The sequence below is a fragment of the Lolium perenne genome, chromosome 3, assembly GCF_019359855.2.
Source record: "Lolium perenne isolate Kyuss_39 chromosome 3, Kyuss_2.0, whole genome shotgun sequence".
NCBI classification, from domain to species: domain Eukaryota; kingdom Viridiplantae; phylum Streptophyta; class Magnoliopsida; order Poales; family Poaceae; genus Lolium; species Lolium perenne.
Window position 1 is genome coordinate 1,383,119 of NC_067246.2, and position 60,948 is coordinate 1,444,066.

The 60,948-nt window shown below is 43.8% G+C and overlaps 3 protein-coding genes and 1 pseudogene across 6 annotated transcripts; 2 read left to right on the top strand and 2 right to left on the bottom strand.

Annotated features, from left to right (window-relative positions):
* Window positions 1-39,058: 39,058 nt before the first annotated feature.
* LOC127340603 (protein FAR1-RELATED SEQUENCE 5-like) lies at window positions 39,059-42,214 on the bottom strand (annotated as a pseudogene).
* A 50-nt stretch (window positions 42,215-42,264) lies between these two features.
* On the top strand, window positions 42,265-49,372 carry LOC127340601 (uncharacterized). 4 transcript variants are annotated; one of them, XM_051366340.2, is made up of 16 exons: window positions 42,265-42,412; window positions 42,521-42,667; window positions 42,770-42,916; window positions 43,002-43,138; window positions 43,226-43,492; window positions 43,702-43,841; window positions 45,137-45,201; window positions 45,486-45,563; window positions 45,638-45,703; window positions 47,511-47,570; window positions 47,676-47,795; window positions 47,883-48,010; window positions 48,098-48,373; window positions 48,506-48,636; window positions 49,088-49,120; window positions 49,185-49,372. In XM_051366340.2, the coding sequence occupies exons 2-16, from the start codon at window positions 42,595-42,597 to the stop codon at window positions 49,285-49,287; spliced, it is 1,824 nt and encodes a 607-aa protein (XP_051222300.1). In that variant the 5' UTR covers window positions 42,265-42,412; window positions 42,521-42,594; the 3' UTR covers window positions 49,288-49,372. The 4 variants fall into 4 exon arrangements, with proteins under 4 accessions (XP_051222300.1, XP_051222303.1, XP_051222301.1 ...); XM_051366343.2 differs by having other exon boundaries at window positions 43,005-43,138; XM_051366341.2 differs by having other exon boundaries at window positions 42,268-42,412; window positions 42,574-42,667.
* Window positions 49,373-51,031: 1,659 nt separating this feature from the next.
* LOC127337975 (uncharacterized) lies at window positions 51,032-55,366 on the bottom strand. The gene is made up of 14 exons (XM_071828817.1): window positions 55,177-55,366; window positions 54,910-55,037; window positions 54,516-54,791; window positions 54,208-54,350; window positions 53,548-53,600; window positions 53,166-53,243; window positions 53,020-53,085; window positions 52,883-52,948; window positions 52,662-52,781; window positions 52,443-52,570; window positions 52,086-52,361; window positions 51,740-51,942; window positions 51,264-51,305; window positions 51,032-51,128 (listed from the first exon to the last, which is right to left on the bottom strand). Exons 1-14 carry the CDS (start codon window positions 55,364-55,366, stop codon window positions 51,032-51,034), a joined length of 1,866 nt encoding a protein of 621 aa, XP_071684918.1.
* A 2,632-nt stretch (window positions 55,367-57,998) lies between these two features.
* Window positions 57,999-59,318, top strand: LOC139838697 (uncharacterized). Its single transcript, XM_071828818.1, has one exon. It carries the CDS (start codon window positions 57,999-58,001, stop codon window positions 59,316-59,318), a length of 1,320 nt encoding a protein of 439 aa, XP_071684919.1.
* Window positions 59,319-60,948: the final 1,630 nt, after the last annotated feature.

A 60,948-nucleotide genomic window follows, 5' to 3' on the forward strand; every position in this document is an offset into this window, starting at 1 on the left:
GCGAAACCCCCAGTACCGAGAGCCACGATACGGAAAACCTTCCAGAGAAGCCGCCGCCGCCAATCCCATCTCGGGGGATTCAGGAGATCGCCTCCGGCACCCTGCCGGAGAGGGGAATCATCTCCCGGAGGACTCTTCACCGCCATGGTCGCCTCCGGAGTGATGGGTGAGTAGTTCACCCCTGGACTATGGGTCCATAGCAGTAGCTAGATGGTCGTCTTCTCCTTATGTGCTTCATTGTTGGGTCTTGTGAGCTGCCTAACATGATCAAGATCATCTATCTGTAATGCTATATGTTGTGTTCGTTGGGATCCGATGGATAGAGAATACTATGCTATGTTGATTATCAATTTATATCTATGTGTTGTTTATGATCTTGCATGCTCTCCGTTATTAGTAGAGGCTCTGGCCAAGTTTTTACTCTTAACTCCAAGAGGGAGTATTTATGCTCGATAGTGGGTTCATGCCTCCATTAAATCTGGGACAGTGCCAGAAAGTTCTAAGGTTGTGGATGCGCTGTTGCCACTAGGGATAAAACATCGATGCTATGACCGAGGATGTAGTTATTGATCACATTACGCACCATACTTAATGCAATTGTCTGTTGTTTGCAACTTAATACTGGAAGGGGTTCGGATGATAACCTGAAGGTGGACTTTTTAGGCATAGATGCATGCTGGATAGCGGTCTATGTACTTTGTCGTAATGCCCAATTAAATCTCACAATACTCATCATATCATGTATGTGCATTGTCATGCCCTCTCTATTTGTCAATTGCCCAACTGTAATTTGTTCACCCAACATGCTATTTATCTTATGGGAGAGACACCACTAGTGAACTGTGGACCCCGGTCCATTCTTTTACATCAAATACAATCTACTGCAATACTTGTTCTACTGTTTTCTGCAAACAATCATCATCCACACTATACATCTAATCCTTTGTTACAGCAAGCCGGTGAGATTGATAACTGATACGTCTCCGACGTATCGATAATTTCTTATGTTCCATGCCACATTATTGATGTTATCTACATGTTTTATGCACACTTTATGTCATATTCGTGCATTTTCTGGAACTAACCTATTAACAAGATGCCGAAGTGCCGATTCTTGCTGTTTTCTGCTGTTTTTGGTTTCAGAAATCCTAGTAACGAAATATTCTCGGAATTGGACGAAATCAACGCCCAGGGTCCTATTTTGCCACGAAGCTTCCAGAAGTCCGAAGAAGAGACGAAGAGGGGCCACGAGGGGGCCACACCCTAGGGCGGCGCGGCCCCCCCCTTGGCCGCGCGGCCCTGTGGTGTGGGGCCCCCGTGCCGCCTCTTGACCTGCCCTTCCGCCTACAAATAGCCTCCGTCGCGAAACCCCCAGTACCGAGAGCCACGATACGGAAAACCTCCCAGAGACGCCGCCGCCGCCGATCCCATCTCGGGGGATCCAGGAGATCGCCTCCGGCACCCTGCCGGAGAGGGGATTCATCTCCCGGAGGACTCTACGCCGCCATGGTCGCCTCCGGAGTGATGTGTGAGTAGTCTACCCCTGGACTATGGGTCCATAGCAGTAGCTAGATGGTTGTCTTCTCCCCATTGTGCTATCATTGTCGGATCTTGTGAGCTGCCTAACATGATCAAGATCATCTATCTGTAATTCTATATGTTGCGTTTGTTGGGATCCGATGAATAGAGAATACTTGTTATGTTGATTATCAAAGTTATATCTATGTGTTGTTTATGATCTTGCATGCTCTCCGTTACTAGTAGATGCTCTGGCCAAGTAGATGCTTGTAACTCCAAGAGGGAGTATTTATGCTCGATAGTGGGTTCATGCTGCATTGACACCTGGGACAGTGACAGAAAGTTCTAAGGTTGTGTTGTGCTGTTGCCACTAGGGATAAAACATTGATGCTATGTCTAAGGATGTAGTTGTTGATTACATTACGCACCATACTTAATGCAATTGTCTGTTGCTTTGCAACTTAATACTGGAGGGGTTCGGATGATAACACGAAGGTGGACTTTTAGGCATAGATGCAGTTGGATGGCGGTCTATGTACTTTGTCGTAATGCCCAATTAAATCTCACTATACTCATCATGATATGTATGTGCATGGTCATGCCCTCTTTATTTGTCAATTGCCCAACTGTAATTTGTTCACCCAACATGCTGTTTATCTTATGGGAGAGACACCTCTAGTGAACTGTGGACCCCGGTCCAATTCTCTTTCCTGAAATACAATCTACTGCAATATTGTTCTACTGTTTTCTGCAAACAATCATCTTCCACACAATACGGTTAATCCTTTGTTACAGCAAGCCGGTGAGATTGACAACCTCACTGTTTCGTTGGGGCAAAGTACTTTGGTTGTGTTGTGCAGGTTCCACGTTGGCGCCGGAATCCCTGGTGTTGCGCCGCACTACATCCCGCCGCCATCAACCTTCAACGTGCTTCTTGGCTCCTACTGGTTCGATAACCTTGGTTTCATACTGAGGAAAACTTGCCGCTGTACGCATCACACCTTCCTCTTGGGGTTCCCAACGACGCGTGTTGAACGCGTATCAAGCAGCTTTTTCTCAGCGCCGTTGCCGGGAGATCAAGACACGCTGCAAGGGGAGTCTCCACTTCTCAATCTCTTTACTTTGTTTTTGTCTTGCTTAGTTTTATTTACTACTTTGTTTGCTGCACTAAATCAAAATACAAAAAAAATTAGTTGCTAGTTTTACTTTATTTGCTATCTTGTTTGCTATATCAAAAACACAAAAAAATTAGGTACTTGCATTTACTTTATCTAGTTTGCTTTATTTACTGTTGCTAAAATGGCCAACCCTGAAAATACTAAGTTGTGTGACTTCACAACCACAAATAATAATGATTTCTTATGCACACCTATTGCTCCACCTGCTACTACAGCAGAATTCTTTGAAATTAAACCTGCTTTCTGAATCTTGTTATGCGAGAGCAATTTTGCAGTGTTAGTTCTGATGATGCTGCTGCCCATCTCAATAATTTTGTTGAATTATGTGAAATGCAAAAGTATAAGGATGTAGATGGTGACATTGTAAAATTAAAATTGTTCCCTTTCTCATTAAGAGGAAGAGCTAAAGATTGGTTGCTATCTCTGCCTAAGAATAGTATTGATTCATGGACTAAATGCAAGGATGCTTTTATTGGTAGATATTATCCCCCTGCTAAAATTATATCTTTGAGGAGTAGCATAATGAATTTTAAACAATTAGATACTGAACATGTTGCTCAAGCTTGGGAAAGAATGAAATCTTTGGTTAAAAATTGCCCAACCCATGGACTGACTACTTGGATGATCATCCAAACCTTCTATGCAGGACTAAATTTTTCTTCACGGAATTTATTGGATTCAGCTGCTGGAGGTACCTTTATGTCCATCACTCTTGGTGAAGCAACAAAGCTTCTTGATAATATGATGATCAACTACTCTGAATGGCACACGGAAAGAGCTCCACAAGGTAAGAAGGTAAATTCTGTCGAAGAAACCTCTTCCTTGAGTGATAAGATTGATGCTATTATGTCTATGCTTGTGAATGGTAGGCCTAATGTTAATTCTAATAATGTTCCGTTAGCGTCATTGGTTGCTCAAAAAGAATATGTTGATGTGAATTTCATTAAAAATAACAATTACAATGATTCTAGGCCATATCCTGCTAATGGTAATTCTCATGGTAGATATGTTTCACCTAATGAAGAGAAGATGCTAGAAATTGAAAGATCCACTAAGAGCTTTATGCAATCACAATATGAGCAAAATAAATTGTTTACTAAAACAATGAATGAGCAATCTACCTTGTTGAAGAATATAGGGAATCAACTTGAAAATCTAAATAGGGAGATCTCGGGTTTGCAAACTAAACTTGCTAATGCTGAAAACCGAATCTCATTCATGTCTGCATCACAATCTTCTTTAATTAATAAAATGGCTGCTAAACCTGAGGATTTAGATGATAAAATTACTACTACAGCAAATGCCATCCAAGTTAGAATTAATGAGAATATAAGATTAATGGCTGAACTGCGTGCTACGTGGGATAGAGAAGAAAATGAAAAACTAGCTAAAGAGAAGAATGTAGCTAAAGTTTAGACCATTACCACCACTAGTAATGCTAATGCTACACATGTTGCTGCACCTCCTACTATTAATAATAAAAGAATTGGTGTTAGCAATGTTTCCACTTCTAATGCAAAGCGCGAGAAACTGCCTGAAACTGCTAAAACTGCTGAAACTGCCTGTGATAAAGCTGCTGAAATTTTTTCCAACATTGGGGATGATGATCCCATTGCTTTAGATTATAATGGTTTGAATTTTGATGATTGCCACATCTCTGAAGTTATAAAGTTCTTGCAAAAACTTGCTAAAAGTCCTAATGCTAGTGCTATAAATTTGGCTTTCACGCAACATATTACAAATGCTCTCATAAAAGCTAGAGAAGAGAAACTAGAGCGCGAAGCCTCTATTCCTAAAAAGCTACAGGATGGTTGGGAGCCCATCATTAAGATGAAGGTTAAAGATTTTGATTGTAATGCTTTATGTGATCTTGGTGCAAGTATTTCTGTTATGCCTAAGAAAATTTATAATATGCTTGACTTGCCACCGCTGAAAAATTGTTATTAAGATGTTAATCTTGCTGATCATTCTACAAAGAAACCTTTGGGGAAAGTTGATAATGTTTGCATTACCGTTAACAATAACCTTGTCCCCGTTGATTTTGTTGTCTTGGATATTGAATGCAATGCATCTTGTCCCATTATATTGGGAAGACCTTTTCTTCGAACTGTTGGTGCTACCATTGATATGAAGGAAGGTAATATAAAATATCAATTTCGTCTCAAGAAAGGTATGGAACACTTCCCTAGAAAGAGAATGAAGTTACCTTTTGATTCTATTATGAGAACAAATTATGATGTTGACACTTCGTCTCTTGATAATACTTGATACACACTTTCTGCGCCTAGCTGAATGGCGTTAAAGAAAAGCGCTTATGGGAGACAACCCATGTTTTTACCTACAGTACTTTGTTTTTATTTTGTGTCTTGGAAGTTGTTTACTACTGTAGCAACCTCTCCTTATCTTAGTTTTGTGTTTTATTGTGCCAAGTTAAGCCGTTGATAGAAAAGTTCATACTAGATTTGGATTACTGCGCAGAAACAGATTTCTTTGCTGTCACGAATCTGGGCTGTTTTCCCCTGTAGGTAACTCAGAAAATTATGCCAATTTACGTGAGTGATCCTCAGATATGTACGCAACTTTCATTCAATTTGGGCATTTTCATTTGAGCAAGTCTGGTGCCATTTTAAAATTCTTCAATACGAACTGTTCTGTTTTGACAGATTGTGCCTTTTATTTCGCATTGCCTCTTTTGCTATGTTGGATGAATTTCTTTGATCCATTAATGTCCAGTAGCTTTATGCAATGTCCAGAAGTGTTAAGAATGATTGTGTCACCTCTGAATATGTTAATTTTTATTGTGCACTAACCCTCTAATGAGTTGTTTCGAGTTTGGTGTGGAGGAAGTTTTCAAGGATCAAGAGAGGAGTATGATGCAACATGATCAAGGAGAGTGAAAGCTCTAAGCTTGGGGATGCCCCGGTGGTTCACCCCTGCATATTCTAAGAAGACTCAAGCGTCTAAGCTTGGGGATGCCCAAGGCATCCCCTTCTTCATCGACAATATTATCAGGTTCCTCCCCTGAAACTATATTTTTATTCCATCACATCTTATGTGCTTTGCTTGGAGCGTCGGTTTGTTTTTGTTTTTGTTTTGTTTGAATAAAATGGATCCTAGCATTCACTTTATGGGAGAGAGACACGCTCCGCTGTAGCATATGGACAAGTATGTCCTTAGTTTCTACTCATAGTATTCATGGTGAAGTTTCTCCTTCGTTAAATTGTTATATGGTTGGAATTGGAAAATGATACATGTAGTAATTGCTATAAATGTCTTGGGTAATGTGATACTTGGCAATTGTTGTGCTCATGATTAAGCTCTTGCATCATATGCTTTGCACCCATTAATGAAGAAATACATAGAGCATGCTAAAATTTGGTTTGCATATTTGGTTTCTCTAAGGTCTAGATAATTTCTAGTATTGAGTTTGAACAACAAGGAAGACGGTGTAGAGTCTTATAATGTTTTCAATATGTCTTTTATGTGAGTTTTGCTGCACCGGTTCATCCTTGTGTTTGTTTCAAATAAGCCTTGCTAGCCTAAACCTTGTATCGAGAGGGAATACTTCTCATGCATCCAAAATACTTGAGCCAACCACTATGCCATTTGTGTCCACCATACCTACCTACTACATGGTATTTTCCGCCATTCCAAAGTAAATTGCTTGAGTGCTACCTTTAAAATTCCATCATTCACCTTTGCAATATATAGCTCATGGGACAAATAGCTTAAAAACTATTGTGGTATTGAATATGTAATTATGCACTTTATCTCTTATTAAGTTGCTTGTTGTGCGATAACCATGTTCACTGGGGACGCCATCAACTACTCTTTGTTGAATTTCATGTGAGTTGCTATGCATGTCCATCTTGTCTGAAGTAAGAGAGATCTACCACCTTATGGTTAAGCATGCATATTGTTAGAGAAGAACATTGGGCCGCTAACTAAAGCCATGATCCATGGTGGAAGTTTCAGTTTTGGACAAATATCCTCAATCTCATATGAGAAAATTATTAATTGTTGTTACATGCTTATGCATAAAAGAGGAGTCCATTATCTGTTGTCTATGTTGTCCCGGTATGGATGTCTAAGTTGAGAATAATCAATAGCGAGAAATCCAATGCGAGCTTTCTCCTTAGACCTTTGTACAAAGTGCATAGAGGTACCCCTTTGTGACACTTGGTTAAAACATGTGCATTGTGATGATCCGGTAGTCCAAGCTAATTAGGACAAGGTGCGGGCACTATTAGTACACTATGCATGAGGCTTGCAACTTATAAGATATAATTTACATGATACATATGATTTATTACTACCGTTGACAAAATTGTTTCATGTTTTCAAAATCAAAGCTCTAGCACAAATATAGCAATCGATGCTTTTCCTCTATGGAGGACCATTCTTTTACTTTCATGTTGAGTCAGTTCACCTATTTCTCTCCACCTCTAGAAGCAAACACTTGTGTGAACTGTGCATTGATTCCTACATACTTGCTTATTGCACTTATTATATTACTCTATGTTGACAATATACATGAGATATACATGTTATGAGTTGAAAGCAACCGCTGAAACTTAATCTTCTTTTGTGTTGCTTCAATGCCTTTACTTTGAATTATTGCTTTATGAGTTAACTCTTATGCAAGACTTATTGATGCTTGTCTTGAAGTGCTATTCATGAAAAGTCTTTGCTATATGATTCACTTGTTTACTCATGTTATATACATTGTTTTGATCGCTGCATTCACTACATATGCTTTACAAATAGTATGATCAAGATTATGATGGCATGTCACTCCAGAAATTATCTGTGTTATCGTTTTACTTGCTCGGGACGAGCAGAACTAAGCTTGGGGATGCTGATACGTCGATAATTTCTTATGTTCCATGCCACATTATTGATGTTATCTACATGTTTTATGCACACTTTATGTCATATTCGTGCATTTTCTGGAACTAACCTATTAACGAGATGCCGAAGTGCCATTAGCTGTTTTCTGCTGTTTTTGGTTTCAGAAATCCTAGTAACGAAATATTCTCGGAATTGGACGAAATCAACGCCCAGGGTCCTATTTTGCCACGACGCTTCCAGAAGTCCGAAGAAGAGACGAAGAGGGGCCACGAGGGGGCCACACCCTAGGGCGGCGCGGCCCCCCCCTTGGCCGCGCGGCCCTGTGGTGTGGGGCCCCCGTGCCGCCTCTTGACCTGCCCTTCCGCCTACAAAAAGCCTCCGTCGCGAAACCCCCAGTACCGAGAGCCACGATACGGAAAACCTTCCAGAGACGCCGCCGCCGCCGATCCCATCTCGGGGGATCCAGGAGATCGCCTCCGGCACCCTGCCGGAGAGGGGATTCATCTCCCGGAGGACTCTACGCCGCCATGGTCGCCTCCGGAGTGATGTGTGAGTAGTCTACCCCTGGACTATGGGTCCATAGCAGTAGCTAGATGGTTTTCTTCTCCCCATTGTGCTATCATTGTCGGATCTTGTGAGCTGCCTAACATGATCAAGATCATCTATCTGTAATTCTATATGTTGCGTTTGTTGGGATCCGATGAATAGAGAATACTTGTTATGTTGATTATCAAAGTTATATCTATGTGTTGTTTATGATCTTGCATGCTCTCCGTTACTAGTAGATGCTCTGGCCAAGTAGATGCTTGTAACTCCAAGAGGGAGTATTTATGCTCGATAGTGGGTTCATGCCTGCATTGACACAGGACGGTGTGAGAAAGTTCTAAGGTTGTGTTGTCTTGTTGCCAATAGGGATAAAACATTGATGCTATGTCTAAGGATGTAGTTGTTGATTACATTACGCACCATACTTAATGCAATTGTCTGTTGCTTTGCAACTTATTACTGGAGGGGGTTCGGATGATAACCTGAAGGTGGACTTTTTAGGCATAGATGCAGTTGGATGGCGGTCTATGTACTTTGTCGTAATGCCCAATTAAATCTCACTATACTCATCATGATATGTATGTGCATGGTCATGCCCTCTTTATTTGTCAATTGCCCAACTGTAATTTGTTCACCCAACATGCTGTTTATCTTATGGGAGAGACACCTCTAGTGAACTGTGGACCCCGGTCCAATTCTCTTTACTGAAATACAATCTACTGCAATATTGTTCTACTGTTTTCTGCAAACAATCATCTTCCACACAATACGGTTAATCCTTTGTTACAGCAAGCCGGTGAGATTGACAACCTCACTGTTTCGTTGGGGCAAAGTACTTTGGTTGTGTTGTGCAGGTTCCACGTTGGCGCCGGAATCCCTGGTGTTGCGCCGCACTACATCCCGCCGCCATCAACCTTCAACGTGCTTCTTGGCTCCTACTGGTTCGATAACCTTGGTTTCATACTGAGGCAAACTTGCCGCTGTACGCATCACACCTTCCTCTTGGGGTTCCCAACGGACGCGTGTTGAACGCGTATCAATAACCTCACTGTTTCGTTGGGGCAAAGTACTTTGGTTGTGTTGTGCAGGTTCCACGTTGGCGCCGGAATCCCTGGTGTTGCGCCGCACTACATCTCGTCCCCATCAACCTTCAACGTGCTTCTTGGCTCCTACTGGTTCGATAAACCTTGGTTTCTTACTGAGGGAAAACTTGCCGCTGTACGCATCACACCTTCCTCTTGGGGTTCCCAATGGACGCATGCTGTACGCGTATCACATTACAAATAGATGATCTTGATCATGATAGGCAGCTCACAAGATCTAAACATGATAGCACAAGAGGAGAAGACAACCATCTAGCTACTGCTATGGACCCATAGTCCAAGGATGAACTACTCACGCATCAGTCCGGAGGCGGGCATGGTGATGTAGAGCCCTCCGGTGATGAGTCCCCGCTCCGGCAGGGTGCCGGAGGCGATCTCCTGAATCCCCCGAGATGGGATTGGCGGCGGCATCTCTGGAACTTTTCTCGTATTGTGGCTCTCGGTACTAGGGTTTTCGCGACGGAGAGAATATATAGGCGAAGGGGCAGAGTCGGGGGACGCTCGAGGGGCCCACCCCATAGGGCGGCGCAGCCAGGGGTGGGGTCGCGCCCCCCTAGGGTGTGGCCGCCTCATCGCCCCTCTTCGTCTCCTCTTCGGACTTCTGGAAGGCTCCGTGGAAAATAAGAACGTGGGCTTTTGTTTCGTCCAATTCCGAGAATATTTCCTGTGTAGGATTTCTGAAACCAAAAACAGCAAAAAACAGGAACTGGCGCTTCGGCATCTTGTTAATAGGTTAGTGCTGGAAAATGCATCAAAATGATATAAAGTGTATATAAAACATGTGAGTATTGTCATAAAACTAGCATGGAACATAAGAAATTATAGATACGTTTGAGACGTATCAATGACTCCGGAAACTTTCATCAAAGATCAAATTGATAGTTCTGCAGAGTTCGACTTCGAATAGGTAACAGTTCTGGTAATAAAAAGTCCGCGTTTAACTCTCCGAACAATGTTTTTGCTATTTTTAGAAGATATGAAAAATTACGAGATCGAATCGGAGCGGAGGAGACGCACGAGGGCGCGTCCCCACGTGGGGGCGCGGGCCCCACCCTGGCCGCGCCGCCCTATGGGGACGGCTCCTCGGAGTCCCTCTTCCACTCTGGTTCGACCTGGTACTTTCCTTCTGTCGTGAATTTTTTTGCTATATAATCCCCCAGACTCCCCGAGGTCTGTATATCGTTTTCTCGTCGTGTTTTGTTTCGAGGTGTTTTCTGCGAGGATCTGTTTTTGATCTAGAAGCACCATGGTCTCTAACAACAAGGGCAAGGGGCCTTTTGAGGAGGATATTCAAGACCCCGAGTTGAAAGAAGAAGTCGAGAGTGAAGATGAAGGAGAAGTGGAGGAAGACCAGCGTGTATACCCGCGTGCCACCGTCGCAAGCATCGGGGTGGTGGCAAACCCGTTCAACCGAAAGAGAAGGGCACGAATTAGCACCGGAGGAAAAGTCCCACGTCGCTTCCTAGCTCCAAGGACATCTCCTCCAGGCATCGACAACCCCTTCTACACTCTAATTCATAATAGTCAAATTGAAAGGATTCCCAAGGCACTATTGCCTAGTAGCTGGGATATGGATCGTTCTAATACTGCAGGAAGGATGAAACCTGAAGCTGAGGAGTGGGGAAACAACTCTAAGAGTTGGGACTCACCGTCTGACATACTTCTTAACCGCGTCGAGCACAACTCGGAGCTGATCCGCAACCTCACTTACGAGATTGATGAGCTAAAGGAGCTTGTTAAGAAGCTTATCAAGAATTCACCACCACCGCCGAAGGAGTAATTCATCATTGGTATTGGCACCCCCTTGGTTTGTTCCAAGCTTGGGGGAGTGCCGCGGTATCACATCATCACTATCTTTTACCTTTTTACTATCAAGTAGTGTCATATCATGAGTACGGAAGTTATCATATAAGATGGTTGCAGTGTGGAAGTATCTCTCTTTTAGTTGGTTATCTATGTATCCCTTGGTGTGAGTTATCGTTATGGAATATTAATGAGAAGTTTTATCATTTACATTGTGCACACCTTATTTTAGTTTGCAATTTCTGTTATATGATTGATCTTGTTGTTAGTATTGGTATCACTTTGGGAGCATTAAGTAAATCTATTTGGTTTTGGCAAACTTAACATTGGTCAACAACAACAATACTTTGAGGTTTAAGTAGAAAAGAGGGAAATACATGTAGATATATTATTTCATTATCTGTCTTTCTTGTTAGCTAATGAGTTTAGTATTCTGAAGTTAAAATTGTTTGTGCTTACAAGGAAGATGCATGATTGTTTCTATCACATGTATATTTGTTTGTTTCCCTCAACTCTTATGCTTGCTTCAAACAACCTTGCTAGCCAAAGCCTTGTACTGAGAGGGAATGCTTCTCGTGCATCCAAAACCTTAAACCAAACCTACGCCATGTGTGTCCACCATAACTACCTACTGTATGGTATTTCTCTGCCATTCCAAGTAAATACTTCATGTGCTACCTTTAAACAATTCAAAAAGTTAGTATCTCTTATTTATGTCAATGTTTTATAGCTCATGAGGAAGTATGTGGTGTTTTATCTTTCAAATCTTGTTGGACAGACTTTCACCAATGGACTAGTGGCACATCCGCTTATCCAATAATTTTGCAAAAAGAGTTGGCAACGGAGTTCCCAGCCCCAATTAATTAACTTTCATTAATAATTCTCTTCACATGTTTTGCCCTGATTCATCAGTAAGCAACTTAATTTTGCAATAGACACTCCTCCATGGTATGTGAAATGTTGGAAGGCACCCGAGGATTCGGTTAGCCATGGCTTGTGTAAGCAAAGGTTGGGAGGAGTGTCATCCATAAATAAAACTAAAGTACATGTGTAAACAAAAGAGAAGAGGGATGATCTACCTTGCTGGTAGAGATAACGTCCTTTATGGGAGCCGCTCTTTGAAAGTCTGTTTGACAAGGGGGGATAGAGTGCCCACTACCATTCGTTGACAACAACAAACACCTCTCAAAACTATACTTTTATGCCCTCTATATGATTTCAAAACTTAAAAAGCTCTAGCACATGATTTAATCCCTGCTTCCCTCTGCGAAGGCCTATCTTTACTTTATGCTGAGTCAGTAAACCTATTTCCCTCTATCTTAAGCAATCAATTGAGTTGTTGTGATCCAACCATTTATATTGTGATCTATTTAATCATGTCTTTTATTCTTCCTTGTTTAGTACAAATTTTATCTGAATGAATATGACTTTGAAGGTTATCAATGATTATGAGGAGATTGTCATGATTGAGTGCGTAAGTTCTGCCATATAAGCTCTAATATAAAGGCTCTACTCGAAAGATAAGTACAATCTATTAATTGTACTTTGACCAAGAACGAAGTTTGCCATCACCAATTATGATTTCTCGTGCATCTTTATTTGTGATTTCCCTCTACTTGTTTCAAGTTGAGTTATATGAGGAAGTTGTTCACTAGAATGTCTTGTGTGAATTAATGTGATGCTTCTTGTCCGTATTTCATTTATCGACTCTTCACTCCATAAACATGTGGTCTTGTTTACTGAGTTCAGTTTTGCTTGGGGACAAGCGAGGTCTAAGCTTGGGGAGTTGATACGTGATACGTCTCCGACGTATCGATAATTTCTTATGTTTCATGCCACATTATTGATGATATCTACATGTTTTATGCATACTTTATGTCATATTTATGCATTTTCCAGCACTAACCTATTAACGAGATGCCGAAGAGCCAGTTGCTGTTTTCTGCTGTTTTTGGTTTCAGAAATCCTAGTAAGGAAATATTCTCGGAATTGGACGAAATCAACGCCCAGGGGCCTATTTTGCCACGAAGCTTCCAGAAGACCGAAGAGAAGACGAAGTGGGGCCACGAGGCGGCGCCACAGTAGGGCGGCGTGGCCCAGGAGATGGCCGCGCGGCCCTAGCGTGTGGGCCCCTCGTGACTCTCCCGACTCTGCCCTTCCGCCTACAAATAGTCTTCGTCGCGAAACCCCCAGTACCGAGAGCCACGATACGGAAAACCTTCCAGAGACGCCGCCGCCGCCAATCCCATCTCGGGGGATTCAGGAGATCGCCTCCGGCACCCTGCCGGAGAGGGGATTCATCTCCCGGAGGACTCTACACCGCCATGGTCGCCTCCAGAGTGATGAGTGAGTAGTTCACCCCTGGACTATGGGTCCATAGCAGTAGCTAGATGGCTGTCTTCTCCTCATTATGCTTCATTGTCGGATCTTGTGAGCTGCCTAACATGATCAAGATCATCTATCTGTATTGCTATATGTTGTGTTTGTTGGGATCCAATGGATAGAGAATACTATGTTATGTTGATTATAAATCTATGTGTTGTTTATGATCTTGCATGCTCTCCGTTACTAGTAGATGCTTTGGCCAAGTTGATGCTTGTAACTCCAAGAGGGAGTATTTATGCTCGATAGTGGGTTCATGTCTCCGTGAATCTGGGGGAGTGACAGAAGCCCCTAAGGTTATGGATGTGCTGTTGCCACTAGGGATAAAACATTGATGCTATGTCCGAGGATGTAGTTATTGATTACATTACGCACCATACTTAATGCAATTGTCTGTTGTTTGCAACTTAATACTGGAAGGGGTTCGGATGATAACCTGAAGGTGGACTTTTTAGGCATAGATGCATGCTGGATAGCGGTCTATGTACTTTGTCGTAATGCCCAATTAAATCTCACAATACTCATCATATCATGTATGTGCATTGTCATGCCCTCTCTATTTGTCAATTGCCCAACTGTAATTTGTTCACCCAACATGCTATTTATCTTATGGGAGAGACACCTCTAGTGAACTGTGGACCCCGGTCCATTCTTTTACATCGATACAATCTACTGCAATACTTGTTCTACTGTTCTCTGCAAACAATCATCATCCACACTATACATCTAATCCTTTGTTACAGCAAGCCGGTGAGATTGACAACCTCACTGTTTCGTTGGGGCAAAGTACTTTGGTTGTGTTGTGCAGGTTCCACGTTGGCGCCGGAATCCCTGGTGTTGCGCCGCACTACATCTCGCCGCCATCAACCTTCAACGTGCTTCTTGGCTCCTACTGGTTCGATAAACCTTGGTTTCTTACTGAGGGAACACTTGCCGTTGTACGCATCACACCTTCCTCTTGGGGTTCCCAACGGACGCGTGCTGTACGCGTATCAAGCTCTTTTTCTGGCGCCGTTGCCGGGGAGATCAAGACACGCTGCAAGGGGAGTCTCCACATCGCAATCTCTTTACTTTGTTTTTGTCTTGCTTTATTTTATTTACTACTTTGTTTGCTGCATTATATCAAAACACAAAAAAATTAGTTGCTAGTTTTACTTTACTTGCTATTTTGTTTGCTATATTAAAAACACAAAAAAATTAGTTACTTGCGTTTACTTTATCTAGTTTGCTTTATTTACTATTGCTAAAATGGGTACTCCTGAAAATACTAAGTTGTGTGACTTCACAACCACAAATAATAATGATTTCTTATGCACACCTATTGCTCCACCTGCTACTACAGCGGAATTCTTTGAAATTAAACCTGCTTTACTAAATCTTGTTATGCGAGAGCAATTTTCTGGTGTTAGTTCTGATGATGCTGCTGCCCATCTCAATAATTTTGTTGAACTTTGTGAAATGCAAAAGTATAAGGATGTAGATGGTGATATTATAAAATTAAAATTGTTTCCTTTCTCATTAAGAGGAAGAACTAAAGATTGGTCGCTATCTCTGCCTAAGTATAGTATTGATTCATGGACTAAATGCAAGGATGCTTTTATTGGTAGATATTATCCCCCTGCTAAAATTATATCTTTGAGGAGTAGCATAATGAATTTTAAACAATTGGATACTGAGCATGTTGCACAAGCATGGGAAAGAATGAAATCTTTGGTTAAAAATTGCCCAACCCATGGACTGACTACTTGGATGATCATCCAAACCTTTTATGCAAGACTGAATTTTTCTTCGCGGAACCTATTGGATTCAGCTGCTGGAGGTACCTTTATGTCCATCACTCTTGGTGAAGCAACAAAGCTTCTTGATAACATGATGATTAATTACTCTGAATGGCACACGGAAAGAGCTCCACAAGGTAAGAAGGTAAATTCTGTCGAAGAAACCTCTTCCTTGAGTGATAAGATTGATGCTATTATGTCTATGCTTGTGAATGGTAGGACTAATGTTGATCCTAATAATGTTCCGTTAGCTTCATTGGTTGCTCAAAAAGAACATGTTGATGTGTATTTCATTAAAAATAACAATTATAATAATTCTAGGCCATATCCTGCTAATGGTAACTCTTATGGTAGATATGCTTCACCTAATGAGGAAAAGATGTTAGAAATTGAAAGATCCACCAAGAGCTTTATGCAATCACAATATGAGCAAAATAAATTGTTTACTAAAACTATGAATGAACAATCTACCTTGTTGAAGAATATAGGAAATCAACTTGAAAATCTGAATATGGAGATCTCTGGGTTGCAAACTAAACTTGCAAATGCTGAAAACCGAATCTCATACATGTCTGCATCACAATCTTCTTTAATTAATAAAATGGCTGCTAAACCTGAGGATATAGATAATAAAATTGTTACTACAGCAAATGCCATCCAAGTTAGAATTAATGAGAATATAAGATTGATGGCCGAACTGCGTGCTAGGTGGGAAAAAGAAGAAAATGAAAAAGAATATAATATAGCTAAAGTTTGGACTATTACCACCACTAGTAATGCTAATGCTACACATGTTGCTGCACCTCCTACTAATAATGGTAAAAGAATTGGTGTTGGCAATGTTTCCACTTCTAATGCAAAGCGCGAAAAACTGCCTGAAATTGCCTGTGATAAAACTGCTGAAATTTTTTCCAACATTGGGGATAATGATCCCATTGCTTTAGATTATAATGGTTTGGATTTTGATGATTGTCATATCTCTGAAGTTATAAAGTTCTTACAAAAACTTGGTAAAAGTCCTAATGCTAGTGCTATAAATTTGGCTTTCACGAAACATATTACAAATGCTCTCATAAAAGCTAGAGAAGAGAAACTAGAACGCGAAACTTCTATTCCTAGGAAGCTAGAGGATGGTTGGGAGCCCATAATTAAGATGAAGGTCAATGACTTTGATTGTAATGCTTTATGTGATCTTGGTACAAGTATTTCCGTTATGCCTAAGAAGATCTATAATATGCTTGACTTGCCACCATTGAAAAATTGTTATTTGGATGTTAATCTTGCTGATAACTCTACAAAGAAACCGTTGGGGAGAGTTGATAATGTTCGCATTACCGTTAACAATAACCTTGTCCCCGTTGATTTCGTTGTCTTGGATATTGAATGCAATGCATCTTGTCCCATTATATTGGGAAGACCTTTTCTTCGAACTGTTGGTGCTATCATTGATATGAAGGAAGGTAATATTAAATATCAATTTCCTCTCAAGAAAGGTATGGAACACTTCCCTAGAAAGAGAATGAAGTTACCTTTTGATTCTATCATTAGAACAAATTATGATGTTGATGCTTCGTCTCTTGATAATACTTGATATACACTTTCTGCGCCTAGCTGAAAGGCGTTAAAGAAAAGCGCTTATGGGAGACAACCCATGTTTTTACTACAGTACCTTTATTTTATATTTGAGTCTTGGAAGTTGTTACTACTGTAGCAACCTCTCCTTATCTTAGTTTTGTGCATTGTTGTGCCAAGTAAAATCGTTGATAGTAAGGTTCATACTAGATTTGGATTACTGCGCAGAAACAGATTTCTTTGCTGTCACGAATCTGGGCCAAATTCTCGGTAGGTTACTCAGAAAATTATGCCAATTTACGTGAGTGATCCTCAGATATGTACGCAACTTTCATTAAATTTGAGCATTTTCATTTGAGCAAGTCTGGTGCCTCAATAAAATTCGTCTTTACGAACTGTTCTGTTTTGACAGATTCTGCCTTTTATTTCGCATTGCCTGTTTTGCTATGCTTGATGGATTTTTCGATTCCATTGACTTTCAGTAGCTTTGTGCAATGTCCAGAAGTGTTAAGAATGATCATGTCACCTCTGAACATGTAAATTTTAATTCTGCACTAACCCTCTAATGAGTTGTTTTGAGTTTGGTGTGGAGGAAGTTTTCAAGGATCAAGAGAGGGAGATGATACAATATAATCAAGGAGAGTGAAAACTCTAAGCTTGGGGATGCCCTGGTGGTTCACCCCTGCATATATCAAGAAGACTCAAGCGTCTAAGCTTGGGGATGCCCAAGGCATCCCCTTCTTCATCGACAACATTATCAGGTTCCTCTAGTGAAACTATATTTTTATTCCATCACATCTTATGTACTTTGCTTGGAGCGTCGGTTTGTTTTTGTTTTTGTTTGAATAAAATGGATCCTAGCATTCATTGTGTGGGAGAGAGACACGCTCCGCTGTTGCATATGGACAAGTATGTCCTTAGGCTTTACTCATAGTATTCATGGCGAAAGTTTCTTCTTCGTTAAATTGTTATATGGTTGGAATTGGAAAATGATACATGTAGTAGTTGCTAAAATGTCTTGGATAATGTGATACTTGTCAATTGTTGTGCTCATGTTTAAGCTCTTGCATCATATACTTTGCACCTATTAATGAAGAAATACATAGAGCTTGCTAAAATTTGGTTTGCATAATTGGTCTCTCTAAGGTCTAGATAATTTCTAGTATTGAGTTTGAACAACAGGGAAGACGGTGTAGAGTCTTATAATGTTTACAATATGTCTTTTATGTGAGTTTTGCTGCACCGGTTCATCCTTGTGTTTGTTTCAAATAAACCTTGCTAGCCTAAACCTTGTATCGAGAGGGAATACTTCTCATGCATCCAAAATCCTTGAGCCAACCACTATGCCATTTGTGTCCACCATACCTACCTACTACATGGTATTTCTCCGCCATTCCAAAGTAAATTGCTTGAGTGCTACCTTTAAATTTCTATCCTCTACCTTTGCAATATATAGCTCATGGGACAAATAGCTTAAAAACTATTGTGGTATTGAATATGTACTTATGCACTTTATCTCTTATTAAGTTGCTTGTTGTGCGATAACCATGTTCCTGGGGACGCCATCAACTACTCTTTGTTGAATATCATGTGAGTTGCTATCCGTCTTGTCTGAAGTAAGGGCGATTTACCATGAGTTGAATGATTTGAGCATGCATATTGTTAGAGAAGAACATTGGGCCGCTAACTAAAGCCATGATCCATGGTGGAAGTTTCAGTTTTGGACAAATATCCTCAATCTCATATGAGAAAATTAATTGTTGTTGAATGCTTAAGCATTAAAGAGGAGTCCATTATCTGTTGTCTATGTTGTCCCGGTATGGATGTCTAAGTTGAGAATAATCAAAAGCGAGAAATCCAATGCGAGCTTTCTCTTTAGACCTTTGTACAGGCGGCATAGAGGTACCCCTTTGTGACACTTGGTTAAAACATATGTATTGCGGTGATAATCCAGGTAATCCGAGCTAATTAGGACAAGGTGCGGGCACTATTAGTATACTATGCATGAGGCTTGCAACTTGTAAGATATAATTTACATGACACATATGCTTTATTACCACCGTTGACAAAATTGTTTCTTGTTTTCAAAACCAAAGCTCTAGCACAAATATAGCAATCGATGCTTTCCTCTTTGAAGGACCTTTCTTTTACTTTTATTGTTGAGTCAGTTCACCTATCTCTCTCCACCTCAAGAAGCAAACACTTGTGTGAATTGTGCATTAATTCCTACATACTTGCATATTGCACTTGTTATATTACTCTATGTTGACAATATCCATGAGATATACATGTTACAAGTTGAAAGCAACCGCTGAAACGTCATCTTCCTTTGTGTTTCTTCAATGTCTCTACTATGAATTATTGCTTTATGAGTTAACTCTTATGCAAGACTTATTGATGCTTGTCTTGAAGTACTATTCATGAAAAGTCTTTGCTATATGATTCATTTGTTTACTCATGTCATTTACATTGTTTGGATCGCTGCATTCATTAGATGTGCTTACAATAGTATGATCAAGGTTATGATGGCATGTCACTCCAGAAATTATCTTTGTTATCGTTTACCTGCTCGGGACGAGCAGAAACTAAGCTTGGGGATGCTGATACGTCTCCGACGTATCGATAATTTCTTATGTTCCATGCCACATTATTGATGATATCTACATGTTTTATGCATACTTTATGTCATATTTATGCATTTTCCGGCACTAACCTATTAACGAGATGCCGAAGAGCCAGTTGCTGTTTTCTGCTGTTTTTGGTTTCAGAAATCCTAGTAAGGAAATATTCTCGGAATTGGACGAAATCAACGCCCAGGGGCCTATTTTGCCACGAAGCTTCCAGAAGACCGAAGAGAAGACGAAGTGGGGCCACGAGGCGGCGCCACAGTAGGGCGGCGCGGCCCAGGAGCTGGCCGCGCGGCCCTAGCATGTGGGCCCCTCGTGACTCTCCCGACTCTGCCCTTCCACCTACAAATAGTCTTCGTCGCGAAACCCCCAGTACCGAGAGCCACGATACGGAAAACCTTCCAGAGACGCCGTCGCCGCCAATCCCATCTCGGGGGATTCAGGAGATCGCCTCCGGCACCCTACCGGAGAGGGGATTCATCTCCCGGAGGACTCTACACCGCCATGGTCGCCTCCGGAGTGATGAGTGAGTAGTTCACCCCTGGACTATGGGTCCATAGCAGTAGCTAGATGGTTGTCTTCTCCTCATTATGCTTCATTGTCGGATCTTGTGAGCTGCCTAATGATGACCCACAAGTATAGGGGATCGCAACAGTCTTCGAGGGAAGTAAAACCCAATTTATTGATTCGACACAAGGGGAGACAAAGAACACTTGGAAGCCTTAACAGCGGAGTTGTCAATTCAGCTGCACCTGGAAACAGACTTGCTCGCAAGAGTTTATCAGTAGTAACAGTTTTATAACAGTAGCAGTAGTGAAATAACAGCAGCAGAGTAACAAAGACAGCAGTAGTGATTTTAGTAAACAGCAGGATTAAAATACTGTAGGCACGGGGACGGATAACGGGCGTTGCATGGATGAGAGAAACTCATGTAACAATCATAGCAGGGCATTTGCAGATAATAATAAAACGGTGTCCAAGTACAAAGCAATCAATAGGCATGTGTTCCATATATAGTCGTGCGTGCTCGCAATGAGAAACTTGCACAACATCTTTTGTCCTACCAGCCGGTGGCAGCCGGGCCTCAAGGGAAACTACTGGATATTAAGGTACTCCTTTTAATAGAGTACCGGAGCAAAGCATTAACACTCCGTGAACACATGTGATCCTCACATCGCTACCATTCCCTCCGGTTGTCCCGATTTCTGTCACTTCGGGGCCATTTGTTCCGGACAGCGACATGTGTATACAACTTATAGGTAAGACCATAAACAATGATTATCTTGATGAAACAATAACATGTTCAGATCTGAGATCATGGCACTCGGGCCCTAGTGACAAGCATTAAGCATAACAAGTTGCAACAATATCATCAAAGTACCAATTACGGACACTAGGCACTATGCCCTAACAATCTTATGCTATTACATGACCAATCTCATCCAATCCCTACCATCCCCTTCGGCCTACAGCGGGGGAATTACTCACACATGGATGGGGGAAACATGGCTGGTTGATGTAGAGGCGTTGGCGGTGATGGCGGCGATGATCTCCTCCAATTCCCCGTCCCGGCGGAGTGCCAGAACGGAGACTTCTGGCTCCCGCGATGGAGTTTCGCGATGTGGCGGCGTTCTGGAGGGTTTCTGGCGACTTCGACTTCTCCCCGTGCGTTTTTAGGTCGAGGCCGATAAGTAGTCCGAAGGAGGGCGTCGGAGGCCGGCCGAGGGGGCCACACCACAGGGCCGCGCGGGCCCCCCTGGGCCGCGCCGCCCTATGGTGTGGGGCCCTCGGGCCTCCACCTTAATTGTCCTTCTGGCTCCGTCATTATTCTGGGAAAATAGGGCCTTCTGCATAAATTCCGAGGATTTTCCCGAAAGTTGGATTTCTGCACAAAAACGAGACACCAGAACAGTTCTGCTGAAAACAGCGTTAGTCCGTGTTAGTTGCATCCAAAATACACAAATTAGAGGCAAAACAATAGCAAAAGTGTTCGGGAAAGTAGATACGTTTTGGACGTATCAACTCCCCCCAAGCTTAGCTTATTGCTTGTCCTCAAGCAATTCAGTTAACAACTGAGCGATAAAAGAACTTTCACGAACACATTTGCTCATATGATGTATATATTCTCATGCTATGGCTAATACTTAAGCAGTTCATAATGAGATACATGCAAATAAGATCATCTAACAACTATGTCAATCATGAAGAGGTACCAACAATTAATAATAAGCATCATGAATCATGTATATAAGCAGGATTGCAATGTTCATAAGAGAGTATGATAAAGTGGTATCTCGCTTGCCTGTATTTGATTGGCAAAACATAAATGCCCGGGCACCTCTGGAGTTCATAGAAAGACTAGAAGTAGTGATTGTCAAAAGATAAATGCATCAAAGTTATACCGCAATCAATCATATTTTGAGACAAGCATATTATACTAAGAATGACAGTTGTGCTCTCAAGATAGTGCTCAAAGAAATAATGGAGACACAACATAAAAGTAAAAGATTGACCCTTCGCAGAGGGAAGCAGGGATTAACATGCGCTAGAGCTTTTCATTTTTATAAAGACAGGAGTAAAATTATTTTGAGAGGTGTTTGTTGTTGTCAACGAATGGTAATGGGTACACCAACTACCTCGCCAACCGGACTTTCAAGAGCGGCTCCCATGAATTATTGCATATTTATTTGGCACTCCTTCCAACCTTTCTTGCACAAACCATGGCTAACCGAATCCTCGGGTGCCTGCCAACAATCTCATACCATGAAGGAGTGCCCCTTTTTTATTTTAGTTTTATTATGATGATGACACTCCCCCCAACCTTTGCTTACACAAGCCATGGCTAACCGAATCCTTCGGGTGCCGTCCAACAATCACAAACCATGGAGGAGTGTCTATTTAAGTTAATTAATTCGGGACTGGGAATCCCATTGCCAGCTCTTTTTGCAAAATTATTGGATAAGCGGATGTGCCACTAGTCCATATGAGAATCCGTCAAAAGTAAATGACAAGGTTGAAAGCTAAACACCACATACTTCCTCATGAGCTATGAAACATAAACACAAATTGAGAAGCATTTTGAAGGTTTTAAAGGTAGCGCATGAGAATTTACTTGGAATGGTTTGAAATGCCATGCATAGGTATTTATGGTGGACACTTTTGGAACAACTTGGTTTTCAGGTGTTTGGAAGCACGAGCAGCGTTCCCGCTCAGTACAAGTGAAGGCTAGCAATAGACTAGGGAGCGACAAATCAAGAGAGCAAAGAATCGTCATAATCATGCTTGCGGCAAAATAAATTAACGGAGGCATAAAAGTGATACAAGAACTCTGAAGCAATATAGATCATCGAGGCTTAATTGACTTTTTGTTCAGTCATATGCATGCGTGAGCATGTGCCAAGTCGATATGAATGAATTATTCAGAGGAGGATACCACAATGCCATACTTACTTATGAATAAAACAATGCAAGCAAACATCCATGACATGCTACTCATATTAATAGATTGGTGCTAAACATGAGAGATCATGAACTACTAGACTTTCTCAAATAACATATACCTCACATCAACCAACTAAGCATGCTCACATGGATGAGTATATGTACAAAAATGAAAACAAATAGAGTTCATACCAGCCTCTCACTACAATCAGATTGTCGTAGATCGTCATTATTGCCTTTTCACTTGTGTAGCTTGGATAATATGAAATGAAAACCACGCTCCAGCCACCGAAGACCATTGAACTCATAAAGAACTTTACAAACCAAAGAAGAACAGCAAATATTTTTGGTGTTTTTGTGTTTTGGGAAAGAAACAAAGCAAAAACAAGAAATAGCAAACTAAAAGAAACACAGAAAAGCGAGATGGCAGGAATCTGCCAAAACCTGACAGCAGTACAGAAATCGATTTTTACAAAAATCTTACGTTGCTCAGATCGAAAAGTGTTCAACTAATGAAAGTTAGATAACAACCTGGGGAACCTGCACAAAAATTGGCAGCTCAAAATGACGCTCTGGCTATTTTTGAGAATTTTTACGGTAATGTTCCAGAATCTGTTTTCAGGCAGCACTTCCCCAAATATCATCTTCCTCTCATTAGAAAACCACTCAAACGAACAAAACAAGTATGTGCAAGTATCCAGCAACCATAATATGCAAAGAATGAGTGATGCCGGTATACCTCCCCCCAAGCTTAGGCTTTTGGCCTAAGTGGAGTTCAATCCCATCGATCCCATGAAGTAGTGTCTCCGTAGTATGACGAAGATGGATCGTATTCCGGGTATGTGCTAGAAGAAGCACCCGGATACGTGACGGTGTGGTCGTAGGAGGCCCCGGCGTCCTTGGAGTCATGTTGCTGGTGGAAGTCTTTTATCTTCAAATGCTCATCCACTTCCTCCTTAGTGCACGACCATGATTGCCTGTCAATACTTAACAAACCTGGTTGGGGAAGAGGAATTTCTTTCTCGTCCCCATCAGAAAACAACATTCTATACACCATATTATCTAAAGTAGAATCAATGGTAACAAAATGATGACTCTTCATAGCAACAATATCAAGTTTCCTAGGGGCCAATGGCACATCATTAGGATCAATAGGAAGATTTAGATATGTTAAAACACGCAGTGCGATAGTTCCTCCAAAAATAGGCCCCTTGGTAGTCAGGCGGCGAGCAATAAGAGCACCAAGGTGATAAGATGTCTGACCAGTAAGTGCAATATTCAAGAAAGCAAGATGGTAACTAGAAATGTTGCTAGTGTTCTCCCTACCAAGAATGCTAGTAGCAATGTAGTATGCAAAATACTTAATGGCGGGGAGTTGAATGTTCCTTATCTTGCCACGCTGAATGGTGCGACAATCATCATCGGTAATCCCTCGATAGAGCTCCAGCAAGTCCCGGGGGTTGTCATCAATCCTACTTGCTGTACCTACAGGGGCAATATCCAATGCACGACAAAAATCCTTCAATTGCATAGTAATAGGATTACCATAGATCCTGAATGCAACCGTCGGCTCATATTGTTTGTTGTTGAACTGGAAACTCTCGACGAAGATTTTGGTGAGCATATAGTATTGCTCCCTTTCATCTCCCATATAGGTGGTTAACCCTGCCCTGTTGACAAGGGTGAAGAAATCCTCCAATATCCCTGCATTCCTAAGAAAATCATAGCATGGAAAAGACGAAGCATTAGGAGCCCCATTGTCCTCTTCGGGCGCGAAGCTAGGCGCGATGATGTCTTCATTGTATGATCGCCTAATCCGGGTGGCGGCCCTAGAAGGCCTCCCGGTGCTGGTTGTCCCTTTCTTGAACAACTCTCCTAAGTTGAACTTCTTCATAGCTTCTCTGAAATTTTTAACAAATGATATAAAATTTGATTTGGTGACATATAATTGAGGGAAAACTACCATAGGAACTTGCTAGAGTACTAATCATGCATCAGAACTAGTTTCTACCACTTAGAACAAGCATGCAAGCTCACTAAACATGTTACCTACAGCAGCAAAATATTCAAGATATACTCAACCAAACAAAATTCTACTTGGATGGGTGGAGGAGTCACATACCAAGGAGCAAATGTGCTAAATTTCAGCAGGAAATCTGGGCTGAGCAAAGAGATCGAGAAATCTGGAGCTCTGGAGCAAAAACGCGAGAGAGAGGAACTTGGTACGAGTTTTTTCGGGAGAAAGAAGGTGCTGGGAGAAAGAGATGACAAAGTGGGGTAAAGGGGGGCCCACACCACATGGTGGCGCGGCCACCTCCTTGGCCGCGCCGGCCTGTGGTTTGGCGCCCTCTGGTGCCCCACAGGTCATCCTCTGGTGCTCCCAGGTGCCTCGTCGAAAAATAGGACCAACGGTATAATTTTTGTGAATTTTTGAAAACTTTGAAAAATGCACATTTCTGGGTATTTAGTTTATTATTACTGGCCAGGAAAATTTTTGAAATCTTCAAATAACTAAGGAAACTTTGCAAACTAAAAGTGCTACAGCAACTAGAGCAAGTGGAGGAAGAAAGATATGTTGTTTACCTCCTCTATGCATATGAAAAGTATTCGTTAACAAGGTTGATCAAGTCTTGTCACCAAATAACTTTTTCATAGCATAAGAAGAAATAAACCTCAAATCAATCATGTTACCTTGAATTGTATTGATATGGATCCAATCACGAGAGTTTGATATTCTTCTTTAGGCTCATATATAGGACAATCAATAGTTCCCACTTTGATAGTTCTCACATTAGAAATAGTATTAACTCCACACGCTTTCTCAATCCTCTTGGGAAAATAAATGGTATGCTCCCTATCATCAACATTGAAAGTAACCTTTCCTTTATTGCAATCAATAACAGCCCCTGCGGTGTTAAGAAAAGGTCTCCCAAGAATAATAGACATATTATCATCTTCAGGCATTTCCAACACAACAAAATCAGTTAATATCAAGCAGTTAGTAGTAACTTGAACAGGAACATTCTCACATATACCAACAGGAATAGCAGTAGATTTATCAGCCATTTGTAAAGATATATCAGTAGGTATCAGCTTATCTAAGTAAAGTCTCTTATAAAGAGAAAAAGGCATAACACTAACACCGGCTCCCAAGTCACATAGAGCAGTTTTAACATAATTATTCTTGATAGAACAAGGAATAGTAGGTATACCTGGGTCGCCCAACTTCTTTGGTATTTTGCCATTGAAAGAGTAATTAGCAAGCATAGTGGAAATTTCCTCATTGGGGATTTTCCTTTTGTTAGTAACAATATCTTTCATATACTTTGAATAAGGAGGCAATTTAATAGCATCAGTCAAAGGGATTTGCAAGGATAAAGGTTTCATCCAATCGCAAAATTTATTATAGTGTTCTTCTTCCTTTGATTTTAGTTTCTTAGCAGGAAAAGGCATTTGCTTTTGCACCCAAGGTTCTCTTTCATTACCATGTTTCTCAGCAATAAAATCTTCTTTAGTGTACTTTTTATTTTTAGCATGCTTTTCGGGTTCTTCTTCAACCTCTTCTTTATCAGGAATATCATTCTTATCATTATCTTTATCATTATCATGTTCATTACCACTTTCAGTTTCAGCATCAGAAATAAAAATACTATTAGGATCATTAACAGGTTCAGAGGATTCTACAACATTTTTATGTTTCTTCTTCTTTTTCTTCCTAGAATGAGCACTAGGTTCAATGCGTTGAGAATCTTGTTCAATTCTTTTGGGATGCCCTTCAGGATATAGAGGATCCTGGGTAGAGACACCACCTCTAGTTGTTACTTCACAAGCATGTTTCTCTTTAGAATTATTCCCCAACAAGTCATTTTGCACTTTAGTGAGTTGATCAATTTGAGTTTGAATCATATGAAAATGTTTAACAAGCATCTTAACATCATTGGAGGTTCTCTCTACAATATCATGCAATTCACTAATAGCTCGAGAATTTTCCATTAAATGATTCTCTACTCTCATATTAAAATTTTCTTGCTTAACAATATAATTATCAAACTCATCTAAGCATTGTGCAGGAGGTTTTGAATACGGAATATCTTCCCTAGTAAAGCGTTGAAGGGAGTTTACCTCAATCATGGATGAAGGGGGAATTATCTCACATATATCTTCTATGGGAGGAAGATTCTTCACATCTTCAGATTTAATACCTTTCTCCTTGAGAGACTTCTTGGCTTCCCTCATATCTTCATCATTCAATTTAATTAAACCCCTCTTCTTCAATATTGGCGTTGGAGTTGGTTCAGGCGTAGTCCAATCATCATGATTCCGGCTTATTTTAGCCAATAATTCTTCAGCGTCATCCGGAGTTCTTTTCCTGAAAACACAACCAGCACAACTATCCAGGTATGCCCTAGACTCAATGGTTAGTCCACTATAAAATATATCAAGTAAATCATGCTTTTCCAAATCATGATCAGGCCGAGCTCTAATAAGAGAGCAAAATCTCGCCCAAGCCTCAGGCAATTTCTCTTCATCTCCTTGGTCAAAATTATAAATTCTCTGCAAAGAAATATGTTGAGCACTAGCAGGAAAGTATTTGCGGAAGAAAACATCAAGCAATTCTTTCGGACTTTTAATAGAATTAGGTGGCAAATTATTATACCAAGTTTTAGCGTCATCCTTTAATGAGAATGGAAAGATTTTAGCAACAAAGTAAGTACGCATCTTGACATCATCAGAAAACAAGCTACTTAGAGTAGATAACTCAGTCATGTGTTCAACAGCACTTTCTTTTTCAGTACCACAAAAGGGTGTTTTCTCAACAATAGCTATATGAGATAGATCAAGAGAAAAATCATAATCTTTATCCTTAATGTTTATAGGAGATGTGGCAAACTTAGGATCAGGAGACAGTTTATATCTAACAGCATGTTCTGCAAGCAACTTTTTAATTTTCCTTGCATCAGTAGTAGCATTGCATTTTTCAATAAAATCATCATTAAGCTCCACATAATCTTCATCAGGATCATCACTAAAATAATCAAGTTCAGGTGAATTAACAGGTGTAGTAGCATTAGGAGTTTCAGTATTTTCAATTTGTCTAGACCTAGCAATTGTAGCATCTAGAAAGGATCCCAAAGAACCACTATCATCAAGCACAACAGAAACATTATCAATATTATGAGAGTTTTCAGATTCAGCAGAAGTACCCGCATTTGAAGCATGCGGCGGTGAAACAAGTTTATCAATCACAGATGGTGAATCAAGAGCAGCAGAGGTATTCAGAATTGTACCTTTTCTTGTAGTGGATGGTAATATGGCGATCTTAGTATCGCGAGGTTTACCCATGATGGAGAATTTGCAGCGAACAGTATTAATCCAAGTGAACTTCCAAATAAAGCTATGCTCCCCGGCAACGGCACCAGAAAATAGTCTTGATGACCCACAAGTATAGGGGATCGCAACAGTCTTCGAGGGAAGTAAAACCCAATTTATTGATTCGACACAAGGGGAGACAAAGAACACTTGGAAGCCTTAACAGCGGAGTTGTCAATTCAGCTGCACCTGGAAACAGACTTGCTCGCAAGAGTTTATCAGTAGTAACAGTTTTATAGCAGTAGCAGTAGCAGAGTAACAAAGACAGCAGTAGTGATTTTAGTAAACAGCAGGATTAAAATACTGTAGGCACGGGGACGGATAACGGGCGTTGCATGGATGAGAGAAACTCATGTAACAATCATAGCAGGGCATTTGCAGATAATAATAAAACGGTGTCCAAGTACAAAGCAATCAATAGGCATGTGTTCCATATATAGTCGTGCGTGCTCGCAATGAGAAACTTGCACAACATCTTTTGTCCTACCAGCCGGTGGCAGCCGGGCCTCAAGGGAAACTACTGGATATTAAGGTACTCCTTTTAATAGAGTACCGGAGCAAAGCATTAACACTCCGTGAACACATGTGATCCTCACATCGCTACCATTCCCTCCGGTTGTCCCGATTTCTGTCACTTCGGGGCCATTGGTTCCGGACAGCGACATGTGTATACAACTTATAGGTAAGACCATAAACAATGATTATCTTGATGAAACAATAACATGTTCAGATCTGAGATCATGGCACTCGGGCCCTAGTGACAAGCATTAAGCATAACAAGTTGCAACAATATCATCAAAGTACCAATTACGGACACTAGGCACTATGCCCTAACAATCTTATGCTATTACATGACCAATCTCATCCAATCCCTACCATCCCCTTCGGCCTACAGCGGGGAAATTACTCACACATGGATGGGGGAAACATGGCTGGTTGATGTAGAGGCGTTGGCGGTGATGGCGGCGATGATCTCCTCCAATTCCCCGTCCCGGCGGAGTGCCAGAACGGAGACTTCTAGCTCCCGCGACGGAGTTTCGCGATGTGGCGGCGTTCTGGAGGGTTTCTGGCGACTTCGACTTCTCCCCGTGCGTTTTTAGGTCGAGGCCGATAAGTAGTCCGAAGGAGGGCGTCGGAGGCCGGCCGAGGGGGCCACACCACAGGGCCGCGCGGGCCCCCCTGGGCCGCGCCGCCCTATGGTGTGGGGCCCTCGGGCCTCCACCTTAATTGTCCTTCTGGCTCCGTCATTATTCTGGGAAAATAGGGCCTTCTGCATAAATTCCGAGGATTTTCCCGAAAGTTGGATTTCTGCACAAAAACGAGACACCAGAACAGTTCTGCTGAAAACAGCGTTAGTCCGTGTTAGTTGCATCCAAAATACACAAATTAGAGGCAAAACAATAGCAAAAGTGTTCGGGAAAGTAGATACGTTTTGGACGTATCACCTAACATGATCAAGATCATCTATCTGTAATGCTATATGTTGTGTTTGTTGGGATCCGATGGATAGAGAATAATATGTTATGTTGATTATCAATCTATGTGTTGTTTATGATCTTGCATGCTCTCCGTTACTAGTAGATGCTTTGGCCAAGTTGATGCTTGTAACTCCAAGAGGGAGTATTTATGCTCGATAGTGGGTTCATGTCTCCGTGAATGCAGAGTGTGAAGCCCCTAAGTTTATGGATGTGCTGTTGCCACTAGGGATAAAACATTGATGCTATGTCCGAGGATGTAGTTATTGATTACATTACGCACCATACTTAATGCAATTGTCTGTTGTTTGCAACTTAATACTAGAATGGATTCGGATGATAACCTGAAGGTGGACTTTTTAGGCATAGATGCATGCTGGATAGCGGTCTATGTACTTTGTCGTAATGCCCAATTAAATCTCACAATACTCATCATATCATGTATGTGCATTGTCATGCCCTCTCTATTTGTCATTTGCCCAACTCTAATTTGTTCACCCAACATGCTATTTATCTTATGGGAGAGACACCTCTAGTGAACTGTGGACCCCGGTCCATTCTTTTACATCGATACAATCTGCTGCAATACTTGTTCTACTGTTCTCTGCAAACAATCATCATCCACACTATACATCTAATCCTTTGTTACAGCAAGCCGGTTGATACGCGTACAGCACGCGACCGTTGGGAACCCCAAGAGGAAGGTGTGATGCGTACATCGGCAAGTTTTCCCTCAGTAAGAAACCAAGGTTTATCGAACCAGTAGGAGCCAAGAAGCACGTTGAAGGTTGATGGCGGCGAGATGTAGTGCGGCGCAACACCAGGGATTCCGGCGCCAACGTGGAACCTGCACAACACAACCAAAGTACTTTGCCCCAACGAAACAGTGAGGTTGTCAATCTCACCGGCTTGCTGTAACAAAGGATTAGATGTATAGTGTGGATGATGATTGTTTGCAGAGAACAGTAGAACAAGTATTGCAGTAGATTGTATTCGATGTAAAAGAATAGGACCGGGGTCCACAGTTCACTAGAGGTGTCTCTCCCATAAGATAAATAGCATGTTGGGTGAACAAATTACAGTTGGGCAATTGACAAATAGAGAGGGCATGACCATGCACATACATGATATGATGAGTATTGCGAGATTTAATTGGGCATTACGACAAAGTACATAGACCGCTATCCAGCATGCATCTATGCCTAAAAAGTCCACCTTCAGGTTATCATCCGAACCCCTTCCAGTATTAAGTTGCAAACAATAGACAATTGCATTAAGTATGGTGCGTAATGTAATCAATAACTACATCCTCGGACATAGCATCAATGTTTTATCCCTAGTGGCAACAGCACATCCATAACCTTAGAGGTTTCTGTCACTCCCCCAGATTCACGGAGGCATGAACCCACTATCGAGCATAAATACTCCCTCTTGGAGTTACTAGCAAAAACTTGGCCAGAGCCTCTACTAATAACGGAGAGCATGCAAGATCATAAACAACACATAATAGATTGATAATCAACATAACATAGTATTCTCTATCCATCGGATCCCAACAAACACAACATATAGCATTACAGATAGATAATCTTGATCATGTTAGGCAGCTCACAAGATCCGACAATGAAGCACATAAGGAGAAGACAACCATCTAGCTACTGCTATGGACCCATTGCCCAGGGGTGAACTACTCACTCATCACTCCGGAGGCGACCATGGCGGTGTAGAGTCCTCCGGGAGATGAATCCCCTCTCCGGCAGGGTGCCGGAGGCGATCTCCTGAATCCCCCGAGATGGGATTGGCGGCGGCGGCGTCTCTGGAAGGTTTTCCGTATCGTGGCTCTCGGTACTGGGGGTTTCGCGACGAAGGCTATTTGTAGGCGGAAGGGCAGGTCAGGGGGCCACACGAGGGGCCCAGACGACAGGCCGGCGCGGCCAAGACCTGGGCCGCGCCGCCCTAGTGTCTGGCCACCTCGTGGCCCCACTTCGTCTCCTCTTCGGTCTTCTGGAAGCTTCGTGGTAAAATAGGCCCCTGGGCGTTGATTTCGTCCAATTCCGAGAATATTTCCTTACTAGGATTTCTGAAACAAAAAATAGCAGAAAACAGCAACTGGCTCTTCGGCATCTCGTTAATAGGTTAGTGCCGGAAAATGCATAAATATGACATAAAGTATGCATAAAACATGTAGATATCATCAATAATGTGGCATGGAACATAAGAAATTATTGATACATCGGAGACGTATCACCGGTGAGATTGACAACCTCACTGTTTCGTTGGGGCAAAGTACTTTGGTTGTGTTGTGCAGGTTCCACGTTGGCGCCGGAATCCCTGGTGTTGCGCCGCACTACATCTCGCCGCCATCAACCTTCAACGTGCTTCTTGGCTCCTACTGGTTCGATAAACCTTGGTTTCTTACTGAGGGAAAACTTGCAGCTGTACGCATCACACCTTCCTCTTGGGGTTCCCAACGGACGCGTGCTATACGCGTATCAATACGTCCATTTTGCATCACTATTTTATATCATAATTTACTGTTATTCATTGATATATTTCATATTTAGAGATGATACTATGTTATTCCACCTATTTTGCATGTTTCATGATTATTGGAGAATTACTCACCGGAGTCAGGATTCTGCTGGAAAAAGCACCGTCAGGATACAATATTTCTGAAGATCAACAATTGACGGAAAATATACCGAAGCTCTTATTTTTCCAGAAGACAGAGCCAGCCAAAAGGGGAGGCCGAGGAGGGCCTCCATGGGCCCTCCCCATAGGCCGGCGCGGCCACCAGGCTAGGCGTGCCGCCACGTGGGGAGGGGGCCCACGACCCCCCGGCCATCTCCCTTTCGCGTACTTCATCTACCCGAAACCCTAAGGTGCAGAGGACGATCGAGAATAGACACAGCCGCCTCTGCGGGGCGGAAAAACACCAGAGAGAAAAGAGCTCTCCGGCAGGCTGAAATCCACCGGGGAAATTCCCTCCCGGAGGGGGAAATCATCGCCATCATCACCGTCATTGAGCTGGACTTCATTGGGATCATCATCATCATCTCCACCACCGACACCGTCATCTCCACCGGTGCACTTCGTCTCCGCTGTAACATCTAGGGTTGAATCTTGATTATTTCATAGGGGAAACTCTCCCGGTGTTGATTACTCCTTGTTATTGATGCTATTGAGTGAAACCGTTGAACCAAGGTTTATGTTCAGATTGTTATTCATCATCATATCACCTCTGATCATGTTCCATATGATGTCTTGTGAGTAGTTCGTTTAGTTCTTGAGGACATGGGTGAAGTCTAAATGTTAGTAGTGAACTATGTTGAGTAATATTTAGTGGTTTGATATTTAAGTTGTGGTGTTATTCTTCTAGTGGTGTCATGTGAACGTCGACTACATGATACTTCACCTTTATGGGCCTAGGGGAATGCATCTTGTATTCGTTTGCTAATTGTGGGGTTGCCGGAGTGACAACAACCTGAACCCCCGTTGGTATATCGATGCATGAGGGATAGCAGGATCTCAGAGTTTAAGGCTGTGGTTAGATTTATCTTAATTATTTTCTTGTATTTTCGGATGCTTGCAAGGGGTTTAATCACAATTATGTATTAGTCCTAGGAAGGGCGGTGCATTAGCATAGGTTCACCCACACAACACTTATCAAAACAATGAAGATTAATCAACTATATGAAGCGAAAGCACTAGACTAAATCCCCGTGTGTCCTCAAGAATGTTTGGTCATCATAAGTAAACAAACTGGCTTGTCCTTTGTGCTAAAAAGGATTGGGCCACTCGCTGCAATTATTACTCTCGCATTTTACTTACTTGTATTTTACTTATCTGCTATATCAAAACCCCCTGAATACTTGTCTGTGAGCATTTACAGTGAATCCTTCATCGAAACTCCTTGTCAACACCTTCTGCTCCTCGTTGGGTTCGACACTCTTATTTATCGAAAGTACTACGATACACCCCCTATACTTGTGGTTCATCAGACATCATCCTCTCCGTCAGCCCAGCGATTCTGTGAGGGTATTTTACCCTTATCCATTATTTTGGTAACAATGACACCGTTGCTAGAGTATTTGGACTAATACATGTCTATGAGATTATGCCCAGGTATTAGCCAAATAGGCATAATGGTGTATCAATGGAACAAGAAGGTAAAGGGAGACCCCCCACTTCGACAAAAATGGAGAAGTACTGTTCAACATCTGGCCGGTCACACGTCCGGCCAGACTGGCCGTGGCATCGGCGGGCCTGGCGCCGACCGGCCCCTGGACCGGTGCACACTGGACACCATCCAGGGGAGTTTTCCTCTTCGCCCGGTGCTAGCCCGGCCTGCCACCCGGTTTGGACCGGACTGGTCCGATCTCACGCCCGGTCGGACCGGGTTGTGGACGAGATGCCCCCGCGCGGACCGGCTCTTGCTCCGATGGCAACCGGAGGCATGTACTACGCGACCAAGACCCGCCCCGGTCATGACCCGGTGCCAGGTCCGGTTTGGACCGGACGGTCCGGCCTGTGGCCCGGTTGACCGGGCTTATACCTGGCCATGCGTAGCCCGGCCCGGCCCGAAATTCCCAGGCCAAGCTCGACCCGACCATGCCCGAGGGCCGGGCCTGGGCCATCATTTTGCGCGATTTAAGGAAGCGGCCAGGCCCGAGGCCCGAGGCCCGACGGGCTTTCCTTATGATGGGCCGGGCTTGGGCCAAGATTTCCGGCCCGACGATCGGGCCGGGCCGGGCCTAGCCAAGATTTTCCGCGTCGGGCCTTGGTCGGCCCGGCCCGAGGCCCGGCCCGTCCCGAGAAATGCTCAGGTATAACCGGGCTCCTAGAAGAATTGTTGAGCTGGACAAGTTGCAACAACCAGATTTCAAGTGACCATATAAATACCCCTTCTCCTACCTCTGAAAAATTAGGCACTACATTACAAACTGTTCTTGAGCTCTCTCTCTCTCTCTCTCTCTCTCATACTCCATTGATAGAAACACCAAAAGCCTCAGATCTCCCTCCTCCTCCACCCAAACTCGAATCCCTCCGAGGAAAAGATAGAGGAGGCCCTGATATATAGTTCCATCGAGCCAAATCTTGTTTCCCTTGTATTCATCGAGATACTTGCTCTCTAGGGTTCCTTGGAAACCCTAGGTGGGCAAAAGAGGTCCGGAAGCATCCGGGCTGTGGATTTGCTTTTGACAAGACTGTGAAGGTTTGGAGGCTACCTCAAAGTCTACCACAAGTGAGTGAGCTATTCCTTCGTGGGATAGGCTCTGGAGAATAGGGTGAGCCTTCGTGGCATGGGGGAATCCTTCGTGGGACCTCCACCCCTCCAAACGTGATGTACCTTCTTGCAAAGGAAGGGAACACATGAATAAACCCTCGTCTCTGTGTGCTATTGTTATCCCTAATCGAACTCTTTACTTGTGTTATATTTGCTTGTGAGAGCCTTCGTGCTCGAGTTACTTCTATCATCATATAGGGTGCCTCACCTAGTTTGCATTAGGCTCACCTTTATATTCCGCAAAGCCTAATATTGCAAAGAAAGAATTAAAATTTGTAGAAACCTATTCACCCTCCTCTAGGTTTACCATCTCTGAACTTTCAATTAGTATCAGAGCCTGGACTCTTTTTAAGGGCTTCACAGCCATAAGAGTGATATGGATAAACTATTCGAGGGTCTGCTTGAAGATTCTAACCTTTCGGTTAAGGAGATGAAATCCAGATTCTTAGCATATGAGGCTGAGAAAAAGAAGGAGGATGAAGTACAAAGCCAAATGGCACAAATGAGTGCGATGCTTAAGAACCTGACTAGTGGGACTTCGGTCCCTCCGGAAGGTTTCCATGAAGTCAATCATGACTACCCCAAAAACACTTCACCCATGCCTCATATAAAACATAGTGGGAATGTTCCCCATTTTGATGGAACTCACTTTTCTTTTTGGAAATCCTCTATGGAGTCTCATATTCGTAGCTGAAGTGTGAAGATGTGGGAGATCATCGTGAATGGTTATCGGAAGCCACAAGATCCCATTAGGCTAACCTCCACTGAGTTCTACAACCGCCAACTCAATGCCTCTGCATGTGACAAGATTAGAAGTGGCATCAACCGCAAGCTCCTTGATCAAGTCAATGACATTGACTCCGCTAAAGAGCTTTGGGATCGGATTGTAGTACTTCAAGAGGGAACCAATCTGATCCAAGGAGCTCTCTATGAGTCAGCAAAGACAGAGGCAACTATGTTCATGATTAGAGAAGGAGAATCCTTGGCCGATGCCTATGGAAGGCTTGGTGCTCTTGGAGTAAAGATCAAGGGCCTTGGATGTGAAAAATACAATGATGGTTTTGAAATGAATGAAGAATTCATAAAGTCCAAGGTCATTGCCATGATTGCTGTCAAACAAAAGGATACCAACCTTGCACTCAACTTGCAAATCCTTACCAAGCAAGCTGATCTGAATGCAGATGATCTAGTCTCCTATGTGGCAGCTAATGACAACATTGCCAAGACAGGAGAAAGGCTCATGGCGATGAACTGTGCTGATGGATCCTCACACAACCTTGATTTGAAGGCTAGAGCTGACCAAGAAAGAGAAGAAGCCTATGAGATCGAAGAAGATGAAGAGATGACTTCAACTAGTGACATCGGGACAATTTTTTCTTTCTTTGCCAAGAAGTACAAGAACAAGTTCCCTATGTCCTTCAATGAGAAGAAGAAGAGAACATGCTACAATTGTGATGAAGATAGTCACTTTGCAAATGAGTGTGCTTATGAGAAAAGGGTAGACAAGCCAAAGTTCATCAAAGGGGTCAAGCCAAGATTGAAGCCAAACCCAATCAATGAACGATATAAGAAGAACAAGAGAAGATCCTTTGTTGGGGCTGAGTACATTTCCGATGAAGAGGAAGAAGATGAGGAGAAGGAGGTTGGAGTGGCTGGTTTGGCTTTCTCCAAACCCGGGTCACTCTTCACATATGATTACTCCAAGGATTACTCCACGGAGTCCTCAACTCCGAATGATATTGGTTCTTCCTTCATGGCAAGAACAACTCATGATGTTGACTCCGATGACTCTCCCTCCTCTACGACCGTCGGCTCTTGTCTAATGGCAAGGGAAACAAAGGTAATGAAATCCCCACCTTCTCTATCTAGTGTTCTTGATGATGAAACTATTGATAAAGATGAAGAGGCTGTTCTTAAGGGTCTTTTCAACGTTAGATGCACCCTCCGGGGTGATGCTCTTGTCAAGTTAGATTTCTTGATGTACTCCCTCAATGAAAGGACCGAGTCCATTGAGGAATTAGAATTTCTCATGAAAGATGAGAAACAAAGATTCAACCTCCTAATACAAGAGTTGAAAAACGAAAGGTGCATATCTCAAGGCCTTAAGCAACAAATTGAAACTTTTGAATTAGATAAAGTTAAGGACCTAGAAACTATTGAAAGGGCTCAATTATTGGCCCAAGAGCTCGATGCTTCAAAGAAGGAGCTTGAAGTTGCTCATGCTTCTCTCACTAGGGATCTTGACCACCTTGAAAAAACTAACAAGCTTGCTAAGGATGAGCTCAAAAAACTTGGAGAGAACCATGCCCTACTCCAAGAAACCTACAAGAAGGCTCTTGGATCAATGAATGATCCCATTATTGCTGACAATGTTGCTAGTTCCTCCACCTCATTTACTTTTTTTTTGCAAGGACCACCTCATTTACTTGTGAGCATGCCAAACTTGTTGAGGAACATGTTCGTTTGCAAGAGGAACTATCTTTGCATGTTGAGACCAATACATATCGTGAATCCTTGGTGACAAATATGGTCTCAACTATCATCCTAATGAATCGGCTTGTGAGCAAGCAACTATTCTTGAGGAAGCTAGGTTGACAAAGGAACTAGCCAAGTTCACCACCGCCAAGAATAAGATGGGATTGGATGACCTTTTGAGTAAGGAAAGGTCAAACAATCAAAAGTATGGACTTGGGTATGCTCCCAAGCCCTACAAGAAGAACAACTATAAGAACGAGAAACCCGCTCAAGAGAAGAACAAGAAGGTCACTAATATTGGCAAAGCCTCAAAGGGAAAAGCCACTAGTGGTGACCGCACGGGATCTAACAATCACTATGGTTTATTTGTTGATTATTATGGTGATGTTTATGCTAAATATGTTGGCCCTCGTAATGGCTATGCTTATAGAGGGTACTCAATTTGGGTACCAAAAGATCTTGTTGCCATTACAAAGGAACCATTAATCGATGGGTTCCTAAAACCTCTACTTGATTTTGTAGGGGTATTCCCCCGGTGGTCCAAAATGGGTGTTTGATAGTGGATGCACCAATCATATGACCGGAGGAAGAGGTGTGCTTGACCAATTCATAGAAGATGTTAATAAAAAGTCAAGCATCACCTTTATGACAATTCAAAGGGAAAGGTACTTGGGTATGGCAAGGTGGAAATCTCTAAGGACTTGTGCCTTGAGACGGTCATGCTTGTGGAATCCCTTGGCTATAATTTGCTTTCTATATATCACCTTGCAGATGCTGGCTATAATTCATATTTTACTAATTATTGTGTGAAAGTCGTTAGGAGTGATAACCTCAAATTGGTCCTTGTTGGATATGTGGAGAACAACCTTTACGTGGTTGACCTCTCGAAAAAGAGCCCCTCTCTCTCCACATGTCTAATGGCGGCCAAACATGACGAAGGTTGGCTGTGCCATCGCCGCCTTGGTCATGTCAATATGAGAAATCTTAAACAACTCCTAAAGGGTGAGCACATTGTTGGACGACTAACCGGCATTTCTTCTGAGAAATATCGTGTATGCAGTGCATGTGTAGTTGGAAAGCAACTCAAGAAGAGTCATCAGTATTGCCACCATGTCTAGGCCTTTGGAGCTCCTTCACTTAGATCTCTTTGGGCCATCACATTATGATACTCTTGGTGGGAGCAAGTACGAACTGTTCATTGTTGATGATTACTCAAGATACTCTTGGGTCTTTCTCCTTAAGTCTAAGGATGAGACCTATAGAGAGTTCATCACCTTCGCCAAGAAGGCTCAACGTATGTATGAATCTGAGATCAAGGCGATAAGGACCGACAATGGCACCGAGTTCAAGAACTACACTATGCACGAGTTTGTTGATGATGAGGGCATCAAGCATGAGTTTTCAGCTCCATACACCCCTCAACAAAATGGTGTTGTTGAAAGGAAGAACCGGACTATTATTGAGATGGCAAAAACTATGTTGAGTGAATTCAATTCACCCCATAACTTTCGAAACTACATTCGTGTCTTTGGATGCAAATGTCTTGTTAAGAACAATAAAGGGAAGCTCGGTAAATTTGAAACTAGAACTATAGAGGGCACATTTGTTGGATATGCGGAGAACTCCCACACCTATAGATACTACAACAAGTCCATAGTTAGTCTCCAAAATACTCACAGTCTACCAAAAGTTAGCCCCAAAATCCTATATACCAATTTCTAGATACTAGAATAGATTTCCGTCATAGAGACTATCATCATCACAAGCCAGAGCTGTCAAGAGCTGGGTAAAACTACCAATGACATTGTATTCTTCATGCACCACAATTGCTCCTTTCTTGCTGCCATCATTCTCCACTTCTACATGAGGTTGTACAACATCATTCTTCACTTCTACATGAGGTTGTACAACATCATTCTTCTTTTGTTTCTGCTAATGAAAAATCACATAATCAGCGTACCGTGTACAAGAATGATAGTATCATGTATTAATTTCTAGATTGCAACATACCTTTACTCCTTTTGTTGATGTGGAAGATTTAGTTGACTTGCGCTTTCCCTTCTGCAACTTATCAATCCAACTTTTGGCTCTCTTTGAGTTTTTGGATTGAACCTCCTTTTTCTTTAGTTGTGCGGCATTCAGAAAATTGGTTGTTTGTTGCACAACATTTTGGTCAACATTTTCTTGTCCATTGCTTGGTTCATTTGTAGGAGTAGAAGATGCATTGAGTTTATCCTCCAACTGTGGAGAAACGGAATCAAGTGCATTTTCTAACAACAAACAACATTCTTCAGAGCTGGCTATTTTTTTGGCCAAAGTGAGAAATTTATGGGATAGATTCTTGTATCGAAGCATAGCTTCTAGTTTTGGATTTTCTACCACATTTCTTCCTTGCCTATCCAATATACTTCCTTTTTGTGCTTCTCTAGTCCTTCTCTTTAACACATAGTGTGATGGTAATGTCTTTATATTCATCAAGTCAAGCACTTTCAGACCATGTGCACACAATATTCATGTCCTCTCGAAGATTCCACAAGTACATGAAACTGTTTGGGCCAAAGGATCACCGATGACTATGCGCTCTTGCTCAAATGTTCCATCCAAGCTCACAATAGAAACAACATATTTGTTATTTCCATCCAATGCTTTGGCGCAAGCAGCCATGGATCTTTCATATTCACTTTGAAAAGTTTCAAAAATAACCGGAGTGTACACTTTGCTTGCTTCCACCAACATAAGTGTGGCCATTTTGATCCTTCGTATGTTCTTCCTTGCCTCAAATTCAGATTCTAGTTCCTTACTTATTTTTACTTCCACTGTCCTCTCAAAATGCTTCAAAAACCGAACTATATGAAAATCCGATTTCAAATGGTTCTTCAATGCATTGTTGAAGCTCTCACTTAGTTGTGTACTTCGTACTCCCAAACTGAAAACATTTCTCATATAGCATTCGACCCATTTTTCTTTCAACTTGTAGATACTATCTAACCAAGTTTGCTTATGCACTTTGCATCTCATATTATCAAATGCTTCTTGAAATGTTGTCTTGTCCTCAAAGCCATACATACAAGCACTAAAATTGGAGAGGATATGAGATTCTTCATCTTCGCCTTCAACTTCACCTTCATCTTTCTCTCCGTCCTTCACGGGAGATAAATGTTTGACGACATTCTGCATTACGTGAAAGGTGCACAATCCATGGTATGATTCTGTGAATACTTTCTCTATAGCCTTCCCCATTGCTGCATCTTGATCGGTGTAAATAGTTTTGGGTTGTCTTCCATTATGGGCAGCTAGAAATGTCTCAAAAAGCCATATGAATGAGTCCTTTGTTTCATCCAACAATAGTGCGGCACCAAAGATAGTTGTTTCTCTAAACTGATTGAGCCCAAGAAAAACCCCGAATGACCTATATTCTTTGTTTGTGCCAAAAGTAGTATCAAACGTCATAACATCACCAAAGTGTGCATAGTCAATGATCATTTTAGTATCAACCCAGAATATGTGGGTAATATGCTCCTCACAATCATATTGCAGTTCATATTGGAATGATGGGTTCTCAACGATTTTGTCATGAAAATACTTCAGCATGCTACCGGCTTGTCCAAAAGCCAACTCTCGTTGTCGCTTGCACCGTAGATGATTCTTATGGTCACGACAAGTGCAGGTGAGGTTTAGTGGCCCACCAACTTGAAGACAAGCCAAGTCATGTGCAGCTTTTGGCCTAATTCCAGCATTATCGGCGGTTTCTATTTCAAAAGCTTGAAGTTCCGAAATTTTCCTTTGTGATGCCATCAAGTGTCGGGTTTGCGGCAAATGAAGTAAGTGATTATGTTGTAGCACAACTTTGATGACTTCATAATTTCCAGTCATCCGATCCAATGAAACAATTATTCTGAGCATCACACTTTGTCCTCATTTCAGCTCTAAAAAGCTTGGCACATGATCAATTTGCCCTTTTTTTCGAACGCCCTCGTTGGAACAAACATATTTGCATGAAGTCGCTTTACCATCAATTTTTTCTCAAATTAGTGTTTCTTTTCCTCACATCAAAGCCTGCTCGACCTCCATATGCTAGCCAAAACTGCCAAGCATCATCTGGAGTTTTGAATCTCAAACCAACTTTAGGTATCCACTTATCAGTCATTGCTTCCCTCTCACACAACAGAATATTCAAATTCAGTCAAATTGGAGTAACACAGACAACACCCAAATGCATAGTTTATCACTCAAATTCTGCAAAATTTCAGATCAACATAACAAATTACTCTTTGATTCAACTAAAAATCAAGACTGCACACTATTTACGGATATAAATCACAATACAAAAAATTGGTAGATTACCTCTTGGTGGCCAGCTTCAAAAACTGAATCCACGGACTGATCCTTGAGGGCTTCGCGTTGAAGATCATCAGGACGGCCGCGGTGGTGCTGCCCTCCTCCGGGGCGCCGCGAAGACCATCTGGTTTGGCGCCGGCAGCCTCCGCGGCGGCGCTGCACGCCGACCCCTTCTTCTCCGCCGCGAGGAAATCTTCTCAACCCAGTAGCGGCGCGGCTCCCCTCCACTTCTCCCGCCGGAGCCCTGCTTCTCCGCCGCGACGGCCCGTTCTCTCCTCTGCAGCGGCGCGGCGGGAACGACCGAGCTGAATCGAGAAGGCCCGCGAAAAGTCTCAATCTTGCCCGCTCTCGAGGGAAAAGCAGCGAGGCGCTGTAGCTGGTCCGCCTTTGCTTTGTTTCAGCCGTTGGATGGCCAGTGGACGCCGGATGAGAGGGGGCCAGGCACGTTGTGACTTGCTGTTCACAAGTCACTGAATCCCCGTCCGTCGTCTCCACTGCCGTGAGGTGGGTCCGGACATACCAAGCCGACCCGACCCGACCCGAGCCACCACGGCGTGCTCTAGAACTGACGCCTCAATTCCCCACCCCCAACCCTCACCGGCATCCGCCGTTCCTCGCCGCTATATATCCGCCCCGGCGCCATTTTTTTTTGGCTATTCGAGTTTGAGGTAAGAGCTTTCTTTCCATCCGGTGATTAGTTGAACCCCCTTTTTGGTCGCGATGGAGTGATTTCTGAAACCCTTTTCTTGCGATAAAGCGATTTCTTTTGATCACAGTCTAGACCAGATCCGCGCTGCGCTAGTGCTGAACCCCTTCTCTTGATCTGTAGCTCCTCCTCTAGGCCGGAGAGATGAAGAACAAGCGAGGAGGCGTGCGCACGAGAAGCTCGTACAAAAAGCAAAAGGCTGGCACAGGCGACGGAGGTGAGCCGCCGATTCTCAATTTCGGTACTTTTTTTTTTTCCTTCTCGCACGATCGATTTATTATATATAGCCACATATAATATAATGCTTTACTGAAACAAGGAACTTCGTGTCCGGACCCGGACAATCCTTTCGAAGAGGAATTCGGCAGCTCAAGCGATTCCGGCCAAGGTGTCTGGGCGGAACTGAGCGAAGGAGTCACGTCCAACTTAGCAAACACTGTTGTATCGATCGCTTCATTCGATGAAGGTGATTATACACAATCAGCCCTGGATATATATTTCCATCTAATACATTGTCGCTAGTCCATGATTGAAAATGTCATCTTGTGTAGCAGGAGACGTGATGTTCTTTGCATGTACGGGCATAATTATAAAAAACGACCCAGAGACTAAGATGACGAGCTTTCTGACTTCATTAAGTTTGGCTAGATCTATTGAAGATGACAGCAAGATCTTTCACAACATGACGGTTGGAACTGCCAAATTGTTTTTTTTTGTTGCTCTCTATTGCTTGCTTTTTGACATATGTACTTGTTGTCTGGCTTTATCGTCGCAGATTCAAGTGCGCCTTCCAGATAACAATCTTGAGCTGGGATGGTTGAACTTCTGGGATTTACAACACAACCTTGCTGTTATCAACATACCTCGCTTCCATACTCTTCAAGTAGCCTGTCTAGATAATCAGCGGCAATTCGAGAGTCATAGCAAAGTTGTTGCTGTAGGGCGTTGCTTCAACTCTGGAAAATTAATGGCCACAGCTGGAATGTTGACTGCCAATCCAAGTGGAGATTATCGTGCGGTCTCCACATGCCAAATTACTATGGTGTGCCCACTGTTCATTTCTCTCTTTAGTTTCCGTACATAGCAAAATAAATAATGGTGTCATGATATGATTGGCTAAATTTATCATATATGCACTCAATTATTTTCTGGGGGTGCACTAAAGTTTACTCCCCTTTTCAGTTAGAGAAACTTCCTTCAGTATCACTAAATTCTTGTGCTTGGCTGAGTGCCACTTTATTCTTTTTCTAGACTGGAGTTGGAGGGCCCCTCATTGATTTTAACGGGGACTTCGTTGGGATGAACTTTTATGCCAAGGAAGAGACTCCATTCTTACCAAGGACTAAAATTATTGAACTCTTGAAGCAGTTTAATGAAAGAGTCCCGCTCTGGTATGTCCTCGATACTCCTTGTGAGCCAAAGATTTCCAATTGTCTTGTTAGTCTTGTTAGCTCATAGGTAGTGTGTAGGAAGTAGCCTATATGTGTCTGCCAAAAGCTACTGCAACTTGTATTGCATAGTCCTATTTATGAGATACAAACTAGGCACAACGGCTAGATTTCTAAAGCCTTCTAGAGCTTTTTACTGCTAACCTTCTACAGGTTTTTACTGCTAACCAAAGTTTGCTATTGCCTAAGGCTTATATATGACTAGTACTACCAGAACATACTAGCACCTACAATACTACAAGAACCCGCTGGTCCTACTAGAAGGTACTAGATTAACTCCTAAGCAAGGATTACTCCTAACAGTTCTCCTCCTAATCCTTGCTCTTCATGCTTGACTTGATCTAGACCATTCCAATTCTAGAACGCAGATTTTGAAACTTTACTCGCCCAAGTGACTTTGTCAAAATGTCAGCGAGCTGATCTGATGTATTGATGAAGCTGGCGCTGATGCTTCCATCTTCCAAGCAACCTTTGATGAAGTGACGACGAATATCAATATGTTTGCTGCGCTAATGGAAGACTGGATTTTTGGCTAATGCCATGGCAGACTAGTTGTCCATCATTAGCTCAACTGTCTCAGTTTTTCTTCCATTAAGTTCTCCAAGTAGTCAAGCTAGCCAAATTCCTTGAGTTGCTGCAATTGTGGCTGCGACATACTATGCCTCACAGGAAGACGGAGCAACCACCCTTTGCTTGAGAGATTGCCAACTCACCAAGTAGTTGTCGAGGAAGAATAGTATGCCGCTCGTCCTCTTCCTGGTGTCAATGTCGCCGGCTAGGTCACTGTTAGTGTGGCTGCCAAAAGCTACTGCAACTTGTATTGCATTGTCCTATTTATAGGATACAAGCTAGGTACAATAGCTAGATTTCAAAAGACTTTTAGAGCTTTCTACCGCTAACCTTCTGCAACTTTTTACTGCTAACCACTGCTACTGCCTAAGGCTTATATATGAATAGTACTACTAGAACATATTAGCACCTACAATAGTAGAACCTGCTAGTCCTACTAGAAGGTACTAGATTAAATCCATTACTCTAAATGTCTTATGTATGCGTCTCCTTACACTCTTTTGCCCTTTTTTTTTACCTCTCCTAATTGATCTTATTATTTTTCTGCACATGCTTAGGAAAAATTAGTAATGGCCTTAATCAAGATTTGACGTAGTAATACTGAGGGAATGTGAGTTAGTTTGTGGATGTCTCTGTTACTCTGACGAATTTATCCCATTCTGCTGCAGTGCTAAGAAAGGACCTGGTATCACAATCAAAAGATTTCCCATACCTCATGAGTCTGATTCACAAGGTGAGAAAAACACACTCACTCCTTAAGATTGTAAGAAGTGTGCTATCAAGCAACTCATCACCACCAATGTTAATTTTCAATGACCATTTGTAGAATCCCCGTATGCATTTAGTTCTGTACTTTCATGCTTGTATCTATTATCATCCTAATATATGTGGTGCGCTACATACTTATTTCATACGAAGTACATGGGTATGCTATATGAGAATATACGCCTCTCTATCATAATGCTTTTCCATGTTAAAATTCTGCTCATTCCCCTTCACCAATCTTCTCCATTATAGGCAGCTCAAGGGGAGAGCAAAACAATAAGGGCCAGAAACCTTCCATATGTACTCTCTGTGATCCAGAATGTCAACCAGGTTCGGTCACTTTTAATGTTTGGTATTGATTGTTGGTCACAGTCCTTTATTGATGTTTTACCCTGTGGCACCAGGACTCAAGGATAAAATATTACAATGTAAGCGTTTTCATACCCGATGGCCGTATTCTTCTCCTTATGGTGAGTCGTTGCTTTCAGTATTCCTAATTATTATTTGTTAGAGTACGTAATGGGCTTGGGCTGGCGGTATAGCCCATTAGTCTTAGGATTAATTAGAGATAAGGGTCGTTTGCTTAGGGGTCAAGTAAACTTCTCTATATAAGGAGAGGAGACGTATCAATCTAATCAAGCAAGAATTAAGAAGGAAATCCCTTCCCTCTTGCTACCGGCCGTGGGCAAGGCCCCCGGCCGGCCCTCTCGCGCCATCCCTCTAGCAGCACCATAACACTTGGTATCAGCTTTCCCGGGTTTGATCATGTCCAGCCCTCCACCGAGTTCTTCCCACCCGCCGCCGCCGCACTTCGACGTCCCCGCCGTTCTCTCCCCGGCGGAGATCACCGCAGCCCTCCGCGATCTCGCTACCACGGTCCAGGAGATCCACCTTTTCCTGACCGGTCCCTACGGGCCGCCGCCACCGGCGACGCTGCTGGCGTGGCAGCCGACGCACCAGGCGGCCTCCGCTGCGATCGCTGGGCCGCTGCAGCCGACGCTGCTGCTGTCGTCGCCGCCACCCGACGTTGGGCTGCTGCAGTCCCCGCTGCCGCTGTCCACCATCTCCGGGCCGGGCCCTACCTCGGCGCCGGGGGTCCCTCTTCTCCAGCAGCTGGCCGCCTTCTTCCCCACCGAGATGCTACAGCAACAGCAGCAGCTTCTGCCGCCACCAACGCTGCCGCTGCAGCTGCTGTCCTCACCGACGTTGTCCCTGCCGTTCGGTGGGCAGCTGCAACAGCAGCAGCAGCTGCAGTCGCCACCAACACCGCATCAGCGGCTGCTACCGCCACCGACGCAGTCCCTACCTTTCGGCGGTGTGGGAGCGACCTTGGCCCCGGGCTCTACATCGACACCGCCCGGGATGCCCTTCCACCAGGTCCGTTTCCCTCCGTCGTCGTCACCACTTCCGGCTTGGATCACTATCCGCCACGTGTCGGCGGCGGTGAGGCTGCAGGCTGCAGCGCGTGGCCTCCTAGTGCGTCGGCATGTGCGTGAGATGCGTGATCTGCAGCTGCAGCTCCTCCAAGTTGCGCTTCGTTGCGCAACAGACCTCGATATCGTCCGCTGCGTCGGGGATCTTGGGCGTGCGGTTTCCCCCACAGGCGGCGGACATGTTGTTTTTCCCGCGAGCAGCGACCTCAAAGTCTGCGCCATCGACAGTCATCCGGCGGGGAGAAGGCATGGTGTCACCGACAGGAGCGCACCGTGTAGCACCACTGCATTCCGCCGCCGGCCGCCGCGCGGGCTCCTTTTGTCCCACTGGTTTCCATGGGATCCAGGTGGCTGTACAGGTGCACGTCCGATGGGCGGGTGGTGTCCACTTTATGTTCAGGGGTCAACAATAAAGCATCCCAGTCCATTTCAGGTTGTGAGTAATTAAAGAAGCCGAGATGTAAAAGGCTCGTTTTTAGGTGTTAGGCTTGTGTTGCGTTGAGTCATGGTTTGTTTAGGTTGCAGCTCGAGGACGAGCTGCATGTCCAGGTGGGGTGTAGTGTTAGAGTACGTAATGGGCTTGGGCTGGCGGTATAGCCCATTAGTCTTAGGGTTAATTAGAGATAAGGGTCGTTTGCTTAGGGGTCAAGTAAACCTCTCTATATAAGGAGAGGAGACATATCAATCTAATCAAGCAAGAATTAAGAAGGAAATCCCTTCCCTCTTGCTACCGGCCGTGGGCAAGGCCCCCGGCCGGTCCTCTCGCGCCATCCCTCTAGCAGCACCATAACATTATTATTAACACATGGTGTCATTAGTCACTTTACTATATTGTAATGATCAGGTGATGAAGAAAAAATTGAGCTGAGGTCCAATGGTTATCCCTTTCCACTCTGGGAGGATTGTGAGTTTATTTCTTTTGTCTTTTTTATGTTAGCTCTGTTCTGTCGAACATTTGACTGCTCTTTCTAGCACCCTTCAACTACTGAACCTTTATTGATGTGGCCAGTCCGCAGGCGTTTAGTTAATACGTTTGAAGAGGAATTTGGTGAAGATGTGTCAACCAAACTCAAAAGAAAAGTTGCTTCAAATATGCCTCAGAGTGTTGTGGCACTAGCTTCATTCATTCGTAATTGCATTCCCTCTCAGCCCCCACCTACTTTTGGTATCTTTTTCCTATTTCGTCAGTAAATCATGTGAATCATTACTCTTGTAGGCAAAAGAAGATGTTTTGCTTGCACAGGCGTAGTCATAGAATCCAACAAGTCCACAACAAGAGTTTTGACCTCCGCAAGTTTGATTAGAACTCCCAACAACGAAAACGTGGTTGATGATAAGTTGAAGGTTCTTACTCTGCTAATAATCGTGTAATTAACCATTTTATTTATTCATTGCAACTCTGGTTTAATCTCAACATATCACTCATTGCAGATTGTAGTCTGCCTTCCGGATAATCGACATATCCCAGGGACGTTGCAACATTATAGTCTAAATTATAACATTGCTGTCATCACTATCACGGATTTCTGCTGCACTTGGATAGCACAAATCAATGATAAGGTGCAAATTAAACCTTGTGGAGAGGTAGTGGCTGTAGGGCGTGTCCATAAGTCAGGTAAATTAATAGCCACAAGTGGGGTAGTGACTGACAAGACAAGTGAGCTTAGTTGCAAAGAGCTTGTGATCTCTACTTGCAAAATCACCAAGGTATGTTGTGTTTTTTGGTATGGTGGAAATAAACAGGTGCATCAGAATATGAGTAATTAAATCCATCACCACATCTGTGTGGCTTACAAATAATGTCTCCATGTTTTTTACCTTTGCATTTTTTTGTGCTAGGCTGGGATTGGAGGGCCTCTTATAGATTTTGCTGGGAATTTAATTGGCATGAACTTCTATGGCTTGGGAGAAACTCCGTACCTACCAATGAATATAATTCTGAAACTCTTGAGGAAGTTTGATGCAGAAGGGTATGTTTTTTTTTTGCATTTGTGTTAAAATTTGTACAATATGCAATTGTTTTTCATGTGCATTATATTCAAGCTTGATGAGTTTACTTGCCTCGATAATGCGTTTGAAATTCACAAGATTATGTAATGTTGGAAAATGTTACAGTTGAACATTACTTGAAAAAAACGTATTCTTAGAAAATTGGTACTTAATTACTCTTGTCAAAATCAGGTGAAATGAAAGGTGGGTTCAATCGTACCTGAAAAATGATCTATAACAGGCGAAAAGTGACATGCTTGTAGTTATATGGCTGCTATGCAAGTTAGCCATGCACTACAAATTAGTGCTTCTGCATTTTTTTTAGTCTTGGATGCCAATAAATCCTTTTACCCATTTCTGCATTCCCTTTGTGATTGGTTTACCAATTTGCAATATTCTTTAGTATTAAAACCAATTTTGGTTTTCCTGTAGGACTGTTGCTATTGACGATCATATCTCGAACAGGTATTGTTTATATTCAGTAACAAGTTGTTAAATTTAGATTTCTTGTGTTTTAACTCTTTAACAGGTGGCCCGTTCCCAAGCCATTTTGGTGCTATCCGACATGGCACGAGGCTAATGAAGAAATAGATCTCGATGAAGTTTTAGCCGAAATGCGTGTCCTCTGTTGATGAAATAGATGTAGATAAGCTAAGCTCCCTTGTAGCAGGCCATCGGTTCCGTTGCAGGATTGCCTTTATACAGTGTTGACGATTGTATCATTTTAGGTTGGTTTCAACTAATTAACTAAGCACACCAGCATTTCCCTAGCTAATGAGACGAAGCAAAAAAAATATTATCGTCCCAAGATATATGACAATAGCATTGAAAATGTAAGATGTACAGAATGCACGCATTGTTAAGAGCACCAGAAATTTTTGACTTTCCTCTTCCTGTCACGCGGAGTGAGCGTGAGTAGGATTCCTCGCTGCCGTGTCTCAGTGACAAGACCCCACTCTGATGCCACTGGCTCTGCCTCCACGTGTTGCCGCGACACACCAGAGCATCTCGTTGACATCGCGACCAGGATTCGTCGATGCATAGGTGTTCTTGCGGCACCACCCACACGGACAACTCTCAACTCGCCCCAGTGACCACGCCGTAGAATCCTCCCAGCTCCAACCATGCCTACTTAGGCTGCTCCACGACGACCATGTCTTCAAGGCCAAGCCCACCTCATGGAGGCAACATCCCCTAGTCAATCACCACGTGAGGCCGGAGGACGACGAGATGGAGGCCGGATGTGCCTCCAACCACTTTGAATGGAGGCGCACGTCCATAGCCCTGGTCGCGTCAAAGGCTGACGAGGACTCGTAGTGGTCCTAGCCAGGGCTGGAGGACGTCGTCCAGCTCTCGGCAATGGTGGCGGAGCACGCTGCCTCCCTACCACCACCACCACCATTGCCGCCGCACGCGCCACCACATGCAGCATGGGATGGCCAGATGGTCCCACCTCTTCCACATCATGTGCAACCGCTGCAGCAGCCACAGTACGTGTCGCAGCCGCTGGAGGTCCCTGCTTGGGCGCAGCAGCTGTGGACGCCCCATCCCTTCGTCGACCTCATCTCCGACGATGAAAAGGACGGCGGCACTGTAAACTAGGGTATAGATTCTATTTCTATGTAAATTAGGTTCAGTTTAATGAAATTTCTATCAAATTTAATGTAAATTACATCTAGCTTAATGATTTTTTTTTATCTCCGGTGAGCAGGCCAAATAGCTAGCGGACCGAATTGGTGGTGCCGTTGGGTGCACTGTCTTGACCAACCTGAGGAACAAACGTCGCAAAATTTACTTTTGTGCGCAGATAGAGGGTGGCACTATATTTTGCCTTATACACGTGTCTATCAATGGCAAAAATCTTAATGCATAATTAGTGCTAACAAATTCTTTTCCATTATAACCAGATATCAATTGTCATTTCATTAAGATATCCCATATTCTAGAGCTTCTTCCTACCCTTATTGTGGACTTTCTTTGAGTTTGCTACCTCACTTTCCCTTTCATGATTCTTGCTCTCACTTGAGAAAAAAGAGAGAGAAAATCTAGATCTACAATCATACCAATCCAAAAACCTTGAGTTGACACAAAACCAAAGTGCGAGAGCAAACGGATCAATCACTATAGACAGGGATTTCGCATAGGGAAATTTTATTGTTTACAAGTGTTGCGTCCTTCCCAGGCCAACAACAAGTTGATCTAATAAACTACATATTTACATGTTAAAACTTAAACCAACATGATATACCTGGACTAGTTCACACAAGTCCATTACGTATGCGATGATCGAGGTGGCTATTTCAGGATTCAAATTTTCAGAGAGCTAGACAGAGGAGCTTCACTTGAGACAATATAGACATGGCCAAACAAGTCACACTAATCAAATTCTGCCTCAAATAATTTCAATATGTCTACCTCCTCCATCTCGTCGTGCCATGACGGATAACACCAATACGGCTTAGGCACATGCCACCTGTTAAGATGAATATAAATAAGCTAATGAATAGTGTAAATCTGAATCAACTACATGGCATGCATGGTACTATGGTAGGCTATGCAAAAATCTTGTATATATAAACCAAGTGCACACTCGATATGGTATAATTACCTGTTTGGGTTAGGGACTTCAGTAAAATCAGCGTCAACAGTCCTACAAATAAGACAAAAGTAGTTTTAGCATACAGGAACATCTCCAGATCATGCGACTTTGACAAAATTCATTCATGAAGTGAAAAGCGCAAAATCAAGTTAAGGCTTACGAACCGGCATGAGTTCAAACTAACAGTAATATGAACATGCAAGATATATGAACAAACTACTAAAACCGAGCCCAGATTTAGCCAGTATGAATTCCAGGTAATTAAACTTTTGCTACGCACAGGATACTATCATATGATGCATATGTTCTATCAGATATATTCAGGCTGTAAGCAACAGCCAGTTTATTCATATGATGGCTTAATCACATTTTATGTAGTTTACCATATGCCACTTCTGTTCCAAGGCGTAATGACCCAAAGTTCAATTATAAGATAAAAATGGTAACAAATATCTTGTGGACGCAAGTGCATTTCACTAAAAGGCCTGAATGTTATGTATGCACATGAAAAACGCTTGCATGCTACAAGACAATCTACATAATTGCAGAAAACATACCCTTCTGCATCAAAATTCGTCAGAAGTTTCAAAATTATATCCTTTGGCATGTATGGAGTTTCTTCCAAGCCATAGAAGTTCATACCAATAAAGTTCCCATTAAAGTCAATAAGAGGCCCTCCAATCCCAGCCTAGCACAAAACAAAGTAATCAGTAGAAATTACGATAATCATAATCTATACACGTATGTTGATGGATTAAGTTTCATCTATTCTGGTGTTACTATTTGTTTTCACCACACATATAAAATATTGTAGAAACTAGCACAGCATACCTTGGTGATTTCACAAGTGGAGATCTTAAGATCATCGCAGTCAAGTTCCCTCTTTTTGTCAAACAATGTCCCACTTGCAGCCATTAATTTGCCTGATTCATAAACGCGCCCTATGGCTATTGCCTCCGAAAGAGTGTCAGTTTTCACATTATTGTCGATATTTGCTGTCCGAGTACAGCGAAATTTCTCGATGATGACGACAGCAACATTATAATGCAGATTGTAATGTTGTAACGTCCCTGGGACATGTCGTTTATCTGGAAGGCGCACCTCAATCTGCAATTAATGATACGGCAAGGGTAAACCACTATTCAAATGAACAAGTAAAATGGGTATTTTTTTTGGCAGATTAACAACCTTTAAGTCATCAGCAACCTTGCTTTCATGGAAACAACTTCTAACCAAACTTCCCGAGGTCAGAACTCTTGTGGTGGACCCGTTGCAGTCTATGGATACACCTGTGCAAGCAAAAAGCCTTGCTCCACCTACAAAATTAATAATTCCGATCATCAATTAGTGATGAAATATAAAAAAACAATATAATAAAAGTAATAGGCTTATAAGGAGTATGATTACCACTGAATGAAGCCAATGCGACAACACTTCGAGACATATTTGAAGCTACTCTTTTTGGGAGTTTGCTCCAGATATCTTCACTAAATTGATCCTCAAAATTATAACGCAATTCCATGCCACCTGTAACACAAACATGGCACATTAGTTGAGCGAGTGCTGCAAATAGTAGTCAAATGTGCAATAAAATAGAATAATCGGTGACAAAGAAATAACTAACTCACAATCCTCCAAAACGGGTAAGGGGTAACCACGGGATTTGAACTTGTCTATTCTAGACTCCACTGATACTGCGCAACATGGTAAAGATTGATGACCAATGTGTTAATGATAGTGAATAGAACAGAAAGCAACGACTCACCAAAACCCCAGTCATGCGGCCACCGATAAATTCGGGGCAGCTTCTTCACTAATCTATCCTCGAGTTCTGTTGCCATAGGGACAGGTGAAGCAATCAGTGACCATATGCGACCAATGATCAACATATAACATTAGAAGTGACCCAACCTGATTGGCATTCTGGATCACATATAGTACATATGGAAGGTTTCAGCTTCTTATTTTTCATCTCCGGGCTCGAACTGCCTAAAATGGAAAAGTTGGGATCAGGAATAAGCAGAATTTAGAACACTGAAAAGTGCTATACGGTTTTCCTTATAAACGGGATCACCCTCTTTCTTCTATCAATGCAATGCCTGGCCCTCTGACAAGGTTCAGTAAAAAAAAAGAACAATATATGATAGTATGATAAGAAGTACAAGCTGAAAATAAAAATGTGTGCTGCTCGTAAGGACTCCAAAATGATCATCGAAAAATAACATTGATGATGATGAATTGGCCGATAGTGCATACTTTAACCGTCTTTAGGGAATGAGCGGGCCTTCCTCACCTTCTAAATCAAACTCGTGAGATTCACGGGACTCTCGTGCCTTGCTTTTGTCCCTGCAGCAGAATGTGATAAACTCATGAGTAAATCCACAAAAGTAAGACATGGATCATATGTATGCATCAAACAAACAAAAAACTATAAAAACTGAGGTGTTAAACAATGGCAAGATGTTCCTCAAAAAAAAAAAAAAATGGCAAGATGGAAAAAAAGGGGATTGGACCCAGAAGGACTAAATGAACTCTGACTAGCTAGTTTTAATTTTAAAAAGTATAATACGTTCAACATGGACACCAGAGTCCTAATCGAGTAGACGAGTACATGTAAGTATATAACTGTAAGACAGGCCAGACAAGACAGGTGGTATGGATGCAAGTGTTAAGGTAACACTGCTACTTGTTGAGCTCAGATGTAGCAAACAACCAATTTGTTATCAAGTCAGATGCTCTTCAATTCAGATCACCTACCAAATGCCGTTATAACCTTATAATCTTGAAACAGCTAATGAGTCATCGTATTGGCGCACATAGTTCAGTGCATACAAACTAGTTGTAAGCTCCGGTAGGGAGGCTAACATGGGACAAAAGATCAATGCTTAGACAAAAAGATATAAGCCAATCAGATATGATGTGGCTCAAGATCAAGTGAGTTCAGAAGGCATACCAGCAACGCGGAGGTGTAGTCTTAAACCGCGTCAAGAGATCCAGAATTTTATCCCTCGGTAGGAAGGGAGACTCTTCCTTAGCATAGAAGTTGATCCCAACAAAGTCCCCTTTAAAATCGACGAGGGGCCCTCCAACTCCAGTCTTGCAATAAGAATAAAAGTGGAACTCAGACAAGCACATAAATAACTAGCAATGCTGAACAAGGTTTGCTCAAGTTTAAAAAGACCCCCAGTGCATATGGTGGTATATGAAGGCATTATCTATTTATTTCATGCAGAGAAGTAAGAAGAGAAACAAACGGCGCACCATAGTGATTTCACAAGTGGAGACCCCAAGCTCCTCGCGATAAATCCTCCCCCGATTTTCCGTCAAAACCCCGGTGGTGGCCATTAATTTGCCCGAGTTGAAGCAACGCCCTAGCGCAACCACTTCACTACCAATCTTGAACCGCCGCCGACGATCCAGACGTGCCGTGCAAAAAACAAAGAAGGGCTCAACGCTGACAATGGCGACATTGTGTTCCAAGTCGTAGTGCTCCAGCATTCCAATGCAGAGGTAGTTGTTGGGAAGGCGCACTTCGATCTGTAGTAAGAGCGTTAAAGCAGCACGAGATGCATAGACACACACATCAATTAGGAGGATGATTACCATGATCACAGATAAGCAAGGTACAGAGTATAGAAAAATTGGTATCACCAACCCTCAAATCGTGCAAGATCTTGCTGTCATCATCGATAGATCTAACCAGGCTCAACGAGGTCACAAAACTTGTGCTAGCTTTATTGCTCTTTATGATCACGCCAGTGCATGCGAAGAACAACGAACTTCCTACATGCACAAGATTGTAATTCCAATCATGATCACTACTAGCGATGATTAGATGCAGAAATTCGCAATGAACTTCCTGCACAAGATTGCAATCTCAACCACTATCGACTATTGATGATTATAGATGTGAGAATCTAACCTGTGTGGCCACCAGCGTGGAACGAAGCGAGCGATATGACGCTGTCATCTATGTGCTCTGCGACCTCCTTGCTGAGTAGGCGCCAAACGCCTTCGCCGGACTCGCTCCCGCTGCCAAACTCCTCCTCGTGGGCATTGACCCGTTCCAAATTTTCTGGCTCATTATGAAGCATATAAACTACATAAAACATGGCGATGTAGAGAAGGAAAGTGGTGAGATTGGAATCGATGCCTCACCACTAGGTACGCAGATTTTCAGCCTTTTGCAGCGTCGCTGGATAAGCATCTTCTTCCCGACCGGCCTAGAGAAGAATCAGGAAATTCATTACTCACTACTTACTACCTGTGGTTAAAATAGCAGGCTATAGCCGGTAGCCGCGAGAATTTTTGAAGCTATGAAGAAGGGCTATAGCCGGTCTATAATGGGCTAAAGCCATATAGCCGATTTGTTAAATAATAAAAAAATAGTATATATATATATATATATATATATATATATATATATATATATCAATAATTCACAAATTCATAACATAATAACATCTTCACATAGCACTTGGCCGGCCTGTACATATATAAATAAAATAATGCAGTGAGGAAACTCAGTGAGTGCTTCAAAAAATAAGATCTTCACATAAGAGATACACATAATCAAGAAATAGTACACACATAGATAAATATACATAGTTTTGTCCAAATATTACAATATCATTATGTGGTTCAGGACATAATCCATAAATTACATAACTAGATCAAGGTCTTCACAGATACAACAAGTTAACAACAGCTTCAGATAACCGGTAAGATATGCATGCAATCAATCTGGGTCGGCTAAAAAGCATCGGACAGAATGTCATCATCGCAGCGAGGAGAGCTTGAGAACCTCGCCACCTCCATGTTTAGCAGCGCGGTTACTAGATTGAGCACCTCCAGCAGTGGGGACGTCTGGTTTCATGGGCGACGAGGTGCCGCCATGGTCGGCTCTGGTAGCCTCGTATCTTGCCTAGTTTGAGACAAGGGACGGAGATTTTTGTCGCTAGGGTTAGCTTGGTGGCTATTTTGCCGAGCAAATGGGCCGCCCTACTGAAATTTCCGGTCCAAAACTTTTGGGCTCGTGGAGCGAGAAGTTAGCGGCTGTGGAGCTAAATAGACTTAGTCGGGCTATTAGCGGCTATTTCTGTTTTAGCCTTTGAAACCTCGATCTAGCTATATACCCGCGCAAGCCTCACTAGAGGCTATAGCCGGCTGTTTTAAACAAAGCTTGGTACTAGATCATCAGCAGTGCTACAAAACATTGCAAAGCAGTTGGTGCACGTACGTACTAGATACGTTTCTGCAACTTGAACACCTGCTGATATGTACGAAATTAAGCCGCGCGTGAACGTAGTCTGCATGCGCATGTGCGCGATTAGACGAGCGAGTATTAGCCCGTACTTGCGTCAAAAACCTAAAATTTCTAGATTGTTGATTAGAGTGAGGAACGAGCGTAAACTAGCTAACTAGGGTTACGTACCAGGCGTGTTGATCGCGGCGGCGGAGCTGGGGAGCAGATGATGGAGGGGGCGCGCGGTCGGTCCGAGAGAGCGTCGAGGGGTCAGGAGGGGTCCGACAGAGCGATTCGCTTACCAGGCTCTGATGGCAGTTTGAGAAGTCCCCGATCGATGGTGAGGTGCCTGCAAAGCTGCGCGGGCCTATATTGTCATGGTTGGTTAGCACGGTATGGAAGCAGATTTTTGGCTTTGCGGGTACAACGCACTTCTATAGACTAAAAAAATTATAGTAAAAAAAAATTGAATCTTTCTGGAAACCAAGGATGATCAAGTTTGTACGGGTCTTCAGGGCAAAAAAAACAAAATTATGACAACCGTTTCGAGTTTGTTTTTTTTACCCAGGATACAATAAAAGTAATTTCCTAGGAAAATATTTTATTTCAAGTCATCTTTGATTCCCAAAAAAGTTTAAATTTTTTTGAACTTTTTTAATATTTTATTTTATTTTTCCAAGTATAGGGGTGTCTCCCCAGTGCTCTGCGCCCTCCAGGGCCTCGTCCGGCTCATCCCGCTCATCGCTCACGCTCACGTGGGATGCGGGCGTCGGGTCCCCGGCGGTGTCTAGGGAGCTGAGCTCTGGCCCTCCCCTAGCTCTTTCTGTGCGCCGTGGCGTGGTGATCACGGAGATCATCGACGCCACTCTTGACGATGCGTCCTCCGTCGCAGTGCCCACTGCGGCTGTCCACGTGCCTCCTGTCCAGGCCGTGGCGGCCCCTGTGAAGCGTAGCTCCCGTCTGGCCTCCATGGAATCCCAGCTTTACGAGCCGGTCGAGGTGCGCGCCGTCAAGCTCTGTGGCCTCAAGGACGCCCTTGGCGGTTGCACGGCCGCCCTGCAGAAGCAAGTGAAGAAGCATGGCGCCCTTGGTGTTGTGTCCAAGCCCCTCCTCAAACGCGCGGTGGACGCTTTCTCTGCCACTATCTGCTCCACGTCGGTGCCCTCTGGTGCCGATGATTAGACGGCTCCCCACTTCTCTGTCTCGGCACCGTCGCTGCCAACCTTGGACGGAGGGTGCTGCCGCTCGCCTTCGTCTCCCCTACCCCATGTATCTCTCTAGGTGTATGCGTTTGTGCGTGCGTGCGTTTGCTCCTCCTTGTACCCCCTGTACCTCCATCGGTGTTGATCGTTTCGATGATTAATCGCCTTCGTGATGTCAAGATTGAATCGTGGAACACCCAAGGTTTAGGTTGCCTGAAAAAACGACCCATTGTGCGTGACGTGATTTCCTCTGCTTCCCCCTCGATTGTCTGTGTCCAAGAAACCAAGCTTAGCTCTATGGATAACTTCACGGCCGCCCACATCCTTCCCCAAAACCTCTCCTCCTACGAGACCCTCGACGCCATCGGCAGCTCGGGTGGGATTTTCACCGCGTGGGATCCTCATCAGTTCTCGCTGACCGCCGTCCGCCGCGATCGCTTCTCCCTCTCTACCTCTCTGCAATCCTTCCTCTCCGACCTGGCCCTGGTGGTTACGAATGTCTACGCCCCTGCCGACCACTCTCTCACGCCTGCGTTCCTTTCTGAACTTGAGACCCTTGGCCCTCTCTTTCCCATCCCCTGGTTGCTTATTGGCGATTTTAATGTCGTCCGCGACCCACCCGATAAAAACAACGACAACTTCGATCTCACGCTGGCCTCGGCTTTCAACGACTCCATCAGAAATCTGCTCTTTTCGAGCTACCCCTGCTGGATTGTCGCTTCACGTGGTCTAACAAGCGGGATTCTCCCGTCCTCACTCGTCTCGATCGGGCTCTTTTTTAACCAAGCTTGGAACCTAGCCCTCCCCAACTCCTCCTTCTCCTCCCTTCCTCACCCTACTTCTGACCATGTTCCCCTCCTTGTCACCGCCTCCACCACCATCCCTCGAGCTTCGGGTTTTCGTTTCGAGAATGCCTGGCTCTTGGATCCCCTCTTTCTTCCTACCACCCTCCCTTCCTGGTCTAGACCTGCTGCTCAGGTCGATGCGACAGGAGACATCGCGGCTCGCCTCAAGTCCTTCCGCTCGGCCGCCAAGGTTTGGAGACGCTTGCACCGCTTCAATCCTAAGTTTGAAAAAAACTACTCCTTCCTTATTGATATGCTTGATCTGTTTGAGGAGTCTCGCCCGCTCTCTGTGGACGAGCTCGGGTTGTGTGTGTTGTGCAGGACGACGCTCGAGCGCCTGGTGCTTCAACGTGCCGCGCACTGGAAGCAGCGGGGCAAATTTTGGGCGATCAAAGAAGGGGACGAAAACTCCCGTTTCTTCCACGCCCGAGCCTCCCAACGCCTCCGCCGCATCTCCATTCGCGCGATCGAGGTGGACGGCGTGGCCATTGCCATGCACGAGGCCAAGGCTGCCGCCCTTTTCTCCTTCTACGACAATCTCCTCGGGCGGTGGACGGCGGACTCTTGGGACTTCGACGTCGACGAGCTCTACATCAACTGCCCCCGTATCGATGGTGCGGGCCTTGTTGAGCCGTTCACGGCCCAGGAAGTGGCGCTGGCCGTCAACTCTCTCGACCGCGCGAGCGCTCCTGGCTCTGATGGGCTTGGGCCCAGCTTCTACCGTGCGGCTTGCGACAGCGTCGGGCCGGCCCTCCTTCGTCTTTTTGAATAATTCCACTCCCGCGCTGCTGATCTCCTCCGCATCAACATGGCGCACATTGCCCTCCTCCCCAAGCTCGCCGGCGTCCTTACCCCTGCCTCGTTCCGGCCGGTTTCCTTGCAGAACTGCTCCGTCAAAAGCATTTGCAAGGCCCTCACCTCCCGGCTGCAGTGTAGGATCGGCGCCATCACTGATGTTGACTAGACTGGCTTCCTCTCCAGCCGGAACATCTCGGAAAATTTTGTCTACGCCACCGAGCTCATTCAGACGTGCTACCGCCACCGCGCTCCATGTATCATTCTCAAGCTGGACTTCGCCAAGGCCTTCGATTCGGTTAGCTGGGCCAGTCTTCGAAGAATCATGCTCGCCCGCGGCTTCCCCGTTCTTTGGTGTGATTGGATGGATGACATTTTCGCTTCCTCGCGCTCTGCCGTCCTCCTCAATGGCGTCCCAGGGAAGTGGGTCCGCTGCATGCATGGGCTGCGGCAGGGCGACCCCCTCTCTCCTTACCTCTTCCTCATCACGGCGGACGTCCTCCAACGTCTGATCCGCCGCGACGACGTGCTCCAACACCCTCTCGTCAACGGGGCCCCGTGCCCGGTGCTTCAGTACGCTGACGACACGCTGATAATCCTCCGAGCTGAGGTTGGGGCGGCGCAGCGGCTTCGTCATCTTCTTCGCCAATTTGACCGCGCCACCGGTCTCTGCATCAACTACTCGAAGAGCACCATCATCCCCATGCATGTGGCGCCTGAGATCATCGACGACATCCAGGAGGTGCTCCAGTGCCGAGTCGAGGGGTTCCCCCCAGACGTATCTAGGGTTGCCTCTCTCCGCTGCGAAGCTCCGCCTCGCCGCTTTTGCTCCGCTCATCTCCAAAGCGGACAAGTACCTCTCGGGTTGGCGGGCTCTCCTCCTCTCCTCTGGTGGCCGGTTGGCCCTCCTGAACTCCGTCCTCGATGCTCTCCCCACCTTCGCCATGGGTGCCCTTGAGCTGCCCCTGGGTGTGGTCGCCGCTCCGGACCGTCTCCGCAGCGCCTTCCTCTGGGCGGGCTCGGATCGGGTGTCTGTAGCCTAGTGCCTCGTCGTGTAAGACCTGGTGTGCAGGGCTAAGGAGGAAGGTGGCTTGGGCGTGCGCTCTCTGCCGGAGCAGAACGCTTGCCTCTAGATCAAGCTCCTTCATCGGCTTCACTCCGTGCCGGGCGCATCTTGGCCGCGTTGGGTCTGGTCCGCTGTTGGCGATGCGCCCCTCGACTCGTTGGGACACAACGCCCTCCTCAGCGGCTCCCATTGGTCCTCCCTCCTCCGGCTTCTCCCGCTCTACCGCACCATCTCGCGGGTCAAGCTCGGCGACGGGGGCCGCACTGCGTTTTGGCTTGCCGTGTGGTCATCGGCTGGCCCTCTCGCGACGGCAATGCCCGAGCTGTTCTCCCATTGCACGACTCCGTGTGCCACGGTTTGCCAGTTGGTCTCCAACGGGCTCGACAGCTGCCTGGTGCCTCGCCTCTCCGCCACCGCCGCTGCTCAACGGGGCGCGCTCCAGCCCGTGCTCCACGGCATCCAGCTCAACAGCTTGCCGGACAGGCGGTCCCTCCCTCTCTGTGCCAAAGGGGACGATGCCCTTCGCACCTCCGACCTCTAC

Coding starts and splice junctions, on each gene's coding strand:
- LOC127340601 (XM_051366340.2), top strand. CDS start 42,595: ATGAAGAACAAGCGAGGAGGCGTGCGCACGAGAAGCTCGTACAAAAAG. Junction 42,917..43,001: donor GATCGCTTCATTCGATGAAG/GTGATTATACAC, acceptor CATCTTGTGTAG/CAGGAGACGTGATGTTCTTT. Junction 45,202..45,485: donor TCATGAGTCTGATTCACAAG/GTGAGAAAAACA, acceptor TCTCCATTATAG/GCAGCTCAAGGGGAGAGCAA.
- LOC127337975 (XM_071828817.1), bottom strand. CDS start 55,366: ATGTTTTATGTAGTTTATATGCTTCATAATGAGCCAGAAAATTTGGAA. Junction 53,086..53,165: donor TGATCCAGAATGCCAATCAG/GTTGGGTCACTT, acceptor CTATGGCAACAG/AACTCGAGGATAGATTAGTG. Junction 51,306..51,739: donor TGTGCATACATAACATTCAG/GCCTTTTAGTGA, acceptor TCTTATTTGTAG/GACTGTTGACGCTGATTTTA.
- LOC139838697 (XM_071828818.1), top strand. CDS start 57,999: ATGGATAACTTCACGGCCGCCCACATCCTTCCCCAAAACCTCTCCTCC.